Consider the following 72089-nt stretch of genomic DNA (forward strand, 5'->3'; position numbering starts at 1 on the left):
TCTCACTTTAGCTCGCCTTCTAGGGGATGTTTGTACCCGTATCCTCTGGTTTAAGATTGGAAGTCGTGAGCTGCTTGAGCCATATATAAAAGAATCGTTTCTGGCCATTCCCAAGAGATTTTTATAGAGAGAAGAGGAAGACCTCCACTCCGTTGGAAAGACTAGGTGGAGAAGAACTTGGCTACACTTCGAATCTCTAATTGGTTCCAAAGAGCGAAAAAGAAGAACGACTGACGCGCTGTTGTAAACGCGGCTATAATCGCGTAAGCGGAGTACACGCCAATAAAGAAGAAGAAGAAGCTAAGGATATTTAGTACCGACGGTCTCAAATTGGAAGGTAATATTTTCCCCGTGGCTATCCTTATAATTCTAATTTCATGTGTAGACTATGACTACTATGCTTGAGGAGAGAGTTAGGTTAAGAGGTCGATCCTAACAGTGATCTCACATTGACAGCTTAGAATGCCGGTCTGTTGTGGTTAGGCGAGTGTTAAGAGACCAAAATATTTTTGAAAATATATTGGGGGTATTTTCGAAATACATATATTTGAATTGACAAGAGTAGCTACGAATACAGACCCCCGAGGTATTGTGTGAAAACTTCAGTAGATGTAGGTAAACTATAAGCCAAAGTTCACAATTGTTGAAGAAATAAAATAGTTTGTTGACAGAGGACAATCTGTACAACACGATGCATAGGCACGTGCGTAAGAAGACTACGTCAATAAGGCTCCATTTAAAGTAATTAATTCATTAACGGGGCAATCGAGACGTTTTGAGCGACACCTGTTATTGATTAATTAAGTTAACGCTAGCAAAAACTTTTGACTCTTCAACGCTTAAACGCCTTAAGTCGACACCTACTAATTAGTGCCAAAAATAAGCGAAAACAAAATAATTGCTATAAATGTAAGCATACTTTAAGGCGTATTACCATTTCGGTGTGTGTTTTGAAAGCGTCAAGTAAAATGGCTGAATTTCTAGACAAATTAAAAGAAGTGTACTTTCGTGTATTCCCCTCCGAGGCGGGCAAAGGGAAAATCGGTTCCATTGAATTTAATATTTGGTTGTCACAAATGTCGGGTGTACCGTTATCGCCATGGTTTGTGCCGCTACAGCGAACACGGCTTGTGAATGGATTATTGCTGACCTACGGTAGTTTTTTGACTTTCACAAATTTCTTCTACATTCTTTTCGAATTCTATGATTTGTACATCTGTTGGCCGGATTTTTATGCGTTCACACAAAACTTCTGTCTGACAATGTCGCATTTCGCTGGCGCCTTGAAGGTTCTTGCCTTATACGTACTTACACTTTATATTATTAATGTGTAGTCACGTATTTTTCTAGATTTATAACGTATTGTTTCACTTGAGAACTCTGCAGGGAGCCATTTTGAAGCTGAAACGCGCTACGAAGTCGTACATTAAAACGGATGCGCAGGTAAGAGTACAAGGCTAGACTTATCTGTCTATGTGTTTTGAGATTCAGCGCTTTATTAACCTGAATAAAAGCTGAAAGCCACAAGGTCTGAAGAGACTAGTTTGGAGTTATAGGCATAGGCTGGCGTTACCTTGCTTTCGTGCCCCAAACCGTGTCAATGTATTTTAATTAAAATACTTCGAGTAATAATGTTTATGAATATATTTAAATATTTTTCATATAATCTCTTTACGTTAGCACAAGATATTTGCCCGCGCTGAGATGGAAAACAAGCTCTTTCTCGTCATTTATGCCACCGTAGTTGGATTCACCGGGTTCGTGGCGATGGTTTCAGTTTTTATAAGTAAGAAAGTAATCCTTAATTGCAATTTGTGTATTCAAGCAGTTTTGCCAACACAGTTTTTCTCGATGGATTCATATAATATGCGGAAATATTTATATACAAGGGTAACCTTTTGTGTTCCGGGATTGGAGAACAAAAACTAATATTAATCATAGAAATTCATTTTATAGTTTTTCAAAATATTCTCCATTAAGATCTATATACTTTTCCATGTGTTTGAACTAAAGGGAGATCCATTTCGAGGCTCCCTACTTCCAATCGACCGGACAAAACGTGGAATTATCTGCTTACCGAAGTGTTCTCTCAATAAATCCATTGCTTGATACGATGTGTGGGAAGTGGCGCCTTCTTGTTGAATCCAAATTTCGCCGAAATTACGAGATTCGATTTGAGGCATGAAAAAGTTGGCTATCATGGACCGATGATTCCACCGACCCACAAATCACACTAAACCGTTGTTTTTTTCTCGATGAAAAGGCAGCTCTTGAATCTCCTTCAGGTAGCTCTTTGTCCCAAATGAGATAATTCTATCGCCTATACAGGTGTTGATAACGTTGACCTCTAAGAATAAAAAGAAGTCATCCGATGCTATGTGAGGACTATACGGACTTATCAAATCGAAATCGATCAAGCCACTATCGTACTTTTTCAGTAAATCTCTCGACCAATCGACACGACTCTTTTTTGAGCGGTTGACAAATTTTATGTATGCTGGTCCCACTAAAACCTTTAACTGCCTCAATCTTGCAATATCAGTTTGCACACAGCATCAATAGTTTTCGGAATAACAACTGATTTTGAATCACCTTCCCAAACTTCGTTTTGGAGTGACCGACGACCTCGATTAAATTTACCATACCATCGATAAACACTGGTCCTTGACGGAGTTTCAGCGTCAAAAATTTAATTAAGTTCATAGATGCACTCCTGATGAGTAAATCCACGTCGCAAGTTGTAAAAAAAAGATCGGACGAAAAGTTTCCGGGTTTGATTCCATTGTTTTGCCGAGCTGAATATTTTAAAATACTGTAAAGAACACAAATAGCGTTCGTATGTAGAAAGTCTCCTGAGTTTGTTTAACTTTAAAAATGCCAAAAACCCTTATCAGCTGTACGAGGAAGTTCAGACTCTAACTTGAAGTGTACCGAAGACATCCGACATCTTATTCAGATGTTTGCCTGGGAGTCAAAGAAAAATATAGTATTGATGACAAGTTGACATATAAAACCAGAATAACACATACACAATTGCGTTTTTGATATTGTTGAAGTGGAAATTCTCAACTATCCATGTTTCACCTCAACAGGCAACAATAAACAATCCACTTATCGGTATACTCCTTCGAATTTATTCTTCTTAAAGCCAATTTGTAGGTTCAAATACTTTCGAAACAGGTTGACCTTTGGATATACCATGACATGATTTTTTAAATTATACCATTGCGTTTGAAATCAGTTGGCAACACTGCTTATATTCCCGTGTGCATATATTTGAACTGATATACTCTTGGTTATTTTTTCAGATCCCGATATGGCTGGTCAAATATTTCCATATCGTGTCGCAATGCCCGCTTGGTTACCGTTCTTCTTGCAGGTGGTCTATATAGGTGTCACTGACTTCATGTTCGCCGTTCAAATTGTCACGGTTGATTACTTAAATATAAGTATGATGAATTTACTACGATGCCATTTAAATATCATCAAATCGACTTTTGATGATCTTATTTTGCATGAATGCCACGTGAGAAGAGATATGAAGCGTATACGTGATCCCAATGCACGAATGGCTGACATTGTGGAGCATCATTGCATACTGAAGTCGTGAGTAGAATGAATTATTTTAAATTTATTCTCTGCTATTTGAACAGTAACAGCTTTTTGCTGACGTCACATTACATCTTAACTCCCTCTCAGCTGGTTCTTACGAATTGTAATATTGTATACCAACAATTTTCTTTCTTTCTTCTTTTACCCTCTTTTGCTTTCAGCGTGCGTGATGACGTTGAACATATCTTTCGCCTGTCCATATTACTGCAATTCTTCACTTCTTTGGTTATATCTGCGGTGACGGGCTTTCAGGCGACTATGAACTCTAGTAACTCAAACAGCGAGATGATAATATATTTTTATTGTTTTTGCATTTTTACTCAGCTGTTCGGCTATTGTTGGTTCGGAAATGAGGTTAATGAACAGGTGGGTCTGTGCATAATTTTGAGAGTATTTTATTTATGATTTTTTCTTCTTTTTATTTGTTCTTTGTAGAATAAAACTCTCGCAGCTCATGGTTATGGCTCGTCTTGGTATCACTTTGATCAACGATTTCGCAAGTCACTCGCAATTTTCCTGCTTAACGCCCAACAACCATTTAATTTTACTGGTGGCGGATTTGTTGACTTGTCCTTGCCCAGTTTTACGAACGTACTGAGCAAGGCCTACAGCTTCATCGCTGTACTGCGTCAAATGTACGAACGTTGAGCGATTAATTGTATTGTGAACAGGCCTTAAGGTTGAAAGAGAGGACCATTTTGGCCGTGGTATATGTATTTGCTTATGTTCAGCGTTTAATAAATAAAATCGGATCTTAATGTAGGGTTTCATAATGTGGCTTCGTTAACTTATTCGAAAAATTATGGCTTGAAGACAATATTGCAGAATTAAAGGGTGATCCATTTCAAGGTTCCCTACTTTTTCAAAGAATGGGGAATGTTTATTGTTATTCGAAAGAACTTTCTTCGGGATTTATTTTTTGAAGATTATCTCTTTCAAAGTCTGGTCGAGACTATGTCTCAGGTGGTCCATCTGTTGAGTCCAATTTTCGATTACTCATTCGAGAATTGCGCCATGCGTGATACGTGCTCCAAAGCCTGAATTGAAGCGGGATATTCCGGGCAGGAAAAAGTCAACGGTGTGATATCATACGATCTTGGTGGCCAAGTGACCGGCCCAAAACAAGAAATTATCTGCTCACCGAAGTGTTCTCTCAACAAATCCATTGATTGATGCGATGCGTGGTAAGTAGCGCCGTCTTGTTGAAACCAAATGTCGCTGAGATCACGAGCTTCAATTTCAGGTATCAAATAGTCGGTTATTATAGCGCGATAACGGTCGTCATTGTGGTTACGAAATTAGGACCGAAGATTCCACCGGAACACAAACTACACCGAACTGTTGTTTGAACGATGGTCGCCTTGGAGGTGTTGATATTGAGTTCAACCCCACTGCACCGTCCCTTAGACAGGCTTAATCCCCTTTTTACTAAATTGAAGAGAGTGTCCTCGAATTTTCCTCTAGATATAATAATGTCATCCGCATATCCTTGTTAGCAGATTTCATTGTTGGTTAACAGAACTAGTGTGCCGTCTACGACAAGGCTCCATAATAGGGAAATAGCACTCCACCCTGTGCGCAGCCTCTTGTAATGCCCAGACTAATCCTGGCATCCCCTATTGCGGTCTCAGCTATTCTGATGGGCAGTACGGCCTCTATCCATCTGGGCACCGGTGCTGTCACATTCCTGTGTACCGTGATGTCAAAAGCACCTTCAATGTCTAGGAAGGCGCATAATATTAATTTCCCTCCTTCCAGTGAACTCTGTATCTCAGAGGTTAGCTAGTACAGAACAGTATTAGCTGATCTGCCTACTCTGCAAGTATGCTGGTTCGCATGCAGGGGTGCAATTTTTAGTGTCTTCGACCTTATTTCACAATACACCATCTTTTCTATACTTTTTAGTGCGAAGGAAGTTTAAAAACGAAAGTGTTTTTGTAAAAATTCCACATGCCGAGTTACATATAACCGAGGTTAATGGTACATTGAGGTAATGCATCCACATTTAAAAAGTTAAATTTTCAATGTTTGTGCATAAATATTTCATTTGAATAATGTCGAAAGATAAATTTAAATTTTTATCGTATGTGGAGATAATATTTTTTTTTCCACGCTTGCAGACAGTAGAAGCAGAAATATTTCAGAGTTCATGGCAAATCGCTGAGTCATCTGGCGATATGATAATTGGTTAAAGCATGCCGCCTTTGGGCCGCTTGGTAATTAACATGTCTGAAACTGACTTGATTTTAGAGCAGTTGGAGCCTTTGACGGCTTTCTGATGTTTAACTTGATAATAAATAAGAGAAAAGATAGCTCTACAAATAAAAAATATATTTAAAAGACAAGTTCTATTAGCGGCAAATTTCTTTGACGGACATTAACAGAAAAATGTCAGGCTAACGAGATCGAAACAAAAATATAGAAATTTGTTTCGATTGAAGAAGACTTTCCTACTGGGTGCCAACACTTTAAATCAAAAATGATTTCTTCTAAAAAAAAATACACAACTTTTTTTTTCGAAAAAAAAACATCAATTCTAAAGTGCTCAACTCCCAGTACGCCCATGCCAGGGTATGAGCTGACGTCAGTCACGAAACATATGGTTTTTGCATGGGCTGTTTATTTTGTTGTCAGCCAAGATATGCGCTTTTTCGTTTCGACCTTCAATTTTAATTTTGAAATCTATTAGGGTATTCTAGTTTAGAAAACATTTATTCTATAATTTTTGTCTAAAGATAAATTTTTTCTTGCTTGTTTCAGTAAAAAGAACATTCTTTGGCATTTATTTTTTGAAGATTATCTATTTCTTGATCGCGGCCACGTCTCAGATATTCCATTCGTTGAGTCCAATTTTCGATGACTCGTTCAAGCATTTCAACTGGTAACTGGCGAATGACATGCGTGATGTCTTGCTCTAAGGCCTGAATCGAAGCGGGATTGTCCGCATAAACTGTATACTTTACATATCCCTACAGGATAATGTCTAACGGTGTGATATCATACGATCTTGTCTCTTGGCGATATCTGCTCACAGAAGTGTACTCTCTAGAAGTCCATTGATTGGTGCGATGTGGGAGAAGTGGCGTCGTCTTGTTGAAACCAAATGTCGCCGAGCTCACAAGCTTTAATTTCAGGCATCAAATAGTCGATTATCATGGCGCGATAACGATCGTCATTGACAGTTACGTTTTCATTGCCATCATTTTTGAAGAAATATTTATGAACCGATGATTCTACCGGCCCACAAACCTCACCAAACCGTTTTTTCTTGGTGAAATTACAGCTTTTGAATCTTTTCAGGTTGCTCTTCGTCCCAAATGCGACAATTTTGCTTGTTTACCCTTTACCTTACCCCTTGCCATAAATGGGCCCGAAACGTCTGATCTTCTTGGAATTTTTCAAGAGCTCATATAGCGCAGCGATGTCGCTTGGAAAAGTCGAGCGGCTTCCGCTCTTGCACAAACTGTATTTTGTACGGTTTCAGTTTAAGATCTAGACGTAAAAAGCGTTCCCTACGTCTGTCTGAGTTGCTGCGAACGGCGCCGAATCCACTGTCCACGGTCTTCTTGTACACTCTTAGCTGATGCTGTTATATTTTCTTCACTACTTGTTGCATGTAATACCAAACAATACTGAACAAAAATAACATGACAGCTTGACACGACTCACGCGTGATCTGTCAAAACAAGCTATGGAAAAAAGTCTTTATACTTGGATCACCCGTTATTAATATTCGTATTCAGATAGGAATTTAAAATTGCAAAAGAATGCCTTACATATTTTTTGAAGGGCGGTTAAATAATTTTTTCTTCAAAATTCTCATCGTTTTCCATGGCGCTGGATGTCATAGACGTTGGGTCTGAAATATTCGGTTCTACAATATCAATATAATCAGAATTTCATTGTCTAACTGAATATAATCTGAAATAGTATCACATGAAGTGTTAAATACGGGTAGGGACTTCTACGTGAGTCGCTGTTAACAAAGTGGAATTTCCTCGAAAAATGTGACTTGGAAGATCAGGTGGCAATTTAAAAGTTCGATATACGAAATTATGAAATCTTACTTCTATTGCCAATTCAAGAGTTTCTGTTATGGAAAGTCTCGACCAAAGTATTTGGATCCATTTACGTGGACAGGGATCGCATCACCGCCATCCCGCCTAGCAAGTTCCTGGAATTGTTCAGAGTGCTAGACCTTTGTGACCATATGTATGTGATATAGGAGAGGACACAATAGACCATAGGTCGCAGTGCATAACTTCAATTAATTTCCATCTATCTATCTTCGTGTTATGGAAGTTCAGTTATGGAAGTTCAACTGTATAGATATATATTGATTTTTGAATATCTATATACATATTCTATATGCATTGATTTATAATAGCTTTTATTCCGAGAATTAAATATAAAATTTGAATTTTTTACTGTGTCGTTTAAATTCTTACCTTCGAATATAACACCTATTCTTCAAAATGGGTACCCTTGTTTGGTGACAAGTTTTGGTGTGCGCAAACATGTGTAAATGGTAAACGTTATGTACATATGTGGATGTTAGAATTTATGTTTGGTATTTTATATATACATGTACACATAAATATATATCGGATTTACGTGCTTAAATGTTTATTTTATCTTTCTCAGAAACACATCCATATTTATGATAATTTTAGAAAATATTCAAAATTGTTGTACTAAAAAATATTTAAATTCACAAGTGGAATTCGACTTTGTCTATATACATACACATGTGTTTAAGTATATTTTATTTTTTAAGATTTTGATATGGCAAACACTTCAGATTTTGATTATTTTCCAAGAAATCATTTGGTGTTTCACTAAATGCCCGAGCCCATAAAAATTAGTAATGCTGTCCTATTTTCTTGTTTACTGCTATAAATTAGCCAATTGTTCGAAGAAAAACAAATAAAACCAAAATGTGACGAACATACTTTATGAGCAAAACAAGCGAATACTAAATACTAATGATTGTTTTGATGTGACATTTGGCAGAGAAGTCAATGACAGTCATACCAACCCAAAAAAGAATATGTCAACAAATAGGTTTTCACGCGACGACGTCAAGCACACAGTGAAATATAGCAGCCGTTGCTGAAAGTGTACACGAAGACCGTTGGAGAGTCTATTCTGCGCCGGCAACTCGGACTTGCGTATGGATCGACTTGGCGCATTTTTTGTCGAGGTCTTAAATTGAAAGCGTATAAAATACAGCTTGTGCAAGAACTGAAGTCGCTCGACCTTCCCAAGCGACATCGCTTCGTTCTATGAGCTCTTGAAGATCCGACATTTTCGAGCCATGTTCTGTTCAGCGATGAAGCCCATTTCTAGTTCAATGGGTAAGAGATTCAAGAGCTGCCATTTCAGCCATAAAAAAAGGTCTGAAGTGTTTTGTGGAATCATTGGCCCATATTTCTTCAAAAATTATGCAGGTGAGAAAGCAACCCTCAATGGCTACCGTAATCGAGCCATGATAACCGAATATTTGATGCCTGAATTTGAAACTAGTCATCTCGACATTTGGTTTCAACAAGACGGCACCACTTCCCACACATCGCATCAGTCAATGGATTTATTGAGAGAACACTTCGGTAAGCAGATGATTTTTCGTTTTGGGCTAGTAGATTGGCCACCAAGATCATGTGATATCACACCGTTAGACTTTTTCTTGTGAGGATGTGTAAAGTCTAACGTCTATGTGTTGCGATTCACACGGTGGAGCAAAACATCACGCGAGTCATTCGCCAGTTACAGTTGAAATGTTCGAACGAGTCATCAAAAATTGGACTCAATGGATGGACCATCTGAGACATAGTCACGGCCAACATTTGAAAGAGGTAATTTTCAAATAATAAATGCCAAAGAATGTTCTTTCGAATGATAATAAACATTATCCATTAAATTTGAAGTTTCTGTGTTTTTTCTTTAAAAAGTAGAGAACCTCGAATCATCATAACATCTCTTATGGCTCGACTCAACATAAGTACATATGTTGGTTAATATTTTGGGTACAAACCGTGTTAATGCTAGACCTCAATTTACCGATAATGCCTGAAAATTTTTGGCGCCGTCTGCGGAATGACTACTTGGAAGACAAAGTATGAAGTTGAAAGTATTTCTACGAATATTTTTATCAGAATTGATTCGTAAGATCAAGTTGAAATGCTTCTTCTTTTCAACTAAACTGGTTTTATCCAAAACAACATAAAGTCAATTAAGCATCAAATCAGCGTCAATAAAACAATTCTTATTCACTCCGTTAATGAATTAATTAGAAATAAATTAGACTCGGAATTCAGAGTGTTGAAATTAATTTATCGCTGCGGTTTTGTGCTTTGATATCTGTCTCGTTACTTAATAGAAGAACTTTGGTTTTGCGGTTTCACGACATCTGGTTATTATAACATTGTGGTAGGCAATGGTTTAGAAATGCTAGTCATAGAATTATAAAAATATATACAAAGATAGAAATATGAATGTAAATAATTTATACTTGTGCGGCTTCGAGTTTTTTCGTTCCAGTGTTCCACACGGTTCTCTGAACCTTAGTAGTTCCCTGAGCTACTTGCTTTCATCAAGGGTCATCTCGCTGCAATTATAGGTGTTCTAACTGGATACAGTCCAAGAGAATTACAATCGGCAAGGCTAAATATCTCATCGTGAGCTGAAATCATGTAGATACGTTCTCTTCTACTGCCCAGCTCTTGTTCGACTGAGGTTAAAACATCTAGACCACTAGATTTCCATTTGGTTCAAATTGAAATTAGCCACCTTTAGAAACTGTGGCATACTTAAAACGTAAGTCGATCAATAATCTATGTATAAACAAATTGTAATCCATATCAAGTATCAAAAAAGACCAGTATGCACAATAAGGTCCTCTATTAACCATTCCCTCGACAGTCAGCTCTACGTAACCGGAACGAACTCGGATTTTTATCCCGCCGAAGTACTGTCAACTCGGCAGTTCCTCTATAACCTTTGATACGAGGATCAATTCAATAACTTAACCTAACCTATTCATATCTAAAAAATCTTTTCAAGTTCTACTGACTATACATTCTTTTTATAGATTATTTATATAGGTTACCTCTTATTCGAGGTTACTCAAGTCTTAACCAAATCACGAATAGAATGGGAAGATACCTAGGCATGGCGATCAGTCCAACTTAGATCAATCAATCGAAGTATTTATGGGCAAAGCATTCAAACCTATTCGGCGGTTTAACAAATGTCGCACAACACAGTAGAAAGCGAACAGTTTATGATGCGCGTGGGAAGATTGCTCTCTATTTTGAGAACAACACGAGAATTTTCTCCGTAAAGTTAAAGACGTCATCTGAGCAGAAATCAAACTTCCAATTACTAGAATAATTCGAATCACCGATCAACATGAATGAGTTCATCAAATCTCATGCAGCAACACAAATTATAGCATCTTATTAGTCTTTTACGCCTCAAGTGATATATGGTAAACAAATCAATTTAGATGGGTGCAGTTTCCATTTAAAAAACATATTCACCAGTGTAAATATTTGTAGAATTCGCGATCGTGATAAATTATCTAAACAAGCAAGCTGGTACGCGTTATTGTAGCCACTTGGGAAGAAAAGAAAGAGAGTCAATTTGAACTTCGAAGATGAAACTTGTTTGGCTTTGCAAGCAAACAAAACCATATAAGTATGTATGTATGTATCTATGTCGATATACATATGTATGTATATGCATATGCGTATCAAAGTATCGAAATCGAATCTGAAAATGTACAATAATACAAACAAACAAAAAATACGAAGGCAGTTTGATAAATCAGTCAACTTTTCCAAATGAAAAAGAATCATTCAACCTAAAATGGCAATAATTTCTGGACATATACCTACTTGAGTCTCCACATTACTTGAGATCTCCTGAAGAAAGGCTGTTGGCATTGAAATTTTCGTATAAAATTCTAGGTATTTGCTTTGTTCGAATACCTAAAGACTATGTTGTCTTACCCAATCCGATTATCCCTTCATGAAATACCGAATGATATTTGATCTCTCATCAGAAATGGGAAGATTCGACAACACTAAAGCTAGACAGTCGCAACTGTTTTTCATAAACGCTATTAATTGTTTAACCTTGTACTAGTGTCGGGAATTATTTAACGGATTTTAAGACCGAGTCGCCAAATTGTATGTATGAACATACAAAAAGGCCATGTATTTTTTCAACAGCTTTTTTTGACAGATCACACATGAGTGGGGTCAAGTTGTCATATTACTTTTGTTCAGTATTGTTAGGCATTTTATCGTGGAAAGAGTTACGAGTACGTCAAAACAACGTTTAATCATCGTTCAACTTTATTACGAAAATTCCCGTTCTGTAAAGAATGTGTTTTGTGCGTTTCGCACAACTTATGCTCAACATAATCGGCCTACTGACCGTACTATACGCAACACCATCACCCATCTTGAGAATCAGCATTCATTCATTGGATAATATTCGACCGAATAGACCATGTCCAATATGCAGTAAAGAAAATATAGCAGCCGTAGCTGAAAGTGTACTCGAAGACCGTGAAGGGTCGATTCGGCTTCGAATGACATGAACGAAATTTTAAATTGAATGTGTATAAAATACAGTTTGTGCAAGAACTGAATCTGCTCGACCTTCCAAGCAACATCGCTTTGCTCTATGAGCTCTTGAAAAGTTCCAAAAAGATTCGACGTTTTCGAGTCAAATGTTGTGCAGCGACGAGACCCATTTCTGGCTCAATGGGTCGAAGAGCAGCTGTAAGAGAATCAAGAGCTGTCATTTCATACAGTAAAAAAATAACGGTTTGGGGTGGTTTGTGTGCCGGTGAAATTATCGGTCTATATTTCTTCAAAAATGACCCTGACCGTCAGTGGCAACTGTTATCGCGGCATGATAACTGACTATTTGTTGCCTGAAATTGAATCACGTGATCTCCGCGACATTTGTTTTCAACAAGACAACGCCACTTCGCACACATCGCATCAATCAATGGATTTATTGAGGGAGCACTTCAGTTGGAAAATTGGACTAAACGGATGGACCAACTGAGACTTAGCCGCGGCCAACATTTGAAAGAGATGATCTTCAAAAAATAAATGCCAAAGAATGTTCTTTCGAATGACAATAAACATTCCCCATTAAATTTGAAGTTTCTGTGTTTTTTTCTTTAAAAAAGTCGGCAACCTCGAAATGGACCATTCTTTATGTGTATGTTTGTATGTATATTGCATATTGTTTATGCTGAATGGTATGTAGTTGTTTTCAAGTGCAGAAGTGCGTTTGTACTCAATTGTATAATATAATCTTCGGTCAATAGGTTAAAAGCATTTATGTTTATGTGATTTAAGATTGGTGGACTATATGTGTTCCTATAATCATGAGTATTCCATATCTCTTATCTTATAATATTTAATATTCTCTATACGTAGAATACTAAATACATATGTATGTATGTATATTGCTGCATTTCGACTAAGTGGTGCTCTTTATTACCAACGCACATGTTCATTTTTGAATAATGTGTGTTAAATACTTTAGGCGCCCTTTTGATAGTAAGGATATGACAATTTTAGTCTGCCTAGTACTTCATCGAACCTAGGATGGATAGAATCTGTTAAGAAGTATGTTACAACAACGCCGCACTTGATTGTCTAAATGTTTTAGACTTTCTTTCCAATTGAGTTGTTTGATAGCACAAGGTTCATGAACTAAAGATGCGATTGCTACTTCATAGATATATAGCCGAAATTTATTGAAATGGAAATGTCTAAATAAACCCACACATATACATATTTACTAAAGTCAGAAAGAGTACTCTTTAAATTAATTGACAGAGTTTGACCATTCTTAGGGCTCTAGACTGTCCTAATGCTTAAGGTCGATAACTACAACGTTTGTATGTACTTATGTACATATATGGATATGCAACAAACTGACCTCGTATTGAAAACGAAATAAAGAATGAAAAAGTAACAAATTAAATAAAAAATTAAAATGAGACCGCAATTAATTTTGCTTTTTAATTAGCTTGAAATTGATAAACTATTTTTGTGTATTTTTTTGTTTTTACTTTTTGCTTTTAATTTTTGTTTACATTGACATTTCGGAGGCGTACACGAATAAATTTCGTACATATTGTCTGTTTGTGTGTGTGCGTGTGTGTCATTTTCCTTTTAATGGTTTAATTACCTCCACACACACACATACTTACAAGGCATACATGCATTTTTAAGAACACTGTTGTGTTTGTTAGCATTTATTCGGTGCCATAGCCTTTGTTCTTCGATTCCCAAAGAACATTGGCAGTTCGCGTTCACCACTTGCCGCTCACGCCAGCAATTATCGCATCGCGGCGGCTTCGTTGTTCCATTTAATTCAAAATCATTTAGCTTTGAGTAAGTTATATGTATAAAAAAGTTTATTGCAAACTTGAATTGGGTTGACAAAACTAGGTCAAATGCTGTTGTTGTTTTTAATTTGTGTACTTTAAAAGTTAAATGATGTTTTTGGCATTCATTACAAAGTGCTTGACATTGTTTCAAACGTAACATTTTCATAAACTACACTATGTGTGTGTATAAAGTGGCTGTATAAAGCTAAAGAGCATCGTTGTCTCTTACTTTGAAAGAATCTCTTTGAAATTTCCTCATTTGTGCTGTGTTAAGACTTGTTGCTTTGTTGTGTAGGTTTGTATGTGTGTGTTTTGCGGTTCAACCAGTGACCGCGTAAATTAAAAAAAATGAAAATGAGAAGAAATTCGAAGGATTAACAAAAATTACTAATAGTTTTTAGTGTGAGGAAAAGAAAGTGGCGTCAAATGTGAGAAATTCCTCTGTTAGTGTGAATAATACAAGAAAATGTGTTTTTAAGAAAAATTTATTTTTGAAAAAATTTTAAGAACTGATACTTATTTACTTATGAATCTGTTCTAATTTATGAAAAACCTAATGGGTGCTTTTCGAAATGAATATGAGTTTGAGTTAGCTATTTAAAAAAGACTAAAAAGACACTTTTCGGGATGGCCTACACCTCCTTCAGCGAATTTGGTTTTACCTCTCCGATCTACTCAAAACGGGTCCCACGCAGCGGCAATTTCAGTTTGGCGAACAAGAAAAACTCCCACGGAGCTAAATCTGATGAATACGGTGGTTGATCGATGGCATTCATTGTGCTTTTGGCTTTAAATTTGGTCACAATGGTGGCTTAATTCGATGGTGAATTATCATCGTGTAAAATCCATGAATTGTTTTTCCACAATTCCGGTCATTTTCGACGGATGTTCTTACCAACCAACGCCTCAATATAACTAAATAGTGCTCCTTTTTGACCGTCTGTCCATCCAAAACAAATTCATGATGCATCAAACCTCTAGTATCGAAAAAAATAATGAGCGTCACCTTGATTTTTGAGCGGCTTCGACGTGGTTTTTTGGGTTTCGCCTCTTTTTTTCCTTTCATTCCGATGACTGTTGACTTGTTTGCATATAAACCAATAAATCAATAACCAATAAAATCATAAACCAATGTCTCATCAGCAGTTATATTGTTCTAAATGAATGTGGGATCGGAATACGCACGATCAAGCATGTCCAAAGAGACCTGTTAAGGGTACTCTTTTTGAAAAAAATTTAGCTTTATCGGTACGAGCCGAGCAAGAACGCGTTTCATACCCAAAATTTACACCAAAATCAATCGAACGGGCTCGCTAGAGATGTCGAGCTCTCTTCCCTTCTCTCTACCACTTACCTGACGATTTTCATGCATCATTTCCTTCACTTTTTTATATTTTCTTCAGTTGAAGAGATCGAAGGTCGTCCAGCACGAGGCATGTCTTCTACGATCTCTCGACCGTCTTTGAAGGCTTTGTACCACTTGTAGACTTGGGGTTTTGATAAAACTAAATTACCGTAAGCCTTTTCCAACATATTTTTTGGAGTAGGTCTCTTTGATAGCTGTTACTTGATTTATAAATATAAAACATTTGCAAATCGTACAAATACATCTTCTTCTTCTTTACTGGCGTAGACACCGCTTACGCGATTATAGCCGAGTCAACAACAGCGCGCCAATCGTTTCTTCTCTTCGCTACGTGGCGCCAATTGGATATTCCAAGCGAGGCCAGGTCCTTCTCCACTTGGTCCTTCCACCGGAGTGGAGGTCTTCCTCTTCCTCTGCTTCCCGCGGCGGGTACTGCGTCGAATACTTTCAGAGCTGGAGTGTTTTCATCCATCCGGACAACATGACCTAGCCAGCGTAGCCGCTGTCTTTTAATTCGCTGAACTATGTCGATGTCGTCGTATATCTCGTACAGCTCATCGTTCCATCGGATGCGGTATTCGCCGTGGCCAACGCGCAAAAAGGACCATAAATCTTCCGCAGAACTTTTCTCTCGAAAAACTCGCAACGTCGACTCATCGGTTGTTGTCATCGTCCAAGCCTCTGCACCATATAGCAGGACGGGAATTATGAGCGACTTATAGAGTTTGGTTTTTGTTCGTCGAGAGAGGACTTTACTTTTCAATTGCCTACTCAGTCCGAAGTAGCACCTGTTGGCAAGAGTAATCCTGCGTTGGATTTCTAGGCTGACATTGTTGGTGGTGTTAATGCTGGTTCCTAAATAGACGAAATTATCTACAACTTCAAAGTTATGACTGTCAACAGTGACGTGAGTGCCAAGTCGCGAATACGATGACTGTTTGTTTGATGACAGGAGATATTTCGTCTTGCCCTCGTTCACTGCCAGACCCATTTGCGTTGCTTCCTTGTTCAGTCTGGAGAAAGCAGAACTAACGGCGCGGGTGTTGAGACCGATGATATCAATATCATCGGCATACGCCAGCAGCTGTACACTCTTATAAAAGATTGTACCTGCTCGGTTCAGTTCTGCAGCTCTAATAATTTTCTCCAGCAGCAGAGATTGAAAAGTCGCACGATAGGGAGTCGCCTTGTCTGAAACCTCGTTTGGTATCGAACGGCTCGGAGAGGTCCTTCCCGATCCTGACGGAGCTTTTGGTCCCGCTCAACGTCAGTTTACACAGCCGTATTAGTTTTGCGGGGAATTCAGACATTGCGGCATAAAGGCAGCTCCTTTTCGTGCTATCGAAAGCAGCTTTGAAATCGACGAATAGGTGGTGAGTGTCGATTCTCCTTTCACGGGTCTTTTCCAAGATTTGGCGCATGGTGAATATCTGGTCGGTTCTTGATTTTCCAGGCCTGAAGGCAGACTGCTAAGGTTCAATCAGTTTGTTGACGTGGGCTTTAATCTTTCACACAATACGCTCGATAGAACCTTGTACGCGATGTTGAGGAGGCTAATCCCACGGTAGTTGGCGCAGATTGTGGGGTCTCCTTTTTTATGGATTGGGCATAGCACACTTAAATTCCAATCGTTGGGCATGCTCTCATCCGACCATATTTTGCAAAGAAGCTGATGCATGCTCCTTATCAGTTCTTCGCCGCCGTGTTTGAATAGCTCGGCGGGCAATCCGTCGGCCCCTGCCGCTTTGTTGTTCTTCAGGCGGGCAACTGCTATTCGAACTTCGTCATGGTCGGGCAATGGAACGTCTGCTCCATCGTCATCGATTGGGGAATCGGGGTTCTACAGGAGTATGCTCCGGTCTTAAAACCTTCTGTAAGTCGCCGTATTTTTTCGTAGAATTTTCGAGCATTACCCCTGTCGGCCAGCTTATCAAGCGATTCATACTCACGCATTTCGGCCTCTTTCTTCTTCTTTCTGCAAATGCGTCTCGCTTCCCTCTTCAACTCTCGGTATCTATCCCATCCCGCACGTGTTGTGGTCGATCGTAACGTTGCGAGGTAGGCAGCCTGTTTTCTCTCCGCTGCGACACGGCACTCCTCATCGTACCAGCTGTTCTTTTGCACTTTCCGAAAACCAATGGTTTCGGTTGCAGCTGTACGTAAGGAGTTTGAAATGCCGTCCCACAGTTCCCTTATACCGAGTTGTTGACGAGTGCTCTCAGAGAGCAGGAGTGCAAGCCGAGTAGAAAATCGTTCGGCTGTCTGTTGTGATTGCAGCTTCTCGACGTCGAACCTTCCTTGTGTTTGTTGGCGTGCGTTTTTTGCTGCACAGAGGCGGGTGCGAATCTTGGCTGCAACAAGATAGTGGTCCGAGTCGATGTTAGGACCTCGGAGCGCACGCACATCTAAAACACTGGAGACGTGTCTTCCGTCTATCACAACATGATCGATCTGGTTGGTGGTTTTTCGATCCGGAGACAGCCAGGTAGCTTGATGTATCTTCTTATGCTGGAATCTAGTACTACAGATAACCATATTTCGGGCCCCGGCGAAGTCGATCAGCCTCAAACCATTGGGGGGTGTTTCGTCGTGGAGGCTGAATTTACCGACAGTATTGCCAAAGATACCTTCTTTGCCCACCCTGGCGTTGAAGTCGCCAAGCACGATTTTGACATCGTGGCGGGGGCATCTCTCATAAGTGCGCTCCAAGAAGGCATCTTTGGTCACATCGTCCTTCTCTTCCGTCGGGGCGTGGGCGCAAATCAGCGATATGTTGAAGAACCTCGCTTTGATGCAGTTTGTGGCTAGACATTCATCTACCGGAGTGAATGATAGTACTAGACGACGGGGTCTCTCTCTCACCACGAATCCCGCACCGAATTTGCGCTCCTTTATATGGCCACTGTAGTAAATGTCACAAGGACCTACTCGTCTTAGTCCTTGTCCCGTCCATCGCATTACTTGGACGGCGGTGATGTCAGCCTTTATCTTTACGAGGGCATCTACCAGCTGGGCAGCGGCACCTTCCCAATTAAGGGACCGGACATTCCAGGTGCATGCCCTCAAATCATAGTCCTTATTTCGTTTGCCATGGTCGTCATCAAAAGGGGGGTCTCTCATCCGAGGCTGTGTTTTCTTTTTCATTAGGGGTGCTTTTTTACGTGGCGGGTCCCAAACCCAGCGCACAACCCTAAGTAGGGGATATTTCGCCTTCTCACTTTAGCTCGCCTTCAAACGGATGTTCTTAGGCTACCCAGAGGATACTTGGTCAAAGACCGGAAGTCGTGAGCTGCTTGAGTCATATGTAAAAGAATCGTTTCTGGCCACTCCCAAGTGAATGGCGATCAGAGAACTTTCCTCACTTGCGTGAACTTCAACTACAAATACATATATTACAAAAATAAGCGTTCGAAAAAATATCAAATTATGTTTTGCGATGAAGCTCATTTTTGGTTAAATGGATAGGTTAATAAAATGTTGCATTTGGTGTGATGATAATCCACAAGCCATTGATGAGGAGGATGTAATTCAAATAGTCACTTTTTGTTGTGCTCTACGCCTCTATGATTAATGTGTTTTTGTGCCTGAATTGGAGCATGTTGATGTGGACGACCCTTGGTTTCTTCAAGATGGCGCTATATGCCATACCGCCAATGAAAGTATCAATTTATTGAAGGTAACTATTGGTGAGCGTATTATCTCATATCGTAGACATGGTCTCCAAATTTTTGTAGGGTTATATGAAGTCGCTTGTTCACAGAGATAAGCGCGGCTCGACGCTTTGGAACATCATATTCCGCATGTTATTGCTGAAATCCCGCATCATTTGCTGCAAGAAGTGGTCGAAAATTATGCCTCACGATTGAAATTTATTCGAACAAGCCGCTGCGATCATCTGTCCGCAACCATTTATAAAACATAATGGCAAACACTTATCTCTGCAATAAAGCTAAATTATTGGCCAAAATATTAACATCAGTAAGTTAATGGATTTGTTCCAATATACCCAATACATCGGTAATTTTTTTGCCGATATGAATATTTTAAGTTACTGTAAATAACTCAAATAGCGCTGGTATGTCAAAACGTTCATTAGTATTTATAATATCAAAAATGTCGAACTTTATGACGAAGTTGGCCAAATTCCGTAATTTAAAAGGCAACCTACGTAAATGTACATATAGGATAGTGCTCTCAATATGTGCATCACATAGGTGTGAAAACTTATACGTTTGATTACATTAAAAAATCTTTAAAATTATTATTGTTGGGGAAAAATTCTTGGAAATTAATGGAAAGATATAAATAGTTTCTGGTTAAGTAAGAATGGGGTTGATGGTATAACAAGAATATATGTGGATAATACGAAAACGTACAGGTAAATTTATGTGCAAATAAAATCTCTCTCTCTCTATATGTATATACATATATATTGTACATATATTTATATGCATAATATAAATATACACATATTTCATTAGTCATGAAACCACCTATTACTGAATCCATAAATTACTTTAATCCCCACAAAAAACGACACACCTATAGAATACCTTGTTTCATTGGTGTTAATTTTAAATATATTTGTGAGTAAAAAAGAATAGTGGGCATAAAGTGCAAAAAAAAAAATAATTTCAAAAGTGATCAAATTTGACGCGGACTGACAAAAAATACTATATATTCGCAAGCGTGCCAACGATTAGTCCAATTTGCCAACATAAACCACAGCTGGGATGGCCTTAAGTGCCTTCATCATATTTCGGACTTTTCGGCTCATTTTAAGAGCATCATTTTATATTGGTGGAAAGTTTTGACCTGATATTTGCAAGTCCACGTCCCGTAGGAAATACAGATGCGTTTAATGAATGAATGTCCTTAGTTATGCTGTTCAAGCTATCTTTTCCGACCTCGACGTCGACATTTTAAGTTGAAGTTGTAAGCTGAATGTTGATTCTACTTTAATAGCATCCACTGGATTTAGAAACATGAATTCGTAGACTGTGAGAAGTGGTGACCAACCGATCTAAGTCTTTAGTAGTTTTTGGCTTATTCGTGGCTTTAACCGCCCAAACTAGCGTTAACAGAGGTGATGCTGTTTGAGAGTATCTAAAAGAAAGCTATGCTATGGAATGATCTCAACAGTTGTATCATACTAAATATTATAAAATTTTGTATTAAATAGTGATAGAAACACGTGTATATGAGGACGAAGCTGCCGGTTTATTAGCCATCACTTAACTTTTACAACCGCTCACTTTGAATGGACATTTGCTTAAGAGGCTATACCAATGTGACACTTTCAAAAAAATAATTTTTTTTTATTTGCTTTTTGATAGCTTATATTTCCATAAATATCCTGTGAAATCGAGAAGGTCGTATGTTGAATAGTTTTTGGATGGCAGCGTTCTAAAGAGCGACCGCTCGGAGATGCAAACATACATATAAGTATGTATAGTATAAGTGAAATTTTAAACGCGTTTTTCTCGAAATGCCATTTTTCAAAATTGCTGAGATCATAACACAACGAGAAATTGCCCGATCGACTTCAAATTAAAACTCAGTATTTTTGAATACATTCACTATACAATGACCTACTATCTTTTTGGTTGGTTGAAAATTGTCAATTTGGCATTTAAAAAACGAATATTTTTGACCTAAAAAAATGATTTTTTTTTCTCAAAATTACGCCTTTTTGTTAATTTTCGATATTTTTCAAAGGTCATAGGTCATTGTATAGAAAATATCTTTAAGTTTAATAAATTTTTCAAATTTTTTTGTTTTAGCTACTCATTCGGCCGGAATCATGCCAGCAGTTGGCACACTTTTTTTTTGGCCCCTCCGAAGACAGCCCATAACTCAGTTATTTTTCAACATTTTTGTAAAAAAAAAATCTTAAAATATAACTGAAAATGAACTTTTTTACGTTTAATCGCGTACTTTCTTTTAAAAAAAAATCACGAAAATCGCCTAATTTTTCATGTGTCACACTGGTATAACCCCTTACTGAATGAGTAACACTGCCAAAGGTCGCATTCTGAAGACTTTAAGTTCACATAATGTGAGCGTCACGGGAGTGAATTTCATTGACGATTTAACATAAGTTCTGGGGAATTCTGCTAACGACGCTCGATGTGTCACAGCAGCATACAAGCCCTGTATATGCGAAGCGAATTAAGAAACAATTTATTTTTTATTATTTCAGCATTTCCCAGAATTTGACGCTTCGCAAACAAAACTAATGTTTGGTCAAATCTCTTTACTACTCTTTGGAGTATGCTTACTCTTTGGTAATGCACAAAGTGCGTTGTCAGAGATACCCAATTGCGTGTTTGAAGACACGGTCAACTTGACAGCCAGCATCAAATTCGGCAATGGCTCATACCTCCATGAGGGACTGTTGGTGCCGGCACATTTGACTGGTCGATATGACTATATCGAGTTGTACGATGGTGAACGCAAGCAAGTGGAGCCACACGTACGCGGTTGTGTGTGTCAACTGAAGAAGTGTGTGAGATTCTGCTGTCATCCCAGAGCGGATATGTACCGGTTAAGTAAAGACTCACCGTCGCTCTGTGCGGAAGAGCTGAATGAAGAGCTGAAATACTCACCATACGTAAACGTTACGCTACATAACAGTAGTCGCGTCTTGATGCATGTGCTGGATGAGTTTGTCGTGCAGCAGGGGATACCATGCACAAATGGCTATATGCTAATGCCACATATGTACGAAGAGGATCAGTGGGAGTTGCGAGAGGTAAAAAGTGTAATTTCATATTATTTGCTAAATATATTAGTTTTTATTTATAAACATTCCATAGGATGGTACTTTATATCGCCTAGCTGACGCGCAGGTTTTATCTAGACGTGAGTATTGCCTGCAATCGTACGCAGTTGGAAACACATATGTACTAAATCCAATGAACTGTCCCATGACCTACGAGCCACCTCCAACAATTATGCTGAATACGATAAGTAAGTATAGTAAGCGAGGCAGTGAGTACAAATGAGAGGAAGAGAGTAAAAATGAGAATGAAAGCAAGAGAGTATGAATGAGAGAAAAAGAAAAAGTGAATGAGAACGGGAGGGAGGAAGCAAGAGGGAAAGAGAGCGATTGAGAGTTACAGAGAAAGAGAGAGCGTGAGCGTGAGCGTGCAAGAGAGCAAGCCCATTTTCGGTTTTTTAAAAATAAAAAAAAAAAATGTTTGTTTCTTTCCAGTTATGCTGATTTCGGCGCCATTTCTCTATATAACCATCCTAGTTTATTGGCTAATTCCGGAATTGTGGAACCTGCATACCAAGTGCCTAATTTGTTATCTAATTTCATTAGCTGTTGGCACGACGTTGATTGTAATGGTCAATATGCGAGAAGCTAACTATGAAAATACTATTTGCGGTATTATTGGTGAGTTTTTTCATTCATCTGTAGTTTAGAGAGATATCTACATATGTATATATAAAATACATAAATCTGATGGATCAACGAGTAATTCAATGGATGCAGAGCAAATGTGGAGTCAATCCTTAGGAAGCCAGTAAGTTGGTTTAGATATTTTATGAGTCAAGGGTCATGGGTTTCGCCAAAAGATCTTAGAGATACATAAAAGAAATCATTTTAAAATGTTTATGGAACCAGATCCAGCATAAGGACATGAACTAATGTGCGTTTCTTGTCGGAGAATGGAGCTGAATTCTAGGAAAATCTTATAGTTAGTAATTATAATTAAAGCTTTATATATAAAGTTAAGTGATATGGTACTGGGGCTTTCAATGTAGGCATAAAATGGTGAACTGCTGTCTAAACAATTCCTGCATAGAGACAGAAAATACACTTTCTACTTCAAAATGACGATCGTAGACATTCATTTGGAACTGATCCTTAAGTTATTGTGCGGCTCTCTCTCTCTTGTCTCAAAATCTCTCACAGTTTACACCTAGAAACGAGTAAAGACTCTTGAAAAAAATAGATTAATTACACTCAAGGTTACCTAAGCATCTAAGCATTGTAGGATTTCAGATGATACGCAACAGTTTCAAAAATATACGAGTTATAAACGGAATACCCTAATAGATCGTGTATTTACAATAAATCTTAAACCTCAAAAAACGTTATAAAAAGCTCGTCTATATATATTTTTTTCTTTTTGCTAGGTTTCGTCGCCTACTATTTTCTTACAGCCGTATTTTTCTGGCTCAATGTGGTATGCTACGATGTTTGGCAAAATTTCTGCCGCTCGAAAGGCAATGTACAACATTTGTCTCAACGAAAACAATTTATGTATTACTCTCTCTATGGTTGGGGATTACCAGCGCTACTGACCGTCCTGACTATGGGTTTGCAGTATTCAAATCTACCAATCTACCTTAAGTCGGGTATTGGATATTCACACTGCTGGCTAAAGAGTAAGTTAATATGACCGAATAAAATAGAATAATTGAGCGAAATTTTTGTGTGACGTCACTCTAGCAATATGGATTGAGCTGATAAGAAAAATTAATTCTAATAACTTTTGGTAAAAATTGTCTTTAACTAAAACCTTAACCTTTCATGCGTTTCTTTAACCTTGAATGTTGGGTAAATATACCCGAAGCAAAATTAAATCGCTAAGTGACGTCAGCAAAAGCGTTGTTGTCGACCAAGCTCACTATGAACCGATTAACGGTGCAAGAAAAAGCTTAACTGTTATCAATCTATCTGATCTGTAAAAAAAATATATATAAATGTTATTAAATGTATATTCCACTCTCATAAAGCTGACGACTGGTCCGCTATGATCTATTTCTATGGACCATGCCTGCTGCTCATAATTTTCAACATTGCCATATTCGTTTTGACCATAAAAAAGATATATAAAATGAGAAGTGAAATGCAGACATCGGTTGAGAGTAAAGATAGCAGACGAAAATTGCGTTCGCATAAGAGAAAGTGAGTCTCCTCTTGGTTTTTATCGCTACTTTATTGTATAAATACGAATGTTTTATTACATTCCAGTGTTTGGCTCTTCTTTCGCCTCTTCACTGTCATGGGTATCGGCTGGCTGTTGGAGATAATCGGCTACATGGTGGGCAATAACAGTGATTACACGATTTTCTTTCAAATCGCAGATGTCTACAATGCTGCACAGGGCCTGATCATTTTTGCCATTCTGGTGTTGAAGAAGAAAGTGCTGTTGCTCATAAAGAAAAGGTAACGAACTTATTGAAAGTTCTTTGTTTAATAAATTGGCCATATAAAACGTTTTTATTGAATGCTACGCTAAAGAATTCTGTGCACGAAAAGTTCGGACGCCACAGACTCTGCCGAATCGCAGTGCTCTGAAGAAGAGATAGCTTTGCGAAGTATGACAAACGAAGTTCCACAGATTTTGAAATAAACGAAAATGGGTAAAAACAAATGTTTTCTAGTACCGTTATTTGTGTTATGTGCTGTTTTGTGTTATGGTGGTTTGGTTTCATTTTGGTTGCTTGCTCTTTTGGGGGTTTTGGGTTTTAGCGTTTTTTAATCAATGTATGCCTAGTGTTATGACTAACAAATACTTTTTCACATTAAAATATAAGGCATGGTTCACACTTTTTAAATATTTAACATTTTTGGTTTCTGAATTTTTGCATTACTAGTATTTTAATTTAAATATTACTCCATTTTTAGGCCATACCAAACGAAGTATATTATCAATGTGGATTCTCCAAATTCTCGAATGCAGTTCCCAGCGTCCTTATTGTGTGAGTATATTTAATTGTTTTTGCTGTTTTCGGTATTAAAAGCGCTTAGTTTGAGAAAATTTTTGTCTAATTAACCTTTTTGACGCAGTAGGAGACCTTTTTTAGATTCTCTTTTCGCTCTTGCTAACTGCAATTAGATTTTCAGCTCTACCGTCAATTTAGTCTTGTAAGTATGTAGGCCAAGAGCTTTTTGCAAAATTTGCCACAACGACGTCACAGAGATGCCCAACGTTTAAGAACGACATTGTAAATTTTAATAATTTCGACACGTTGTTGGATCGTATGTCTTTCCATGATAGAATAGCAAACCTTACTGAGGAGAAATATCAAAAGAGCGGAAAAATTTATTACCCTTTAAAATTAAAATAAGACGTTGGGATCTATGCGTATGAGCCCGAAACATAACAGCAATCGACCGTGTGGGTCTTCCAAGACGAGCCAAATCCAACGAAAGTTGTTCGTGGAAGAAGCACTTCGAAGCAAATGGTCGCCTGTTTCTTCGGCAAAACTGGTCATGTGGCGACTGTTCCGCTTGAGCAACGTAGGACGGTCAATTCTGAGTGGTACACCACCATTTGTTTGCCTGAAGTCTTCGGAGAAATTCGAAAAACGAACAAGAGAAGACGAATCATTGTTCACCATGACAATGCGAGCTCTCACAAATCGGCTCAAACCAGCGCCTTTTTGACCGGCCAAAACGTAATTGATGGGTCATCCGCCGTACAGCCCTGACTTGGCACCCAATGACTTCTTTTTATTCCCACACATCAAGAAAATAATGCATGGTCAACAATTTTCGTCGCCAGAAGATGCTGTTGAAGCATTCAAAAACCATGTTTTGGAGGTGTCTCAATCGGAGTGGAAAAAGTGCTTCGAAAATTGGTTTGAGCGCATGCAAAAGTGTATAAATCTTGATGGAGAATATTTTGAAAAACAATAAAACCATTTTCGTTGATAAATATTCCTATTTTCATTATTAGGCTAGAAATATATATAGCAGCCCTCGTACTACTACTTTTTGTACTTTCTCTTGATACCCATTCTTACTTTTATATATTTTTTTTTATTTGCAGAGAATGTTGGAAACTCGCAACTGAATCTAGAAAATGAAGAGATTAAACATATTTATTAAGTTAATTTAATTTATTTTTAATTTCTTAAGCATTAAGTGGATTTTTAATGTTTATTTTTAAGTGCACTTTTATTTTATACCGAGCTTAACATGCATTCATACATACTTATGTACACAGACTTGTTGCCGGGTCCGTTATCAAGGCAGGAAACTTAAGAACTCACAAAATAAAAAATTAAAGAGGAAATAAAAACGAAAAATAATTATGCATTAGTATTATTTTTTTAATATCTGTAAAATTGGAAGTACTTATTATGAGTCATAATTATAAATTCTGGTAAATGTTGGGTAGTCGAAAGAGTCTTTTCGTATTTCTAATCAAACTTCAACTTATTTTTTTTTATATTTATACTAACAAATAAATAAATCATGTACCATTTTGGTCGACCACTTTTTGCCATTTATCCGCTAGAGGCAAATTTCATTGGTGCCTTGCGTGGCATTCTTTCCTTTTTTATAAAATTTCAAAATGTAGCGAATTTCTTCATTATTTTCACTCATTTTTGAACAGCTGTAACTTTTTTTCAACTTCCATGAAGTTCATTTTTTGAATGAATGAAGCTTAAAATGGCACTTTTCCAACATTATATGGTATGACACAACGACATTTATTGACAAAAATAAAAGACTTTTTGACTTCGAAAACACATTCGTCGAAATATTATTTTCTAGGCTGGTATGACTGTCAACGACATCTGTGCCAAATGTCACATCTTATCGCGAGACGCGTTGACGACGAACCACGTCCAAGACGGCCATCATCATTAACTGATGATCAACACGTCCAAAAAATAAAGGAATTGGTAGTTGATAATCGACAGTCAGAGATCTTACTGACATCGTTAGAATAAAGAAAGAATCAGTGAAAATCATTTTGAAAGATTTGGGTCTAAGAAAACTGAAAGCACGATTGGTTCAAAACCTCTCAGTTTTTCCGAAAAGGCGGTAACGTCATATTTTGTAGGCGATAATAAAGATATGTATTAAAATGGATGAAAATGTAGCTTTTGTTAGTCCGAATCAAATTTGATCAGATCGTAAATCTTTCAAAAACCTCTATCAACTTAATTTAGTTTGTTAGATTGCATCAACTAATAGCTATTAAGTTCATATCTGTAATAATAACAGATCAATTGGTTGGATTATAGCGGTCCCTCAACTTTTCGATACCATTTTTGTAGTACGAATTGTCCATTTGCTTCAAAACTGGCCACAGTTTTGGCGATAACCTCTTCATTCGACGAAAATTTCTTCCCAACGAGCAATATTTTGAGATCTGAGAACAGGAAATAGTCGCTGGGACCAGATCTGGAGAATGCGAAAGCTATTCGAAGCCCAATTCATGAATTTTTGCCATCGTTTTCTCTGACTTGTGAGACGGTGCATTGTTTTGGCAAAACATCACTTTCTTTTTCTTTAAATGTGACCGTTTTTCGACGATTTTGTCCTTCGAATGGTTCAATAACGCTATGTAATTCCTTTTTAAAGGTAAGTAGTCAATAAAATTAAATCCATGTGATCCCAAAATATAGATGCTGTAATCTTGTTAGCCGACTGTTGCATTTTTCCACGCTTTGGAACGGTTTCACCGTATACAGTCCACTTAGATGACTGTCGATTGGAGTTTGGTGTGAAATGTTGGAGTAATGTTTCGTCCATTATCACATATCGGCGCAAAAACTCGAGTTTATTACGCTTGAACATCTCCAAACACCGCTCTGAATCATTAACCTCGTCGTTGTTTTTGGTCAAAAGTGTGATCGCTCGGGACCCACTTTGCACAGAGCATTCTCATGCCCAAATATTGGTGAATGATATGATGTGCAAATTTGTTTGAGTGCTTGCTAACTTGAACAACTTCATTTTACGGTCATCCGAAATTATTTTGTGAATGTTTTTGATGTTTTCGGCGGTAATCGTCTCTTTGGGCGTTCACCGTCTTCGGTGCTCATTTTACCACGTCTTAACTTAGCATAACAATTCTTGATGGTTGATTTTCCCAGGGCATTGTCCGGAAACTTGTTATCAAGCCAAATTTTTGCTTCAACTGTATTTTTTTTTTATCAAGAAGTAACTTTTTATCAACACGAGAAATTTCTTTTAATTTATTTTATTTTTTTTCTCAAAAGTTGCTTCACGCGAAATGATATGATTCACATACTAAAGATCCGACAGCTGAATTCTAAGTCTTTATTTTATAGCTAATACATTTTAAGTAATTTGTAGAAAACTTATATATAATATGTACATATTTACAAATGAGACTTTCTATTTCAGTTATTTGAAAGTTTCAGCTTCTAAAAGCTTTAGCGCAATTATTTACAAGATCAGTTGGTTTTCATTGACTGCAGTACAGTATAGCATAGTTTTAGGCTCCAAACCTGCTGGACAATATTGAAAGCTTTGCGGTTTTAAAATTAAATTCTTAATGCAATACGTATTTTTGTATTATTGGCATAGTTGCTTGCGGTTTTTGAATTATTATATTTTTCTTCTTACCGCGATTGAGGCGGGTAGAATTGGAATATGTATGGTCGACATCAAATGCGTTAAAGAATTGTATTTGGAATAAATTGTATTTTTAGAAAATGAAATTACGTAAAGTTTTAAAAATACCGAAGACGATATATGTATGTACGTCGTCCAAAAGTGGCTCTTACGGGCAAAAACATCACATATTTTTCTCTGGGTTGGAAAATCCAAAATTGGCGTATGACCCGGCTAACTGAAACTTGATTGGAAACACCGCGTTGTTTTATCAAGGCGAATGCCTGATATTGAAGCAAAATAAATCGTTTATAGAAAATTTTATATAAATAGTTAGAAGATCGTTTAATTCTTAGTTATCAAAAATAAATAAAAAAATTGAAAACTTTCAAGAATTAAGAATTGAAAAAGTTTGCATGGGAACCATATTTTCCATTTGAAAATTGGATGCCAGAATCTAGCCAACCAAACGCTTATCTTACTTATAGTATATTATTCATAATTGGGAGGAATAAAAGCTTATTTACAACAATATAAAAATGAAAAACAATTACCAGAGACGAAAAGCGAATTTTTAATATATCATTCTACTTTTTTATTGGCTAATTTGCAACGCTTCTTATAAATATTACTTGGTCCCATTTCTCGCCATAAATATGTAAATGTTTAGAAGTAATTCTTATGTGTATGTTCATATGTATCACCTCAATGCCAACATCGGAAGAGTTCCACTGAAATTCAACAACATAAATTATAGTATTATACTAGGAAACAGTATGGTCTCATACATAGGCTGCTATATGATAATTTCTTTGGTACTAGGCAACGCTGAAGGTGCTACATCCTGACATTTCCATTGGAAATGTTTGACAATTGTTTTTAGCATAAAATCACTCAGAAACGTTTTTGTCCAGTTAATTCGTGAATTTGTTTTTCATTTACAGGGTGAATTTAAAAAATTCATTCTCGGCCAAAAAATGGAATTAACTCGTGAAGCAGTTTTCGTGCGATCATTTTTCACAACTTTCAAAGACGAATTCCATGAAGGTTCGTCCCAAAAACAGGCCGCTGTGCCAGAAAACATCGATGCCATACGTTGGAACTGATAATGCAAGACCGTCATGTAAACATACCTTGCATATAGAGGCCTGCCTTATGCATTTCTTCCCACCAACATTACATTCGATATTGTCATGAACACCTGGCCTGTAAAAAATTTTGCTCTCGTTGGAATTCCCGCCACATTTGACAATCGCTCAAAAAAAGGCTCGGTGTGGATTGGTGTAAGAAATGCTGAAAAAATACGATCGCTGCTGTGCTTCAAATCAGGTGACGTTTATAAGATCAAGGTGCGACAGGATGACGATGAGGTCAGTATGGAGAGTCCTATGCGTAAACACATGAGCCCGTGAAACAAAACAGCAATGCTGACCAGTGACGTGATGGTCTTCCAACGACGAACCAAGGCACCACGAAAAAAAGCAATTTTTCCGTTGATAAATATGCCTATTTTCATTATTAGGCCAGAAATATATATAGCAGCCCTCGTAGTAGATGCGAATTTTAAAAAAATTTTGTGGTCTGAAAATTGACTTCTCTGAACTTGTTTATTTAAAATTACTAATTTTTATTTGGATATAACATAAATACATATGTGTATCGAATGTTAATATATTCGAAAATATTCCCCCAAAATTTGATGATGGTCGGGTTAATAATTTCCGAGATACCAACGTATTTGTGAACATTTTTTAACTTAGTGCAATCGGTTCTGAAAAATTCCAAAGTGGCTGGTCCGATCGACTGCATATTTTTTACTTGAAAATTTCTACTTGCAATCTTCAGTCTTCAATCGCTTCGCTCTATGGGCTCTTGATAAGTTCCAAGAAGATCCGACGTTTTCGAGCCAAATTTTGTTCGGCGATGTGTCATATTTCAGACTCAGTGAGACGAAGAGCAACCTGAAGACATTCAAGATCTGCCAAGATCAGGGAAATAAACATTTACTTGAAACATGATGAAGTTCACCTTTGAGCTTCAAACGTCGCACGAAGTTATCATTATCCAAAAGGCCTTTGAAACTATTTGTTAATAAGATTTTCCCTTCTTTGGTTTTTAAAGCATATACTTTTTCTGAAAGTAGCAAACTCAGTTGAAATCCATTCAATACTTCTCTAGAAATCTCAAATCTTCGCCGAATGTATCCAACAGAGAAATGTACACTGAGACCCTGCAGTATTCTTCTCAAGTTCTCAGACAGAAATTTTCGCGTTTTGTTTGCAGATTCGCAGATTCTTGGTTTTTCTTCGTCAACTTTCAGTTCTACCGCCATTTTTTCGTATCTGAATAAATGGATTGAAAATGTTCCTCAGCTTTTTGTCTTCGATTTTGGAACGTTACAAGCAGTGTATCTAACATATTTGATGCCTTTGCCAGATGGATCGATGATTTCTGAAGAATCACGCTGAGTGAATGAGTTAGCGGCTAACATTTGAAAGAGATAATCTCCAAAAAACAAATGGCAAAGAATTTTCTTTCGAATGATAATAAACATTCTCAATTAAAATTGAAATTTTTGTGTTTTTTCTTTAAAAAAGTAGGGAACCTCGAAATTAATCACTTTTTAGTAACACTTTGGTTCATGGATTTGAGATGATTTTAAGCAGAAAATTTTTCTTCACCGCCAGATACCTTTTTTCGGAGGTCCTGCTTGAGATCGGCTATGGGATCAAGGGAATTTGTGGAAAATTGAAGGAATGCTCCAATAAAAACATGGTACATACGTCCTTTACCAGCAAGGGCGACGGTAGAGACCCTATTGATAAAGGTGACTTGAGTTTGAGCTTAGTAGCCGCCATCTTTTAATCAAGAGCGACCGTAGAGACCCTCTTGAAAAAGGTGACTTCGAATTTGGGCTCAGTACACAGCATTGTTTTTATCAATCTGTCAATGTATGTGTATGTATGTAAACTATATACTTGTACTTCCAAATCCATGTTGAATAAAAGTCTGAAAGGCAGAATTAGATTTTCTTTTTCTTCGCTACTGAAATAAATGTTTAAGAAAATGTAAGTCATATATGTATATACATATATTTAAAGTATATATTATTTAGATAAATTATTGAAAAATACATATTTACATATATGTAGTTGCACATATCTACATACATACACAATGTTTTCATTAATCCATCCATACAGTTGTAACACATGCATATACCGCGATATGTGTACGTATGTATGTATGTTGCGCGAATTTTGATAGGGACTGAGTGCTTCATTTCAAAGTAATATTCGAACAGTTACGATTCATTGAGCAGACGGTGTAGTTCATAACGTAAATAACGGGAAATAAATTAAGTGTTTTACGGACCTAATAAGACATATCCACACATATGTACATACATAGATATACTCGTATTTGCAGAACAGAAATTATCCGTGCGGTGAAAATATAAATACTTGTGAAGAGAATTATTTGTACTGCAAGAAATTAGTTGCTAATATTTATGTGAGTGAGAGTGCGACTAAAATACCGGCGGCGCGGATAAATATCCAGATTCTTACAAATAGAGCGTGAATAAATATTGATTTAATGTGAGTGCTGAAAATTTTATTTTAAAAGTGCGAAATTTGATATATTTTGATGCAATAAAATTGGAAAAATAAATAAATAAAATAAAATTAACAAAAAAAGAAATAAAATAAATAAATTCAAGAAAATTTAATTAAACTTTGAAAATATGGCTGAATTATAATAGAAAAAATATTGAAGAATTGAAACAAAAAATACAACTTTATTTTATTTTGAATATTTTTTATTAAATTTTTTTAACCTTTAAAAAGTGTTAGTCATTACTTGGGTTGCCAAATTCTATTAATGATAAAATCGATTTGTGATAGCTGAAGTGTGATAATTGCATTGCTGATTAAAAATACTTCTGTGAAAATTAAGTACATATAATACATACATGCATACATATGTATGTACATATGTATGTCTGCCTACAATACTTTTCAGTTATTAATATCAAATGATATAATAAGATAATATTAATTTCAGTTTATGAATTTGTCTGTACTGTGTATTTAAAAAAGCTGGCAACCTCTTTAAAAAATAATTCTAAAAGTAAACTTTTTTAAATATGATTAATTTGTAGCTGGTATTGAAGATTATAGTATATAAGTTAAATTAAATAATGTTTTTTTTAAATAAGTGGCAACCTTTTTCAAAATTTATTTCAACAATAAAAGTTTTTAAACTACTTTGGCTTCTCACTCATATTGTAATAAGTGATATTTGAGTCTAGTTCAATAAAGTGTAATTTACAAACAGGTGGCAACCACTTTCAAACAATTTTCAACTAAAAATTTACTAAAACTTTTGTTATAAATATATCTTTATACTTGATTTTTTTATTAAGCATTTTCAATCATGCGGCAAGCTTTCAATTTTTAAGCCTCCGATTATTGTACCGAACAGTTAAAAAAATACTAAAATCGTTTCAGCATTTTACTTATTAGCAATTATTTACCTTATCAATTTTAAATTAAATATTAAAATATTTGACATGATTTTAAGCGAAGATTCCAAAAATAATTCAACGATTCCGCCCTCAGTAGGATTAAGCTCTGTAGAGTGTGATTTAACTACCTGCTTTAAAGCGCATACCTAGTGTGAAATTTAAAACAAAAAATCGTTTTCTCTTCCTATTTTGATAGATTATAACTTTGAAAATAACATACTAAAATTTTAATTCGATATCTCAAATAGTTTTTGAGGTACAGTCTTCTAAAGTGAAGCCGCTCAGTTCAATCAGTTTTACCAGTTTAACTTGAAACGCTTTTTTTCTCAAAACTACATTTTTGAATTTGCTTGAGTGATTACTCACAGACAAATATTTCGATTCAAAGTTTTGGGTGAAATTAACTTTTTTAAAACGCCAGCTTTTTTTGATTTGGCTTCGGTCATAGCTTCTCGTGCCAACGTTTTTTCCAATCCTCGAAACAGTTGTTAAAATCAACTTCTGGCGGTGTTTTTTTCGGCTTCGGCTTTCCTTTTCACGATTTTCAGCCGATTGATTTGTTTTTGGGTCGTAAGCATAGATCCAAGGCTCATCGTCAGTAGTAATACATTTCATGACATCCTGGTAATCGGAAAGCATTATTTCACAGACGTTAACACGACGCTGTTTTACGAATTCAGTGATTTTAGAATCAATGGTGCTTTTTTGAGGCCCAAATGATCTTCAAATAAATCATGGGATGCCATTTTGTAGAACATTCAATTTCCTACAAAATCTATGGAATAAGAAAAAGTGGAAATCTTTGGGCCGAAGACCTTTCCTTTATAATTGGGTAGTCGAAAAAGTCTTTTTGCGTTTTATCAATACATGTCGATAATCCTGGATTTTAGACTTCCCATGGTGGTTAATAAACGAACGCACAGAAACAAAAATCAGTTAAATACCGCTAAGACGAGATCCGCCGATGCGGCACTACGGCACACTTACAGCAAAACCGACAATCTGATAAAGAAAAGCGCTAGAACGGATAAACGAATCTAGACTGACACTTTAGCTAGAAAAGCGCAGGAGCCCGCGGAAACGTACCCGCCCTCGTTGCCTGTATCAAACGATATGACAACTGATAAACGCAACACTCAAAACCACCAAACCGCTAAAAGATGAAGATGGTAAATTGACATCGGCCAAAGATAAGCAGACTACCATCTGGGAGCGTTTTATGAAAAATTGCTCTCAGCAACTTCGTCGGAGGCTATCACGCCGTTTTATGCGGTTGGCCAACGTCACATACCAAGACGTGACATTCCACACCTCATACCCGAATGAAACGAGATTAATGACTGCTATCAGAGCTATTAAGAACAAGAAATTCCTGGGCCGGATAACCATTAACCCAGAACTTCTGAAAGCTGAATCCTCAGACGACTGCCGCGGATACCTGTGTTCTCGCTACTCGAAATATACCGTTATATCATACATATATGTAGGTATGTATATAATGTTTATACCAACTTTTTTTTATTTAAATCAGAAATAAATATAAAATAAACAAAGAAAAATGGAAAAATTAAAATTTTAAAGAAAAAACGGAAAAAATTTAAAAACATATAGTAAATGCGTTGGCTGGACCAATGGGGGTTTAAAATAGAATAAGTAATTGCCTTGCATTAAAAATTTATAATGCTACAAACACATATAATAATCAGCAAGCTTTTTAAAAACGAATAATGTGTTAAATTTAAAATGCTCAAGTTATCTGCCATAGTTCTTTACGGCATATTATTACTCATACTGCAACGTGCAGAACATCACCATTCTTATCATTTGTTTATATTATGGCAAAATTTGAGTCACTGCCGTCATGCTATTCGTCTCCACAGCAAAGTTTGTTTAATTGCATGCTATCACGAGTACTCAAGAGCAATTTGACGCGTGTAAAACTTTGAGTTTTTTAATTTTTTTTTTATAAATTTAAAAAATATCAATGAAAACTGTTGGTAAAACCATACAAAGCAAAATCCAGCCTGAAATTTTTCTTTGTATACTATTCTTACGCACACAGCCGTTTACATTTACCTAGCAACACGTGGTTACTACTAAGGTTTTCAGCAAGAGACATTAGTGTCTTAAAATCTGCTGCCATAAACATGTTGCTGAAAGAAATCTGTGTCATATACAACAGAAACACACATACACAAGCGCACAAATCCTTCTCACAGCGATATTGTGAGTGGACGATAAGATGTTGAGTATATTAGGGTGGTTGCAATGAATCAGAAATAATGTTTTTTTCTTTATTGAGTGCCTTAAACATAAATTAAAAATTTTTAAAATAAATTTTCTCAAAATAATATTTCATTCGTTCGATAAGAGCATGGAAGTGTTAATATAAGACCCGAACAATTTTGAGAAATGCTCAAAAATTAATATTAATCATCATTTAAGGAGTTATATCATTTCAAGTGCTCTTAGTAGAGTTTTTACCGAAAATATCGGTCAACGTCTGAGATATATAATTGAAATTCAGAGATAATCCTAACAACAATGTCCTTGTGTCAAAAATGGGTTGAATCGGTTATAATCTGAGAAGTCACAATGAAAATTAGAAATCACCCTAGTACACACATTCGTTCAAAATATTTTCTAACATAAATGAGTGGTTATGAGTATGCCGGCTAAAGAATATAAGAAATAATTATTTATAATCTATTGTAGAAACATTTGGTTTTGATAAGATAAGTATTTATATAACGGGTGATTTTTTTTGAGGTTAGGATTTTCATGCATTAGTATTTGACAGATCACGTGGGATTTTCAGACATGGTGTCAAAGAGAAAGACTGCTCAGTAATGCTTTGACATTTCATCATGAATAGACCTTACTAACGGGGGGGGGGGGGCCAACGCTTGCAAATCATTGAATGCTGTTAATTACGCAACATCAGTGGTGTCGGTTTTTCGAATGTGTTTCTGCGCGGCCCCCCCCGTGTTTTGGTTCAGCGTATGAGTCCCACCACCCCCCCCCCCCCGCTCATTTCTGGTTGAATGGCTACGTAAACTAAGCGAAATTGCCGCATTTTGGGGTGAAGAAGCAACGCAGAAGCCCTCCAAGAAACTGCCCATGCATTCCCGAAAATGCACTGTTTTGTGTGTGGTTTGTACGCTGGTGGAATCAAATTGGACCGTAGTTTTTTTCAAAGATCTGTTGGTGACGCAACGTTACGGGTGAATGGAGAGTTCGCTATCGTTCCGATGTTAACAAACTTTTTGTTGCGCAAAAAATGGAAGAACTGTCACTTGGTTGACATGTTGGTTTCAACAAGATGGCGCTACATGCCACACAGCTCGCGATTCTCTATGGCCATTTTGAGGGAAAACTTCGGACAACAATTCATCTCAAGAAAATGGACCCGTAAGTTGAGCCACCCAAGTATCATGCGATTTAACGCCTTTAGACCTATTTTTTGTGGGGCTACGTCCAAGTCTAAAGTCGTACAAAAATAAGCCAGCAACCTATTCCAGCTTTGGACGAGACAACATTTCTAAGAAATTCGGTGCTATTCGCGGCCGAAATGCTCGAAAAAGTTTGCCCACATTGGACTTTCCGAATGGACCCCCTAAGACGCAGCCGCGGTGCAACATTTAAATGTGAAATTACTCTTCAAAAGGTAATGTCATGAACCAATCTAACGTTTTCAAATAAGAACTCGATGAGATTTTATGCGTTTTTTTTTTTTAAAAAAAAGTTATCAAGCTCTTAAAAATCACCCTATATATAATGTGTAATTACACCCAGGGGTATAACATTCATATGAGTTTTGAAATTCAATCTGCTATCTGTACTAGATAAAATAAGCTTGTTCTAATGAAAAATCAACAACAACACTTGGCAGACACTAGCAAATTATTAGAACCAGTTCCAACTTTGTAATCCAGTTTCTTACGACAATAACAAATTAATTGTGTTCATTCGTCATTCAGTAAAAATATTCCTTTAAGGGGTTAACATGGGTTTCCTCGGGTAAAGAACATTTTTTTCTCATATACTTAAATGAAACATTTTATTAGAATTTTTTATTGTTACAAACATGCACTATTAATAAGAAATACTTTTTCGAAAAAAGTATTTTAAACTCGGCCATTGCGACGCCATTTCCGGTGACACATCGGAAAAAAGAAGTGCCTGCGTTGGCAGAATAACTCCTTACAAGATCATCTAAAGTGAAAGAAAAAGAACCTGTTTTAGTTTACACATTAACTTAGAACTTGGACGAAGGAGAAAACTGAAAATTGGATTTTTTGGCAGGATTATTTTTTATAAAAACAGGTTAAAATTTCGCGGAAGGTTTTTTTTTCAAATAGTTGTAATCGGGAGGAAAAATTCTTCATCCAAGTCTTTAATAATTGTACCTCAAAGACCTATTACTCATGAAAATCGATTGAGTAGTTCTCGAGAAAAACGCGTTTAAAGACGGCGCACTTAGCCCAGCTACCCTCGAGTTCACAAGGTTGTATCTCCGAAACTATTACTGCAAATCACTCTTGAAACAATTAGGACAATAGTTCTAGAGGTGTTTTTTAGCATTTAATAAGACAATAAAAAAAATCGATTTTTTTTGAAACCTGTTAAACCCAGGTACCCCTCAAAAAAAAAGTCAAACTGTATACCGTTCTTATGCTCTCGCACTGCCCATTGAAATGGGAGCTAGTGGCTGTGGTTTATCATCCTGATTTAAACCATTTTCTTTAAACTGTCCCCTGCGGGATGGCTTGAAAAGAACTTGTTACGCCCAAGTTTTGTTTTGGAACATTATAAAAACTTCCAAAATTAATTCATAAAAGTGTACCAATCCCCCTAACAATACAAAGAACTTTAAACGATAAAAGGTTCCACAGTAGAACACGACATAAGAAGCATCTTACCTCAGAATAAAATAAAGAAAGAAATTTCGTTTAGACTTCGCCAAAGAACGGGTTATCAGATGAGTCGTAGGTCAAAATTTTTGGTAGTGATCCATAGGTGCCAAGAAACACATGTAACAAACAAACGAACAGATAGACATCGGGAACTCAACTTGTCTCGCCATCCTTATAACTTTAGATACATAACTGTATACTATACTCTCGATTAGTTTTAGATATTACACTCAACAGTTTGTTGAACAAAAATATTCTACTTTGTAGCTACGTGTTCCAGAGTATAAAAAACACTCAGCAATGTAAAATATTTCCACCAAGATAAAATAAATTAAAGGCGCAAATTCGAAAAAAAACTTTATTAAAATTAACAGTAATTTACTGATAATAACATATTTTACAAGCAATAAAGAACCTCCAAAAAAAGAAATTTTATAAAGAAAAGTATATGAAAGAAAATACAAAGGGTTTTATGGCTTATCAAGTTTTTCTCTAAAGTTTATGAAGTATTTTGCACAGGCACGATAAGAAAATCAATATTTTTTTAATATATTAATATAAGTACATATAAATATTGTATACAACAGGGTATACAAGTATTAGGCAACAAAGGCGATCGACGTGACCGGACGGCTTGAGTTCATGACCCCGGAGTTAAAGTTTTTGCTACAAACAAACAGTCGGTAATCAATATATAACCTTAAGAGTTGATATGGCGGCTAGGTCTGGAGGAAATTCGCTCAATTTTATCCATTTTAGGCACAAAGATACACTGTTATCAGTAAAACATATCCTGTAATTTTCATTAAGATACTCACATATTGGCAGACATATGCGGTGTAAAGTCACCTGGAAGTTGGCAAATCGTTATAACTATTAGGTATATGGGAGCTGAGGAAAGTATTTACACGATTAAATCCATTTTTGACGCACAGACGTACCATTTTCAGCAAATAATTCTCTTGCATTCCAATTAAATATCTCACGTATTGACCGAAATTTCCAGTCCAAAGTCAACTAAAAGTACTGGGGTTTACATATTCGGTATGAAAGGGCTTGAACAACTTTGGCCCGATTTGAACAATTTCTATCATAAGGTGGCACACGCTAAGGACATTATTCGTGCAAAGTTTCATCTCGTTATCTTTTTGCTTTGTACACTGGAAAGACAACAGTCAGATAAAATTTAAAATTGTGTTATCTAGGAAGTAGTCGTGGTTGTAGTGCGATTTCGCCAATTTTCACACTGTAATATAAGAATGTTGCGTACTGAATTTGGTTGAAATCGGGCGAGCACGTCCGAAGATATGTGATTTTATCTAAAACTGGCGGTCCGATTACGTCCTTCTACGAACTTTGCCTTACTTTTTTGCCAAGGAACATTTGTACCAAGTTTCATCAAGATATCTTAATTTTTATTCAAGTTACATGTTGCACGGATGGACGGACGGACAGATTTGTATATATGTAGATAGCTCTATTCTCTAAATTTGTTAGAAAACTTTAAAATTCTTAAATTTCTCATCGTCTACATCATACTATATCCATAAATTTTTTTTTGCGTTATTGCTTTAAGTTCCATTACGTCTTGATTCCTAAAATGTAAAGTTAAGCAAACAGCGAAGTGAACTTTAAGGTAACGAAGAAATCCATATTTGAGTAAACCTAATATTTTTCTCTTGAACTTGATAAATTTTTGGTATGAAATATTTGTTTCAAGATAATGCACTCTTTGCTTAGCCAAATGGCTTAGGCAGCTGTTTATACTTTCTGACGTGTCGCAAATATTGTATGTGGCCTTTCTAAGCAATGATTCAAGAGTTTCTCAAAACATTAATATTAACATCTGCAAGAAAAGCAATATTATATACCATAGTTCTTGGATGTTACTCATTCAGGCTAGAAAGTGTTTGATAAATACAGCTTCGTTTCTTTGAATAAACTCTTGATTACTGGATCCTTACAAAACCAGCTGAAGGCTGCAAATTTAGATAAGACCCACTTATATTGTGCAAAAATACATATGTACATATAAAAAAATATATATAATTCACAATCAAACAACGCTCTTCCCTTTGACTCACTGTTTTAATGTGAATTAGTATTTTTTAAATCCACTCATATCAATTTCCTCAAGCTATGAACTTGGAAAAAGTGTTTCTTTAATTACATTCTTATTTTGATTTTAATTATTTTTGCATTTTTTTGCCTTATATTGTTTTCATTAACTGTAGGCTCGCCTCTCACTCGCATTTTCCATGTTTTATGCCTCATTATCGCGTAATTACTCATTTAAAAAACATTTGTAAGCTTCGAACAGAGTACTGTTATCAGTCAAAGCTTGCCAGTATATAATATAATAAAATGGCATTTGCGAGTGGGTGGATTAATTTGTGCGTTGACTAATATAATTATTACACGAGTTCAACGCCTACAATGAGAGAGAATCAGAAATTAGAAAATATAAATTATATATTCACATATAAATCTAAAAATAAGGTATTTTAAACGAAAATAATAATAATACAAACTATACAAGTATTCTAGCGGTTAGGCTATTTCCGAACTAACCGCAGCTCAATGAATTTTAATAATTTAATAAAGATTTCTTCGGATCTAAGTGACGATGCGAATTTTACTCTCGAACTTTGAGTTTAGGGTCCAATTAAACTATTGTCGACAGTTTTTCGTCTATCTTTAACCTAGAAAATGATTTGTTTGATCAATGCATCAAAATACTAGTTCTTCTTCGTAGTCTCCGAAATTAACCCAATTGGTTTGAGACAATCCATGGTCTGATACAATCCTTAAATACTTGATACTTACAGCGACCTTTTAAAAGCAATATCTTCTCAGTCTAGCGACTTAAGATCGTCCTTGCGACGCCATTTTCAGTTATTCCTCGGTAAAAAAAATGCCCCCGCGTTGGCAGGATAACTCCTTACATGTTCATCTAAAGTGAAAAATACATGTTTTAGTTAAAACCTTAACTTAGAACTTGGACGAAGAGAATAGTTCGAATCTAAAGGGGATCCTTCGTCCAAATCTTTAAGAATTGTATCTCAAGGACCTGTGTAAAATTTCAAAAAGATCGGTTGAGTAATTCTGGAGAAATCTTGCCAACCTACTTCAAACACACAGATTCGAGAAAAACGCGTTGAAACACGGCACACTTAGCCTAGCTAGCCTCGAGCGCACAAGTTCTCAAGGATGTATCTTTGAAACTCGGATGTTACTCGGATCAATTTGAAAATTTAGGACAATATTCCAGAGGTGTTGTAGAATTTAATAAGGCAATAATTTCGATTCCTCTTAAAAACTCACAAGGGCATAAAAAGCGTTAAAGGAATTTAGTTCTAGGAGATATGAAATGGATGGTCAAAAGCTGATTGTAGCTTTATTGCAAATGTTTACCACAAAGATTATCAACTCATTCATAACTCCTCCCAGTATTTCTGATCCATAACCCCTCCGAGTGTTTGAAAAATTCTTCCGAAACATCAATGAGCAGATTTGAGCGCTTGAACTCTTGACTATTAACTATTGATAGTCAGTTATTAGATTAATGTAGGGGTCGATCAGTTTTACTTCTACACTACGGAAAACCTTTTCCGAATAAAATTTCAAAATTAAATTGGCATTAATATCTTGGTATTTGGTAGTTATTTGAAGAAGGTATTGACACATGGTTTATTAAAGAGAAAAAAAAAAATTTTAACTTTTTATGATGGATATAAACTCAATTTTCCCTGAGATGATATGAGCCTGACTTAATGAAAACTTTCGGCTTCCCAATACAACAATTTGCATTAAAAACTTTTTCAAAACTTCCAGTGTTCCTCAACATTTTCAATTCCATAAACCGATGAAATGACGACACGTATTTGCCAATTGCTCATTGTAGCCGCTATACTCTATCAAAGCTCTCTAGCTGATATACCCAACTGCGTATTCGAAGACACTGTCGCCTTAACCGATAGTACCAAATTCGCCAATGGATCGTACCTCTATGAAGGGCTGGTGGTGCCGGCACATCTAACAGGCGAATATGACTATATTGAGCTCTTCGAAGGTGAGCGTAAGCCCGTGGAGAGGCATGTACGCGGTTGTGTGTGCAAGATCAAGCAATGTGTAAAGTTCTGCTGTCACCCAAGAGCGGATATGTATCAGACAAGCGCAGATGCCACGCCTCAATGTGAAGAAGTACTTAATGAGGAGCTCAAATACTCGCCACTTTTGAATGTAACATTGCGAAATAGCAGTCGGGTCGTAATGCATCTGCTGGATGAGTTTGTGGTGCAGCAGGGGATACCATGCGAAGGTGGCTATATGCTAATGCCACATGTATACGAAGACGATCAGTGGGAGTTATTTGAGGTATGTAAACCTAAGATGCGAGTGCGAAGTCCTCAAGTGAAGCAGTTATCGGTTTTTTGTTACAGAATGGCACATTGTTGCGCGTTGGCGATGCGAAATATTACTCGAGGCGAGATTATTGCTTGCAGGCCTATAATACGAGCGAAGGGTTTGTGTTGAATCCGATGAATTGTCCGGTTGTTTATAAAGAGCCAACAACGCTCATGCTCAATACGATAAGTAAGGGAGAGAGAAAGTGAAGGGAGAGCGATAGTGCTTATATTTAATTTTGTTTTCCTTTTCAGTCATGCTGATTTCGGCACCATTTCTTTATGTCACCATTCTAATCTATTGGCTCATACCGGAATTGTGGAACTTGCATACGAAATGCCTGATTTGTTATCTACTTTCGTTAGCTATTGGCACGACGCTCATTGTTGTGGTCAATATGCAGCGTTCAGATTTAGAAAATTTTGCTTGCGCTATAATCGGTAAGTTTTTCCAAGGTTTTACATTATTTAAATCGGAAAATCTTTTTTTGATATAGAGACTTCGATCGTACCTAACTTAAAACATATAGTATGATCTGACTGATCCAATTCCAGAATTTCTTTAGAAAATTCCAAGCTCTCTGCTTTCTTCCTTCGCAGACCTTCTGCTTTCCCGATACTAACTTCTTTTATCGAATTATGGCTTATCATATACGAGTAAGGTCACCAAAGATTTAAGTATTAAAATTTTGACCAAGAAGTAAATATATCTGTAGGATTTTAGACATAAAAAAAGCTTTTAAAATTCTATAGAAGTCTTAGAGAAATGCCTTTCAAAATGATACAGATAGATTCTGTTTTTCCATCGTTTGCCAAATCAGGGATATTTTGAAATATGACGATCTACCGCTCAATTAATAAATATGTATAAGTAACGGGATTTTCAATAGGGACGCTATAATTAACAAATTTTGCGAAAAGATCTTGGCCTACATTCTTACAAGATCAAATTGATCCAAGAACTGAAGCCGATTGACCACCAGAACCGTCGTATGTTCGTAAATTGGGCTGAGAAACAATTTGAAAATTATCCGGATTTTCATTGAAAAATCATCGTCAGCAATGAGGCTCGTTTCTGGCTGAATGGCTTCGTCAATAAGCGAAATATGCGTTATTGGTCAGGCAGCAATCCACCCGTACTCCATGAGTCACCATTGCATTCCGAAAAAATACGGTTTGGTGCCGTTTAAGGGCCGGCAGCGTTGTTGGGCCGTACTTCTTAAGTCATGATCAAAACCGACACGTTACTGTGAATGGGAATAGCTACTGTTAAATGATAACCAAATATTTGTAGCCGATTTGGATGATATGGAATTGGACAATAGGTGGTTCCAACAGGACGGCGCCACAAGCTACACAGCGAATTTCACAATCGATTTATTGAAAACCAAGTTTGGTGAACGTGTTATCTCACGATATGGCCCAGTCCATTAGTCGCTTCGGTCGTACGATTTGACGCCGTTAGACTATTTCCTGTGGGTCTACGTCAAGCCTTTGATGTATGCCACCATGCTAGCGACGATTGATCAACTTTGAACGACTATAAAACGTGATATCGCAGCAGTATCGGCCAATTTATTCTTGAAAACCGTTGAAAATCGTGTTCAGCGTCAAGACTTCTGCAACCGTGCATGTGGTGGACAGTTCCATACGTAATGCCATCGAATATACTTTCACAGGAATAAAGAATTTTTTTGATATCCCTTTGTAGCGCTGTTATTGAAAAACCTGTTACTGTATATCGACTTGAAGTACCTGAGATAAAATGCCATTCAAATGTTCTACAATCGTTTGCGAGATCTTCTAAGATACTTATTTAAAAATTTAGTGACATTCCACTCAACTAGCGACGATATTTTGATCTGTAAGAAATGTCTAAACTAACTGGCTTCCCAGATTGTTCCCCTAGACCCCATAAAATATTCGAGATCTTCAGTAAGTCTAAAACTTTATTTCAACAGGTTTCGTGACATACTTCTTCCTAACTGCCGTCTTCTTTTGGCTAAATGTGATCTGCTTCGATCTTTGGCAAAATTTCCGTATCACCCAAGGTGCAGTGCTAAATTTAACACAGCGTAAACGGTTTCTTTACTACTCACTCTATGCTTGGGGCATGCCAGCGCTGATGACAATAATAACAGCCAGTTTGCAAAGTTCAAATTTACCACCAGGACTCAAGTCGGGCATTGGGGATACACACTGTTGGTTGAAAAGTAAGTGGTTGATATAAAGCCTTAAACGTGATATAACTTCATTTTATTTATAAATCTAATACTATACAAATTTCCAGTTGACGACTGGTCAGCGATGATCTATTTCTATGGACCCTGCCTACTGCTGATTATCTTCAATATTGGCATATTTTTCTTGACGGCCAATAAAATCTATGAAATACGTAAGGAGTTGCAGCATTTTTCACGCGGCGACTGCAGTCAAAGGCATCTGCGTTCGCAGCAAAATAAGTGAGTACTAGTATATTATTCATATGGCCACATTCATGATTATCATTTTTTTACCAACAAAAAGTAAAAATTTGCTGAAATCTTTCAGTGTATGGCTCTTCTTTCGCATGTTCATTGTAATGGGTATTGGCTGGCTGCTGGAGATTATCAGTTATATGGTTGGCAATAACAGTAAATATGCTCTGCTCTTTGCGTTCACAGATGTCTACAACGCCTCACAGGGACTGATTATATTCATATTGCTGGTTGTGAAAAAGAAGGTGCTATTGCTGATAAAGAAAAGGTGATTGGAAGTTTAATTTTCTCAAAATATTTGTTTGTTGTGTGTCAGTGAGTTTCCGTATGCTTCGGTTAGTAATGTCAGATACAACTCTACTGTAGTGAAATGGTCTCTTAAGAGATTTTTTGATTGCGTAATATAGTATATTATAATTCGGTGCTTGATAGTCATTTATTAAAGAGGTCGAGCAAATTTTGTTGAAACTGTAGACAAAATTATTATTTCATCAAAAAAAAGCTTACAGAAAACTTAAAACTATCATAACGAAGCCGCTGGAATACTGCATTAATAGGTTTAATGCTTTAAAGGGGGTTTCCTGAATTTTAATATGGTTTAACGATAATGATTTAGTTCAAAATAAATCAATGAAATTCTCATGAAAACAAGTGAAATGCAACCGAAGTTGACTTTTTTCTTGTTTTGAGTTAAACATGCTTGATATGTAATACGATCTATTCCGAAAGATTGAGTAGCTTAATAGTATGGTTCAGGCGGTTTTATCCTCTTTTTAAATTCTTTCGAAACACCAAGGGCCTGATTACTTAAAAATAAAGTATATTATATATTTCGTTATATGTATATGTAGTTCATAAGAATAACTTTTATTACCTACGCTATAAATAAGTACTATTAACCACTCACCTTTTTAGATTTACTAAAATGGATAACACTTTGCAGCTTTCAACTAGAAGATTTACGAAGTCCAGCACGTCGGCCATGGAGTTATGTAAGTATATAGTTAAAGTGAAATTCTGAAATGAAATTGTGTTTTGAAATATTTTATAATTATATTTAATTATTATGTGATAACCACAGTATTCAAAAAAACATTGAACTGAGTTTTCGAAAAAATTTTTGAATTTTTGATTACTGACTTTAACTTTTATACTATATAATTTTTGGAAAGGTTTTCAAAAAATCCGTAAAAATTGCTCACTTTAGTGGAGGTTGGAGGGTTAAAAAGTTCCATGTAAATAATATTTGACGAATTTAGCATAGTTTTCTGTGAAAAAGGAGGATAAAAACAATATTTACCAACTTTTTTTTAATCTTCTAGAATCCGATTAGTACAAATCGCCTGAAAAGATTTAGATTTGAGAAAAATAGTGTTTGTCCTAGCAGAAAACAAGTTGGAAGAGCGAAGTTCTTCAAGAGATACCACTAAGAATTCTATTATAGACTTCAATCAAGTATATTTTCAAATAAATTCATCGAAGAGTATACCTAAGCTACTAGAAGAGTTCAAGAGGTATTTCGAAACCAATTAGCTTGAAGGAAATACATATACTCATAGACTACTTTTAAGATCCAGCTTTCAATTCGGGTCTGTTGCCATATATGTATTTTTTTAAAAGGGATGACGAACAGTTTTCAGCATAGCTTTTTAATAGTTTCAGCTTGAATCTAAGAGATTGATAGAAGAGACATAAGTGTATTGATTTATAATACGAAATTTTTTTAAATATTAAGACTATATATGTATCAACATCATAATTACATAATCGCTTTTTAGAGCTTTATTTTTCTAACCACAAATTTAGCCACACATTTCTATTTATTTTAAAATCAATTTTTATTTTTTTTCTTATAGCCAATGCTGAAAGTCGATGGAAACTTCGAAACTGAAAATCAAATCAATCATAAAGAGTCGGGAGAGTAACTGCAAAACATTCGAATAAAAATAACGGTTATCGTGCGTATTAATATTTTATACTTAAATAAAGTCTTAAAGATGAAACGCCGGTTTGTCGAAGCTCAAGAGCATCAAAGCAATCCGCCAAAACAACTCACCAAAGAACAGTAAATATTTTTAAGTAGTTTTTACCAAAAGCCAGTATATGTGACGAGAAGTGGTTACATGATGTTGCCACTTTGAAAAATCATAATTTTTTGTTAATATTCGAAGAATAATACTTAATAGAGCAAGACTACAGTTTATACATTTTTCAATATTAATATTTAAAAGTACAAATAGACTCATCAAACATTGACAAATCGAAGAAGCAATTAATCATATATGGAATAAAGAAAGATAATACTCTAATTAGATGGCCTCATACATTTTTGTCTATAAGCATGTTATTTTTGTTGCTTTCAAATGAAAATTTTTGAATGGGAATACCGAATTCTAATAGAGAGAACTTAACATAGATCAGACAAATCGAAAACGGTTTTTATCATTTAAATATTTGTATTTTTCTCAGTGTATACCTAAGACATTTATTTTTTTATTAAATATACAGCAAATTTATATAATAGATATAAGGTATTATGAATAATTTTTACAAAAAAATGTATTTTTTATTGCAAAAATATTATTATTTAAATAAAATAAAAAATATGTACTAAAATTAAAAAATTTGTTGGTTTTACTTAAGCGCATTTATTGGCCTCTGGTATCACTTGCTGTAAAGTTCTCCACGTAAAGTGTGCCAAGTCGTTCCATGCGTCATTCCGAGTTGCTAAGAACGGCGCCTAATCGACTCTCCACGGTGTTCGTGTACACTGTCAGCTCAAATAATCGGTCACAAGCGTCAAATCGAATCTTGGATTCTGTGCCATTTTTGGTCGTCAGTCAATTTGTGCGGAACAAATCGTGTACACACCTTTCGTAAGCCCAAATGTTCGGTCAAAATGCGATAAATCGATGTTTTGTTGTTGTTCGATTCCATTTCCATGAATTTCAGTTTCGATGGAATTTCCGGTGTTGACGGATTTTGATTGGCCCTCATGTTGATCGCCATTTATGTGCTCACGACCACTTTGAAAACGTTGAAACCACTCGGGATAGGCAATCATCGCCATAAACTTGTTTCATCAATTGAAACGTTTCGGTAAAAGTTTTACCGATTTTAAAACAAAATATAAGGCTCTTTGTTCGAAGCTCATTTTCGCACGATAACACAAACATACTGACACTAAAAACGCAATAACTTCACTTCCAATCCATGAAATTCTCACTGGATAATCGTTAAAGATAGCAGATTCTAACGCACTAGTCGACATATTGATGGCGCCACCAAGGAGCCCTAGATTCAAGAAGTCCTGTTTACTTTGGAAAGCACCTTGTAGTAAGGAAAATCTTATGTGTTTTTACAAGTGTTAAGCAAAGAAGGTATTGAGACTAAAATCAGTTAAAAAAAGTATATTTGTGGTTGAAAAATGAACATGTAAGAATAATACTGAGCCTTAGAATTAATAGATGGTGATAGTATGTGAAAATATGATGTGAATTTCGGTTGAAACAGAAAATAAATATACAAAATTTATATGTCTCAAAGGGATTAAAATAAAGTTTTCAACAGAGTCTTTCGTAAGTGTGATAACAACAGCAAGTTTGTCATCAAAAATCACTGCCAGCGACTTGCAGCAAAGCCTATCTTCAAGAAATACAAGTATATGTAAGGGATTTTAGTGCAATAAAATTATAATTTCGCTTTTTTGATTACATTTGTATGTATATACAAATATATACATTTAATAATACATATTTATGGGAACGCATATTTCTCCCCCATATCTATCTCTCCATATACTACATGCATATTTGCGGTTAGATGGGTTTTTTAAAGCTGATTTATTCGCATGAGGAAATTATTTTGTCAGTTTGGAAGGGTATTGGCGATCGGTTAGCAGACAAATCGTATCCGCCGTGAAGTTATGAAGTTTCATTGAGAAAATTAGTCTGTATTTAGCGGAGGATTGGGTGAAAATAATTTTTTTTTCAATTATTTGAGTGAGTTTTAGTCCGCTTTAGACTGAGGTGAAAACAAATTTGTTTGGATTTTCGAAAAGTGTCTTCCAAGATTAATTTATATTAATATCTACCATCAATTCTTTTATTAACTTTCAACGACATTTTATAACTTTATTTAACAGAAGCGTGAATACTGTGATGTTTTATAGTTATATATCAAGTGTTAAAACTGTTATTTTCATTTGATATAGTGCTTATTAAAAAACATCAAAATTTTACAACAAAAGTCTTGATAAATGAACGTTTCATAGTCTTAATTAATTTTATTTTGTCTGTCTTCGATTCACAATTTCTTGGTCCGACTCTGCTTTCTGTCAAAAAAATTACATGTAAAAGCAACAACAGAGTTATCGAGTTGACAGATAGCCAAGCGACTTTAAAATCACTAAAATCTCTTAGAGTCTCGTCGATGATAGTGAAGGAATGCTTTAAGCTCTTAGTGGATCTCCTATTTCACGATAAACGTGCAATGGGTTTCAGGACATAGTGATAATCTTGGCAGATGAACTAGTCCGTACAGGCACCACTCTACAAATTGATTCCGAAAAAAGGGGATTTATATGCCTCTGGCTTATTGTAGATACGATATCGACAAACATGTGATAGATATAGCGGAGTCTAGGTGGAGACGATCTTTAACTTGTTCAACCAGCAAGCAAACGTGACATGAATGGAATATGGGCCTCACATGCTGACTATTAAAATTCAAAAGGAAGGACGTAATAACTTTAGTAAGAGTGTTAAGTGATCACTGTGTAATTGGCAGAAAGTAGGAACACAATATAATAACAATTGTAGAAGCTTTCAGCAGATAGAAGAAAAAGAGCTTATAAACCACTTTCTAAACGAATGTAAAGCTCTAAATAGGAAAAAAATCGTAACTATAGGACGAGGGTTTCTTGATGACATTTCGGGAGATGAACTTCATCAAAAAATGTGGTGGTTCAGAGAGGAGAGAATAGAGTGAGGGGATTTTAAAACCAGTTGTTTCACAGTGGGCCTCTTAAAAGCCTAGGTTCGTCGTCAGAAAGCCACTTTATCTAACTACCTAGTACTGTAAATGGTTTAAATGACAAAAGAAAATAAACAGTGACAAAATAGTACCCGAAAATTGTAAGTATATTAATATATATGCATACATCAATATTTATTTTGTCACCTTCAAAGTAAGTAATCTCCAACAGATGTAATACACTTACGTCAACGATTTTCCCAGTCGTCGAAACACTTTTCATAAACACTTTTTGGGTTGTCCTTTAGCACCTTCACCGAATTTTTTTTTATCTCTTCTAACGACTGAAAACGAGTTCCATTCCGATGATGATTGTTGACTTGTTTGCATGTCAAACTCGTTGACACATGTCTCATCGACAGTTATAATGCTCTCCATGAATGTGGGAGCGAAATTAGCACGATCAGGCGTGGCTCGGTCGGTTTTTGTAACAAAAAAAAAGAAAGAGGCATGTCGTCAGCGATCTCTCGACCGTCTTTGAAGGCTTTGTACCACTCGTAGGCTTGTGTTTTTGATAAAACTGAATCACCGTAAGCCTTTTCCAACATTCGCAACGATTCCGCACACGAAATTTGGTTAGAAATACAAAATTTGAGACAAATTCTTTGTTCGATATTTTTATCCATTGTAAAAATCGCAACGCACTACTGAGGTGTACCGACTTAAGCAGCTGCTGTAAACAAACTGTTTGACAGATCGGGCTCATATTTGGTACAGTGATTAAGGACAGTCCTACCAACTTAGCATTAATTTTAATTAATTTTTTTTTGCAATATCATTTACCCTGGGAAATTTAATTAAAATTTCTGAGTGCTTTTTTGTTGCAATGTAAAAAATTTTAATTTTTAAAACGTAAGCTCCAAAATCAATTATAGTAAGAGTTAAATCATAGTCATACAAGCACTTTCTGTGGTTGGAGATGCTGATAAACTACTGCGTCATATACATATTTCCCATACTTGGAGCTGAGTCCTAGTTAACTGATAAAACATTTCGTTACTCAGCTGGGCCCTGATATATTCTAAATATGAGTACTAACTTTACTTTTCACAGGTCTTAGCTGAGCAAAATGATCGCCGCTCCATTAGCTTCAAGCAATGCGTTTTATTTTTTCCTCTCAACTGTATCTTTACATTTTGCTATCGCCGAAATACCACATTGCGCCTTCGAGGATACAGTTAATTTAACAGGGAGTCAGATTTTACCCACAGGTTTCTACAACTATGAAGGTTTAGCGGTGCCGCCTCATTTGACTGGGTTTTACGAGCACATAGAGCTCTTCGGTGGTAAACGTAAGGTCGTGGCGGAGCATTTACGCGGTTGTGTGTGTCAACTCAAGCGTTGTGTGAAATTCTGCTGTCATCCCAGAGCCGATATGTATCGGTCGACCGAAACTTTGCGGGTGGAATGTGATGATCAATTGAATGAAGAGCTTACATATTCACCATTTTTGAATATAACGTTGAATAACGGTAAACGGATATCAATGCATGTGATGGATGAGTTTGTAGTACAACAGGGGCTACCGTGTGATCTGGGATATATGTCAATGCCGCATCTGCGCAAAGAACATCAGTGGGAACTGTTTGAGGTAAGAAGTGTAAAACCATATTTCTGAATAAAAAGTTGGTTGCAATTATTTAAAGGGGTATTGCAGAAGGATTAGTGGATTTTGAATGGAATAAAGCAACTGTGTGAATTTAGACTTTAAGAGCTCCAAGTAGTGGGTTCAAGTTAAAAATACTTTCAATAATCTCTTGAAAACTAATGTCAAATCACATGAAAAAGCTTCATACGAAGGCCGTCTTGTATTTTGGGTTTGCGTCATATCTGAATAAGTATAAAATTAAGCTTCTGAGTCACTTAGATATTATAAGCTTAGCTTACAAGCTTCGGAACACTGAAGAGTTGACTACTTCTGGAGTTTTAGTCCACTTTAATTCAAAGTTTCGAGTTGTCAACTCATCTGGAGCATCTTTGCCATTAAATCGAGGCGATCCAATTGAAGTGCCCTTTATGATTTATTATTCTTCTTCTTCTTTACTGGCGTAAACACAGCTTACGCGGTTATAGCCGCGTTAACAACCAGCGTGGACTCTGTTGTTTCCTTTTCACTGGTTTTTCTTTCACGTGGCAGGTACCAAGCCTAGCGCCCAACCTTGTGGAGAAATGGCTCGCCTTCACACTTTAGCTCCCCTTTAAACGGATATTCTTGGCTACCCAGAGGTTACTTGCTCTAAGACCGGAAGTTTTGAGCTTCTGAAGCCATATGTGAAGAATCGTGTCTGGCCACTCCCAAGTAAATGGTGCTCAGAGAACTTTCTTCACTCGCGTGAAGTTCTACACGTGACTCCATCCTCCATTGTTACATTATTATAATCTCAACCGATGATATTAAGTTTACTGGAATTTATAACACCTAGAACAGAACTTCGGCAGCGATAAAACCCCTGAACAAATTTTCTAGATTAGACCGTTATTAAAAAGTTCTTGTATACAATTTTTTAATCGTGAAGTGTGTTTTGGAATCGATGTAAACAAAACAACATTTTTTTTGTTTTTTTTTTCAATAAAATAATACCTTTCGCTTACAGAATGGCTCGCTACTACGCTTTGGGGACCAACTGCTCATTTCTAGACGAGATTATTGCCTGACTGCATATCCTGTGGGCAATCATTTTGTACTAAATCCAATGAATTGTGATGCTGGACAAAAAATATCTGCAAGCCTAATGCTTAATACTATGAATAAGAGAGAGGTCCAGAGAAAGAGAGAGAGAGGGAAAGAATTCGAAAAAAATACGACTTCTTGAAACTGCAAATAATTTTCTCAATTTCTTCATTTTTCAGTTATGTTGATCTCCCTGCCCTTTCTCTATGCTACCATTTTGATTTTCTGGCTGATTCCTGGACTACGGAACTTGAATACCAAATGCTTGATTTCTTATCAGTTCTCGTTAGCTATTGGCAACACTATGATTATAGTCACTAATTTGAGAAAATCGGATTATGATAAAACCGTCTGTGCTGCTGTAGGTGAGTCTGTTTATTTTTTATCTAACGATTCTTGAGCTACTCGTATATCAAGATCGAGTTTTCGTCCTAAAATTTTGGTGGCCTTTAGGCAATGGTTGTAAGTTTCCGTTAAGCTATATAGTTTACACCGAGACACAATGCTAGACTTTAGATTGTGTTAGAAATATCTAATCTCTCATCTGTTCTGAGACGATAGACGCTTATAAAACCTTTGAATGGTGAGCGCATAATTTATTCATTCACGTAATATATATTTGTGGAACCATGATGAAACTCTTCAACCGAGTGAAAGATTCGAAAACGTTTTCCCTATAGATACCAAGCAAATCGGGAATTTGTTCGGCCAAACTCAACAGAATTCCACCAAAGTGCTTGTATCTAAAAAATAAGCAGATCAGGATAACGGAAATTATGTATCACAAGAGTGATTATGCTGCTATATTCAAAATAACGAATATCTATAACGGTTTTCAAAGATTAATCATATTTGTGTTATTGGTTATGAAGAAGAGAGTACTGCTGCTTATAAAGAATTGTAATTGAATTACAAAATTTTCTTTTAATTTTTTCTTATATTCTGACGGGATATGACAACGTTGCATTGGATCCAGAAATTTTATTTATTCTCTATTCGTTTATATTTTGCAGCTGTTGTGGAAACCGCTTGGAAAGTGCAACGATGAGAGGTTATAGATGATTTGATACTATCAAATTTTAATGATGTCGTAAATATGATTACTTATATACATATATATAGACTTATATTAAAAAATGTATTATACCTAAAATGTGTTTTATTATTTTGATTATAATCATAAGGCTGGTATCGAACCAATTTTTCGGTGTATAACAGGTCTATTAAAAAGTTATCGGACTACAATAACAAAACACATATTTTGTCGAAATTAGTTTTTTATTCAACATATGTAGATCTTTTCAAAGGTGATACACTGATTATAGCGGCCCTTCAACTTTTCGATACCACTTTTGTAATATGATTTGTCCTTTGCTTCAAAAGAGGCCTTAGTTTAGGCGATTTTCTTTGCATTCGACGAAAATTTCTTCTTAGAGAGCATTCTTTTAAGATCTGATGAAATAGTCTGAAGAATACGATGGATGCGGACATAATTTGAAGACCAATTCATAGATTTTTCCATTCGTTTTCTCTTACTTCGGGGTGAAGTGATGGATACATGTTTCATTCATTGTCACATGTCGATGAAAAATTCGGGTTTATTACGATTAAACCTCTCCAAACACTGTGTGCAGGTCTTTCTCTGCTTCTCCCGGAGAATACTGCGTCAAATACTCTCACAGTTGGGGTGTTTTCATCCATTTGGGCGACATGAGCTAGCCTGCGTAACCGCTGTTTCTTAATTCACTGAACTATGTTAATGTCGTCGTATATCTCGTTTCATCGACTACGGTATTCGCCGATGCCAATGCGTAAAGGACCATCTTCCGTAGAATCTTTCTCTCGAAAACTCGTAACGCCGACTTATCATCGAAGGATAACTTGACAAAAGTCCACTTTCTCTTATTGGCAGACCTGTAATGAAACTGTGAAACTAGCTGACCATCTCTTCTGTTGTTCGAAAAGTGGAATCTACATAGACTAAATACTTAAGAAAAGATATTCGGTGGATTCAATGACAAAGAAAATTTGACCTTTTTAGCGCAGAAAAAAGTTCTCTTACATCATGATATAAACCTGGTTCAAACCTCCGCCGTCCTACAGTCATATATGTAAATCGATTTGGGGCGTAATCTTTTTTCAAACTAAAAACAGTCATTCGCCGTACAGATAGTGGAGTCATGAGAAGGTTATTACCGCCACGGAGACTGACCTCCAGAAGACGTACTTTGCAGAATTGAAGGAGAGTATCTTGATAAATAAATTACCTTTGTTTTTGTTTTAGTGGAGATTTCTCATTTTTGAATATTAAAATGAACTAAATTGATTAGAGTAAATTACTACTTTAAAAAACTGTGAATATTGGTTTAAAAATTTAGTAGAAAGTTGCCATATTTTTCAAATCGAAAAGTATTTGAATCCCTGGCTGATCGATGCTATTCATTGCGTTTTTGGCTTTAAATTCGCTCATAATCGTGGCTCGATGTGATGGTGCATTACCATCGCATAAAATCCATAAATGGATCTTCCACAATTCCGGCCATTTTTGAAGGAATTTCTCATGGAAACGCCTCAATACGGCCATATAGAACTGTTTACTGACCGTGTGCCCTCCGGAAAAAAGTCATGATGCACCAAACCACGAATATCGGAAAAAAACAATGAGCATCTCCTCGATTTTTAATCTTTGATGTGTTTTTTGGTTTTGGGCTCGCTTTTTCCCTCAATTCCGATGATTGCTGATTTGTTTGCATGCCAAATTCATAAACTCATTTCATTTCGGCAGTTATAATGCTCTGCATGAATGTTCAAAGAGACCTGTATGCGTTAAACTTTTTTAAGAAAATTCAGTTTTCTTGGAATAAATAATCTACCAATCTCTCACCACCATGAGGCATGTTTTCAACGTTTTATCGACCGTCTTGGAATGCTTTGTACCACTCATAGGCTTGTGGTTTTGATAAAACTGAATCACCGTAAGCCCTTGGCAACATTTGCAACAATTCTGCACACGAAATTTGGTTAGAAATACAAAATTTGAGTCAAATTCTTTATTCGATATTTTTACTCATTATAAAAATCGCAAGGCACTACTGAGGTACACCGACTTAAGCAACTGTTGTAAACAAACTGATTGACAGATCGCGCTCATATTTGTCACAGTAATTAAGAACAGTCCTACCAACTTGACAAAGTGCATTACATAAACGCATTTCAGTTTTTCGATGTTATAAAAGCCTGTCAACAACCGATTCATTTTAGTTTACTATAATACTCGTGCGGTTCAACAACAATACAATAGGAGCTCCAACGAAATTTTGCGGTTAAAAATGGTTATTGCTGATTAATATTTGTAAAAATAGTATTATACTTAGTATTCATGTTGAAGTGACTAGTCAACAATTATTTCATGAAAAAGAAAATGAAAAACAAAAAAAAAAAAAAAATATGTGTTATACAATACAATCATAATACAAACTATTATCATTCATTGATCAGAGAAAAATAGACGAGAGGAGAGAGGAGTCAAAGATTGAAGGAACCTTTGATTATTTAATTAGAAGACTCTGCAAATGAGTGAGAAAACTTGTCAATAAGCAACAGCTTCGAAAAAAAAAATTTTTTTTTGACTTTTCGTTTAGATATCTGTAAGAAGAAAGTACTACAGAATGACTCATGGTCGTTAATTTCTTCGAAATATTCCTAGAGTTTCGAAGATTTTCATATGAAATAGTGATTCAATAAAACAAGCCGAAGTTATTTGCTTTCACCTTATTATATATTTTTTAGAAATGAGAATCTGTTTCAGTTGGATAGCTTTTAATTCATTAGATTTTCGCTTCTTCTATTTGCATTCTTGATTTGATCTCTGAGCTGTATGTTCTTCAGTTTCTTTTTATTTTTGACCTCAACTCCTTTGGAAATTTCAATCTGGAATATTTTTCTTCGTCTTTATGCTTTATTTTGCTCTTATTCTGCGAGGTCATTCGATACTGGGCGACACTTTTCGGAACATCAGAGTTCTTAAGCTTGAACCAATTGTTTGGTTAAGGAGCTCGTGAAGATTGGAGAGATATGTGTATCAATTATTGTGATAAGAAAAATCGTAAAAAAAATTATTTATCGACAAATTATATTTTCTATTGTATCTTAAAGTCAAAAGCTATATATTACTAGAAAAATATACATATTTTCAGGTTCTAACTTGAACTGGCTAATTTGAGTGGACCTAATAATAACGCTACTTATAAAGTTAATAGAATATATAACAACAAATTTCAGTGTGAAAATGCGATCTCGGCACTTGATGGTGTTTTTCGTTATATATTTATTGAATTGCCACGGAGTTCTATCGAATATACCGAATTGTGCCTTTGAAGATACCGTTAACATAACTGCTGGTCAAAAATTCCCGAATGGTACCTACTCCTACGAAGATTTGTTAGTACCGTCGCATTTGATTGGCTACTATACTTACATAGAACTGTTCGGTGGTGAGCGCAAGCCCGTGGAGCAGCATTTACGCGGCTGTGTGTGCCAACTCAAGCGATGTATCAAATTCTGCTGTGATCCACGCGCTGAGATGCATCGCTTAGATGAAAACTCTCCAGCAAAATGTGAACCGATACTCATAGGGGGTATTAACTATTCACCATATTTAAATATAACGCTGCACAACGGTACACAACGTGCAATGAATTGGCTGAATGAATTTGTGGTGCAAAGAGGGTTACCGTGCGAAAATGGACAAATGTTAGCTCCACATGTAAGTGATCTGGAGCGATGGGAATTGTTTGAGGTAAATATGTACATACATGAGTAAAATAAAACAAAAATATGATGAACTCTTGTATATTCCACAGAATGGCTCACTGTTGATCGCTGATCGCCCGTTCATTTCTCGACGAGATTATTGCCTGTATGCGTATCCAGTGTATGGCATAAATGTATTAAATCCAATGGATTGTTTTCCTTATACGGAAGAGAAACCACCAACAATAATAGCCAACACGATAAGTAAGTACCGTGTGAGTAAGATAGATAAAATCTATTCATGTAGGAGAGAGACAAAGAGAATCGAAGAAAAGCAGGAGATAAGGATTTGATATCGAGAGGATGATGTGATAATATGTCAATAACTATATTCGTGCGGTTTGTTTGATCAAAATTTGTACGTTTATTTAAAAAAATGTGTACAATTGTAACATTCAAGGTATTGCCCGCCTGAAGCTATAATCGTAACATTTTCCTATTTCCCAAAAGAACCGCCCCATCTTGGCGGTCAAGAATGAATTTTGATACCCGATTCTCATGTGAACCGTATTTCAGGGAGGGTATTCTCCACCGATCGAAACAAATGGTAATCAGAAGGGCTAAGGTCTGGGCTATACGGAGGGTGAGGTAAAACTTCACAGTCGCTGTTTACTGATTATTTTTAATCTGTCTTGAAAGTCTAATATGAGCGTTGTCATGAAGCAAAATGATTGCCTCGTGTCTAGACACGGATTCCGGGCATTTTTGGGCAATCACTTGCTTCAATTTGGTGAGTTGTTGTTGGTAGCATCCCCATTCATGGTTTCAGCCGGTTCTTAATATAGCATGGCCTTCTGACCACACCAAATACAGCGCATTACCTTGGCGTCATGGATATTCGACTTTGTCATTAGTTTGGTTGGCCAGGTTACACATATGACTTTTTGCAGTGGTGTTGGCGCAATGGATCCATTTTTCACCGCCAGTCACAAAAACGATTTTCTTTGTATCCGGCTCACATAAATGTGGAAGGAAACGAAAGGGTAGAACATTTTTCTTAGCTACCCCAGACTATGCAGATACTTCAAGGGTTGTTTGAAGCAGTGAAACCTAGAATAACACCTCAATCCTTGGTATACTGGCAACAAAAAGTTACTGTAAGGTAGTCGTGATGGTGGACAGATAAAACCTATCTGTTTCTAAGCAAAAGCGAACTTAGTAATATTGTAGGAATCATTACACGGCTGCTACCCTTAAGATCCCACCTTCAAAAAATTGGAAAAGTGAATTCGGCGGAATGCAGAGCCTACGTGGATGATTGTGAGACGCTGGAATATTATCTTTGCGAATGCCCAGCCTTTAGCCGGATAGGAATGGATATATTCCACGGCTCTCAATAATCCAACTTAAGAGACGTTGGGCAACAAGGGTGGCGCAAAATTAGGTATTATACCAAATCCATCGAGTTGCTAGATAAGGCTTAATATGGTTACCAGCCGGGAGCAGAATGGGAAGTAAAAGTCCGGGCCCATGCGGTCTGGCGCTGTTACGCCTCTCGTTTCAAACATCGAACCATGTATCCTGCTGGTTTTAAACGTTTTGAAATGGCTGCTTGAGTGCCTTCCGAAAATTTAAAGAGCTCTTCTTGTATTTGGTCATAATCGTCATCGTGCAGTGCTTCAAATTTCTCAACTTCAAACTCAGGACGTACTTCGTCTTCCAAGCCAAAATCACCACTTTTAAATCGTGCAAACTACTTTCGGCAGCTGCACTCAACTAGAGTATGTTCACCATAAACTTCCATGAAAATACGATGACTTCGAACTGAGGCTTTCTTCGTATTAAAATAATGAAGAAGAACTCCCAATAAAAAAAACTTTTCAGGTACATACAAAGTTCGACAAATTTGAGTAAAAAAAGGCTCCCTTACTCTTCCGCTGAACTAAATTTTCTAAAAAAGACGCACAAGGGAAGTACCTTTCCAACGTCATCTCAGGACAAGTCACCCGAATATAGTTATGGATCCAATATATACAAAGGGTGGGGGAACAGAAAGCGATAGGAAAAAATTTGAGTTTTAGAAATAACGCAGATGAGTCTTTCATATATATTTGACAGTTTTGATGATTTCCGCACCATTTCTATATGCAACAATAATAATATTATGGCTTATGGGAAAGTTAAGGAACTTACATGGCAAATGTTTAGCTTGTTATCTATTTTCATTGGCTAATGGAACGCTGCTCTTGGTAGTGGTCAATCTAAGAAATTCGAAATACGATGATGTCGCTTGCGCTACCATAGGTGAGTATGCTATTTCCTCTTGTTGTTGTTGAAATGATACTACAGAAGAGAGTCTATTAGTCGTAAGTTCATACATGCATCATTCATGGTTTCATTGAATTTTTATAGGATTCGTCAACTACTATATCCTCACAGCCGTCTTTTTCTGGCTTAACGTGATCTGCTTCGATCTCTGGAAAAATTTTCGCATCACCAATGTATCCATTCAACTATCAACGGAGCGGAAACAATTTCTGTATTACTCGCTATATGCTTGGGGACTGCCAGCTATTATGACTGCTATAACGGTTACTTTACAGTATTCCGACCTGCCAGACGAGCTGAAGTCTGGTATTGGTGTCTTACGTTGCTGGCTGAATAGTAAGTTGCAAACATATACGATTCTAAATGGCTAATCAAGCACAATTTCTATGCAGCTGATAACTGGTCTGCGATGATTTATTTTTATGGACCTTGTCTTTTACTTATCGTTTTCAACATTGTCTTCTTCTTTTTGACCACGAAGAAAATCTTGACAACACGTCGTGAACTGCGGAAGTTGACGCGGGATGATTGTAGAATGCAGCGCCTGCATTCGCAACAAAATAAGTTTGTCGATTTCGTTAATTTTATTCCAGTTAAACTAAACTTTTTTATTTCGATTCTTTTAGTGTCTGGCTCTTCTTTCGTCTGTTCACTATAATGGGTATTAGTTGGCTGCTGGAGATCTTCACCTATTTGGCTGGCGATAGAGAGGAATATATCGTTATTTGTGCGATTATAAATGCATTCAACTCCGCCCAAGGATTAATTATATTTATAATATTGATTTTGAGGGAAAAAAATTTATCGGTCATAAATAATGGTAAGAGAATGTTGCAGAAATACTAGCCCAGTCACTATATACCGATATAGGTATATGTAGGCATGTATAATACTCGTATAAGGTCTGGTAAAAATAGCAGTAGCTCTTTGCCCGTTGTATAAGATTGATCAAGTTACGCTAAATGACTTTAGAAATATAAGATAAGATAAGGGGGCTCAAAATTAGATTAGTGGTTATGGTCCTTATTACGTTTGATGTGGTCGTCATCAAAAGTAGAGTTTTTATACGAGGCTATAGTTTTTCACTGGGAGTGGTTGCTACGTGGCGGGTCCCAGCACACAACTTCGCTAGGCGAGTAGTATAGAGTTTTCAACACATTCACAAGCGGCTCGCTATTTGTTTCAAGACCGACGCTCGTTCGCAACCCCATCTCTGGTGAACAGACGCTCCAACTAGATGTCAACGAACAATTGCACCGAATATGTCGAAGTGGCTCCGTTCCTGTCTTTTAGCCGTGACTGCAGGCACCATACGGGTTAGTTACTGCATCTTAAATAAGGGTTATTACTCACGTTTCGAGTCCCGTGAAAGGCAGATTGCCACACACCACCTCTTCGCCTTCGACAGCACGAAAAGGAACTGCCTCTATGCTGCTTTGTGTGAACCTGGTATCCCCGAAAAGTTAATACAACTGTGTAAGCAACACTAAAAGCTCCGTCAAGATCAGGAAGGACCTCTTTGAGTCGTTCGATACCAAGCGAGGTTACAGATAATCGTGTGACTTCTTCCAACTATTGTTGCAGAAAATAAAATGATCTGCAGACCTAAATAGAGAAGGTTCCATGTTTTATAAGAGTGTATTAATATCATTGATTATTTCTGGTTTCTCCAGATGACAGAAGCGAAGATCCTCTGTACTCAAACAAACAGTTAAAGTATTAGCAATTTGGCTCCCACGCAACGCAGAATCAGTCGTGCCAACAGGCGCTACTTTTGGATTGAGTAGGCAATTGAACAAAGACCAAACAGTTCTACAAGCTCGTCATCATTCCCAAACTGCTATATGGTGCGGATGCATGAGCAATGATATAATCTGATGATGATTAGTAGTGTTCGAGAGAAAGGTTTTATGGAATATTTGCATTGGAAACGGCGAGTACGGCAGTCGATGGACAAATGAGCTGTACGAGATATACGGCGACATTTACGAATCAAGAGTCAGCGGCTGCGCTGACTAGATCATGTTATCCGTATGGAAGAGAACACTTCAGCTGTAAAAGTGCTTGATTCAGTAACCGCCGGTGAAAGCAAATGAACAGCAAGAACTCCATTCCATTAGACGGAATCAAAAAGGAGCTCAATATATGAGGCTCACATGAGTAGACGTAAAAATCTCAAGGACTTTGCAGCTGAATCGAAGCAAAATCGATCAAAGAGATGGTTATTGGTGATGAAAACTGATCACAACTTCAGGTGAAAACGGTCGAGGTCAAATCTCGGCGAGTTCGCACAATCAGTGGGCCAGCCATGATTGACGATCACTAAGTTTTTTCTATTTTCTTTTGGTGGGATTGACAGGGAAACATCTACTATGAGCTCATCTCCCCTAAGTGGACAGTTTGGGTAAATAAGAGAAAAACGGTGTCCAAAACATCACAACGTCAGGTTATACTCATCGAAATTGACTTTCAACAGGCTCCGGTATCTTTTTATGTATCCGGAAATATTTTCAAGCATCCACCTTATACTTACATAGTTCGTACTTGGTTCTAAGTGACTACTATCTTATTTTGTCTATTATTTTGACTAACAATTTTATCGATGTATAATTTGCCTGTCACAGTTTTTTGCAAATAATGACGAGGGTCTCTATGTGAGTGCCATTATGAACTTACCAAAACGGTGCATATTTGATCTAAATCGGATCATTCTAACCAGACTGATCTAAACTTTCAAGGTAATGCCAAAATTATGAATTTTTTTACTAGACCTTATATAATATACCCTTTGTGCTGTTTGCGAATTTTTGGTTTGAACTCAAAAGTTTCATGCTAATAAGACATTTTTTTTTTTAATTTATTGAAGTTTTATACTTTCATGGCATAATTTTTCGGTGTGGCTTTTTAATTTGACTTCAAAAAAGCCAACAAAAATCTTCTAGGTGGCATGCCAAGGGTTAAGTTTTGTTAAGAGTAAACTTCTGAAATAATATAGAAACTGCACTATAAGGAAAAAGTTCATTAATAAATTGATTAACTTTGGCTCAAAGAATTGCTATTGCCAGTTACGGTAGTAATAAATACATACCTTACTTTTTTATTTGTTGCATAGTGTAACTTCGAAAACCATTCTATTTGTAGTATTAATAAGTATTTATCTTTATTTTTCTTAGCCATAATTGCCAACTTTTCGAAATTGCGGTGCTGTCGACCTGTGTCTCATAAGTAATATGGAATAATTATAATATTTTTTCGCTTGACGAAAAAACAACACAATTTAAAGGAAACAAAATGCAAATAAATGTTGTAATCTTAGTTTAGTAGTCAGTTACTGTGTTTTACTTATCAGGGCATTGTTCTTTGGGTGGGCAAATACATAGGTCAGTTCTACCTATTTGTATGTATTAACTGAGTATTTTCAAATGATGGAATGTTTGAGGAAAGCTGCCAAAGGTCACATTACGTGATCGGTTATTAATTAGTTAGTCGGGGTCATGTAGCTTACATTGCATTAACGATTCATTTCAATAATATTAGGTCTTCTCTACGGGGTCTCATTCACGTCCTCGCCAAACAATTACATTCAGATTTAGTGAACATAACCTATTGATTTCCAAAAGATCTTTTGTTCCGAATTTATCAATAACCGAATCGTTTAAAGCCTTTTGTAAAAGCAAAAGTAAATCGCTTCGAATAAAATTCTGTAGGTCGCTCATTTGATGTTATAAAGTCCACGAAGGTCGAGTAGAGTCGAATCTGTGCCGTTCACATCAACCCGGACTGACGTACATATGTAACAACTTGACGCTTTTTGCGTCGAGACTTGAAATTGAAAGCGTACAAATACAGCTTGTGCAAGCGACATCGCTCTATGGGCTCTTGAAAAGTTCTAAGAATATCTGACGTTTTCGGGCCATATTTTTTTTAGTGATGAGGCATATTTTTGGCTCAGTGGGTATATAAGCAAGAAAAATTACCGCATTTGGGACGAAGAGCAACCTGAAAAGATTTAAGAGCTGCCATTTCATCCCGAAAAAACAAAGATTTGATGTGGTTTGTGGGCCGATGGAATCGTCAGTGCATATTTCCTCAAAAATGATGCCGGTGAGAATGTAACCGTCAATGGCGACAACGCCATTATAACCGATTATTTGATATCCATATCATGATCTGGACGACATTTAGCATTAACAAGACGGCGCAATTTCCCACACATCGCCTCAATCAATGGATATATTGAGAGAACACTTCGGTGAGCAAATAATTTCACGTTTTGGGCCTGTCGATTGACCACCAAGATCATCTGATGTCACATCGTTAGACTTTTTCTGTAGGGATATGTAAAGTCTAAAGTCTATGCATTCTCGCTTTGATTCAGGGGCGAACGAGTTATCGAAAATTGAACTCAACGGATGGACCATCTGAGAAATGCCAACGAATGTTCTTTCGAATGATAATAAACATTCCTCATTCAAATTTGAAGTTTCTGTGCTTTTTGTTTAAAAAGGTAGGGAACTTCGAAATGGATCACCCTTTACACTATGCAATGAAATTAACTTTAATAAAAAGTGTCTTAAAGTTTTATTTTTAGAACGGTGTGATCTTGTAACAGAACTTTTGGCGGAACTAAATAGACGGAGCTCAATGATCTCGATATCTATAGGATGTATGTATATACGCACTCATTAACATATTTTCCGCTTACTAAAAAGTGTGGGTAAGCGTAAGGTTTGTCAAATTGGTATACATAGATAACAATCCGAAGATATCGTTTTTAAATTTTTGGAATTAGGTGAAATTCCTGCCTCAAAACATTTAGGCCAAAGCTTTCTCAAGTGCTTACTGTTTGGCGCTCAATTCCTAGTGTTTGGCCTCAGACATATTCTTAGTTTGCTGGGTTTAATTTTTAATAAAGTGGCAACTCTTGTCTTGTTTTTTTTTTTATCAAATTTTCCTCAAACATTTTTATAAATATCTGTCTTTGATGTGTGCTTAGACTTGCATTTACATTTTTTTTAACTGAGTGTCAACTCTTTTCAAAATATGAAATTTCTGTACGAAAATCTTAACGAGTTTCTTATGGCATATTGCTTCCAACAGTAAAACATTGTTGTTGCTTTTCTTCGTATTTTTTAGAGCAGAAAGCAGAGCTAATACAGAAATAGTTGAGTGGTGATTACGTTATGGTATGGTATACAGAGAGCATTGAATGAAATTTTATCGAAACAAATTTAGAAAAGTACAAAAGACTTGGCGTGAGATGAAGTTGCAGTTGAGGCACTATCAAATTTGACAGAAATTCTCTGAAAATAAATGTGAGTTTGAAAAAAAATCTTTAAACTTTAGTATGAATCACTTTCTTTTGTTGTTGCTGGCGATTTTAGCCCAATGCTGCATAAAGGGCAAGCGGACTTCAATAAATCAAATACTGGATACTGTAATACTGTAATTAAACACCAATTGCGTCTATCCTAAGCTCTTGTAATATCTGCATGTTTTTTATGTCGTGATAAGGATTTTTTTATAACAAAAATAAGATATCCTAATCCGATCTAAACAATATATTGAGAGTAGTATTCCGATCATATACAGGAATAGGCTTTAGAATTTCCATACATATGTTTACTCGGTCTTTTGTTGGTTAAATTCAACATCGTCTACGAATGGACTTGCGAATAAAAAATGCGGTGGTAGGTACTTACATATAAAGGGTGATTTTTTAAGAGCTTGATAACTTTTTTTTAAAAAAAACGCATAAAATTTGCAAAATCTCATCGGTTCTTTATTTGAAACGTTAGATTGGTTCATGACATTTACTTTTTGAAGATAATTTCATTTAAATGTTGACCGCGGCTGCGTCTTAGGTGGTCCATTCGGAAAGTCCAATTTTGGGCAACTTTTTCGAGCATTTCGGCCGGAATAGCCCGAATTTCTTCGGAAATGTTGTCTTCCAAAGCTGGAATAGTTGCTGGCTTATTTCTGTAGACTTTAGACTTGACGTAGCCCCACAAAAAATAGTCTAAAGGCGTTAAATCGCATGATCTTGGTGGCCAACTTACGGGTCCATTTCTTGAGATGAATTGTTGTCCGAAGTTTTCCCTCAAAATGGCCATAGAATCGCGAGCTGTGTGGCATGTAGCGCCATCTTGTTGAAACCACATGTCAACCAAGTTCAGTTCTTCCATTTTTGGCAACAAAAAGTTTGTTAGCATCGAACGATAGCGATCGCCATTCACCGTAACGTTGCGTCCAACAGCATCTTTGAAAAAAATACGGTCCAATGATTCCACCAGCGTACAAACCACACCAAACAGTGCATTTTTCGGGATGCATGGGCAGTTCTTGAACGGCTTCTGGTTGCTCTTCACCCCAAATGCGGCAATTTTGCTTATTTACGTAGCCATTCAACCAGAAATGAGCCTCATCGCTGAACAAAATTTGTCGATAAAACACATTTCGAACCGAACACTGATTTTGGTAATAAAATTCAATGATTTGCAAGCGTTGCTCGTTAGTAAGTCTATTCATGATGAAATGTCAAAGCATACTGAGCATCTTTCTCTTTGACACCATGTCTGAAATCCCACGTGATCTGTCAAATACTAATGCATGAAAATCCTAACCTCAAAAAAATCACCCGTTATGTATATAAATATAATGTAGAGTAATTGAAAACCCCTAATCTGAGTCATTCTTGGGTTTGTAAACCAAAACAAATCCGTGTATAGTGTGTGTGGGTATAGCCGTTTGTGGAAACATGCCACTAACGCAAGAGACCACAGATTCTTATTTTTCAAAGAGAAATTGTGCAGTGAAATCCCAAAACCGATTAAATAAAATCTGTATTCGTTAACGCTTTTTTCATGGTGACTGTCACAAAGTAGTTTAACGAGCTTCCAAGTGATCGCACGGCGATTCTGAATGAGCTGCGCCATTCTCAAAATTTTCCATTGATTATTTTGCATATGAAAGTGCTTGAAGCGACTGATGCCGAGTTTTCCCATTCCGAACAAAAAGTGCAACTATGTATGAGTCCAGTTCACAGCATTCTTTGAAACTGTTTAAACGCAATTCGAAGCAGTTTCAGCGGCTTTCGAAAGGTGGATCTGTATACCATCTGTATGGATCTGTATACCAGTGGATCCTTACATCAAAGAATAGTCATAACAATGTAATTTACCCGTAGAACTAGCTCCGCAAAAGGTAGACCGCCTCATCGGCCGGAAAAGTGATAGTTACTGCTTTGTGGATGATCCGAGTAATCTAATTAACGGTCACAGGGCGCTTCTATGGTAAATGATTGGGTCGGTTCGACGCCAAATTGGAAAAAATATAATTTAAATTTATGAAGAAGACGCGAATTTCAATTATGTCAACTCACCGGTCAAAATTTCCGCCATCGCCAGGTGAAATAGTTCGAACAGACTTCGAACTGGAATCCAATCTCCCGTATGCTTCATATTTGGTTCTGTGAGATTTCGTTTCGTATACAAGCTTAAAAAAGTTACTCACCGGGTAGAAATTTTATTCAAACCAGGGGGTTATCGCTGTCACGAAAGTTGTTTTGCAGATCTTCTGTTGGAGTATCGCTAAGGCAAGTGTATCGAGCTCTAAGAGACTATATTGGCAAATAAATCTCTATTAACTATAAGTTAATTACTTATTGGACCGCCATAGTATATAATTATGTCAGCAAAATATAATTCTGAGAAAAAATAAAATTTTTGAAATTTTCTTTATAACCGAGTGCAAAAAACTCTGCGGTTTTATGAGCATAATCTGGCAAAATATAGCTTAAGCTTAAAAGCATAAGTCAGTACATATTTAGATTTGAGCTCGTCAATAACGGCGATCGCGCTAAAAGCCCGGCGGTGTGACTTTAATTAAATTTATAAAATAATTTTCACGGTTAGTAAATGCAAATATTAAAAATTTTAATAGAAAAACTAAAAAAATTGTAGTAGAAATAGTGGGTGTGTTGAAAATAATGTAATAACTGACTTTTTGCAGAAATTTTATCAAATAACTGTGAATTAATATAACTTTATGATAAAAGTATATATGTATGTATATGCCAATGCTAAATAATTAATATCGCTAAAGTCTATGCTTTGTGTGAGAAAAATATTTTAAAGTCGAATATAGACATACTCGTACGAATATTACATATGTATGTGTAAGTATGTAATAAATGTATGTATATAACAGAAATATAGTTATTATGTGTGGTAAGAAAGCAGTTCTTTTGAATGCATACAGCTCATTTCTTCTGTATAATTATAATCATACTCTTCTGTACATAACATTGCTGGTTCCAGGAAACCACAAAATAAACAAGTAAGAAAGGCATAAGTTCGGGTGCAACCGAACATTTTATACTCTTGCAACTTGCCAGGGAAATACTTTAAGGCGCTAAACGTCAACCCGAATTAAGCATCGCAATCTAGGCTTTTTCGTACAAAGGATGATCTATTTCCAGGTTCCCAACTTAAAAAAAAAAAACATAGAAACTTCGAATTTATTTCCTGAAAATTGTCTCCTCAAATTTCATTCTGAAATGTTGGCCGCGGCTATGTCTCAGGTCGTTCATTCGTTGAGTCCAATTTTCGATAACTGGTTCGAGCATTTCGACTGGTAACTGGAGTATGAGGCACGTGATGTGTTGCTCCAAGGCCTGAATCGAAGCGGGATTGCCCGCATAGACTATAGACTTCACATATCCCTACAAGAAAAAGTTAAACGGTGTGATATCATACGATCTTGGTGGTCAATAAACCGGCCCTAAACCAAATGTCGCCGAGATCACGAGCTTCAATTTCAAGCATTAACTGTCGCCACTGACGGTTATGAAACACTATATAGGAATATGAGTCATATAACATATGTATTTTTGGCATTGAGCCATAGTATATCCAATATTATACGTTGTGTTAATTTTGACGAAAGTTTGATGATCTTATATTGGGTATATAGTAGGAGATAGCCTTAACTCGATTTTATGTATTTTTTGCCAAACCTACATGCAGTTAAAAGGCCACAGTGTAGTAAAATGCTCCCAAGGTTTCATCAGGATTCCTCACATACAATCATCAATAAATGGAGTGAAGTCAGCCAGATGTTTGAAAATTCTGATATTAATTATATAGAGGCTAGGAAAAGTTTTCACCCAATTTTATTTTAGGCACAAAAAAACACTGCTTTGAATAAAATGCGCTCTCTCATTTTAATTCAGATAACTCTCATATTAGCCGATATATCCGATACGGTAAAGTCACCCGGAAGTTTAAAAGTCTTTATATATAGGGGCTCGGGGCAGGAAAGGAGTTTCAATTGTATTTCTCACACATTGACCGATATAATCGGTCCCTAGGGTCTTGAACAGTTTTGGTCAGATTTTAACAGTTTTAAGTCATGAGGTGGCATATCTTAAACGCACTTTTCGTGCAAAGTTTTATCCCCATATATTCGTTGGTGCTTGATTTGATTTACTGGAAAGTGAACGAATCAGATGGAAATTAAAATTTTGTTATATGGGATGTGGGCGTGGTTATAGTACGATTTCGCTAATTTCCACATTGTTTCATAGGAATGTCAGCGGAATGTGAAGTTTGTTACGAGTTTGGTCGAAATTATTTAAGTCGTTTTTAATGTTTGGGATTTTATCTTAATGTGAGCGTCACCATCCAATCATTGACACCAATTTGGTACCGACTACTCTGAAGCTCTCAAATTTGTATCTCATTAGGGAGATTAGTTATAGCTCCTGTTCTTTTTTCGGTTAATGGCGTTTTGTGGGCAAGGCAATAAGCCAATTTCCCTCATCTGCAACGCGAACCTTCTAATTGTGAAAAAAACCAAGATATCTCAATTTTTTCACAAGTGATCGCATGCACGGACAGACGGACAACCACCTGAATTTTAATTCGTCTCATAATCCCGATCATTTATATACATATATCTTGATTAGAATTCGATGTTACCATTATGTTCTGTTACACAGCTAAGGATTCCTCCAAATATTTTTTTCTTTTTAGTTACATAATATATTTTTCTGAACAGTGTGCCATCTATATAAAAATATGAAGTTGATTTCATATAATATTAAGAATTTACTTAACTTTGTTATATTCACCCGTTATTTATTGTTCCAAAAAATTTTAATTTTTTTATGTATCATATTCTAGGATTGCCCTATAAACGGAAATTTTGCAATGGGTACCAACTTTAAAGTCCACATATGCCTTGCTTTATGCTTTGTGATTTATTTAACGGACTCACTCGATGCTTTATCGATTATCCCGAATTGTGCTTTTGAAGACACCGTTGACTTAACCGGTAGCGAAAGATTTAGCAACGGTTCTTACCTTTATGAAGGTGTACTGGTGCCACCGCATTTAATCGGCACTTACGACTACATTCAACTCTACGACGGAGAACATCAAAAAGTGCCGAGACATCTGCGTGGTTGTGCGTGCCAAATTAAAAATTGTTTCAAGCTCTGCTGCAATCGTTGGAAGACGTTGCAGGTTAATACTGACTTTCTATGGGAATGTGCGGAATCGTCTAAAGAATACGGATATACGCCTTATGTAAATATTACCTCGTCTAATGATAGGGTGGTTTTAAAGAATGCGTTGAAAGACTTTTTGGTGCAGGTGGGATTACCATGTGAAGATGGGTATAAGCTAAACTCGGTTAAGGACCCACGCGACAATTGGACCTTATATGAGGTAAAATAATATTATATAATTATTTATTTATGCAAACTATGGATTTAAGAAATTTGTGACATTTTGTAGAATGGTATATTGTTCCGCAAATACGATAATCAGAGGTTAACCCGAGGAGAATATTGCATGACTGGCGTTGAAATAGATGGTGTATCTCAGTTACAACCATATAACTGTCCCATACTGTACTTTGAAGCGTCGGAGATTAAAGCAAACACTATAGGTAAATAAATTGTAAACACACATAGTACTTATGTATAAATGATCAGCGTGACGTGCTCAGTCGATTTAGCCATATCGGCCTGTCTGTCCGTCTGTATCTAGATGAATTAGTCTATCTAGTCTAGTCTTGCGACATCGATATGATCTGTGTTTCTCTTTAAGGAGCTGCTCATTTTTATGATCCGATAAAAAGAGTAAAGAGCCGCACTACAAACGGATCGATTGAACTTAAGTCTTTGTGTAAAAAACTTGAGGAAGCTTCAGCGAAACCACTCCGACATATTCTGTTTAGGGGTTCGCTGAAGTCTAAGTAATTGCAGCGTCTGTTTACCGGAGGTGCGGCTGCGAGTGGTCGGTCTTGAAATAAATAGCGAGCCACTTGTGTGTGTGTGTGCGTAAATGTGTCGAAAAGTTTATACCACTCGTTTAGCGAGGTTGTGCAGTTTAGGACCGGTCACCTAGAAACCACTGCCAACGAAAAAGAAACAACAGCCTCGGCTGAAAGACCCCGCATTTGATGACGACCACAGTAAACGTAATAAGGACTATGATTTGAGCGCATTCACCTTTAATGTTAGGTCCCTAAATTGACGATGCTCAGCTGGTTGATGTTTTCGTAAAAGTAACGGTTGACATCACCGCCGTCCAAGAAATATGAAATAAGGTATATATAAGGTATATAAAAGAGCGAAAATTTGGATTTGTAACACTGATTTACGCCCACGCCCCGACGGAATAGAAGGATGATATGACCAAAGATACCTTCTATGTGTTTCGAATTGCAATTGCAATTACCCGTCTAAAAAGCAACAAAGCGACAAAGGCTGACGGATTACCGGCTGAGCTTTTCAAATACGTCGGCGAAAAACTAGCAAGATGCAACAGCTTCTTTGCAAGATTTGGGCCGGATGATTGAAACCTAAGTGTACTCTGGCCAACCGACAAAAATTGGGACCCCAAAATCTGCGCTAATTATCGCCTTCCTAATATACGTATCCTTATCCTTATCGAGCATAATATGGATCAGGTTTTCACCATGTGCCAAATCTTGAAAAATAATCGTGAAAAAAAAATTAACACACACTACCTCTTCGTTGATTCTAAAGAACTTTTCGACAACTGCCTCTATGCCGCTATGTATGAATTTGGTATCCCTATCAAGCTAATACAACTCTCTAAGTTGACGTTGAGCAACAGCAAAAGCTCTGTCAGGATCGAGAAGCACCTCTTCGTCGTGTAACTTCTCAATCCTAACTTTGAAGTCGTAGATAAACGTAGATAT

The 72089-nt window shown here is 36.4% G+C and overlaps 5 protein-coding genes across 6 annotated transcripts in view; all 5 read left to right on the forward strand.

The window, feature by feature from the left end:
- LOC105224900 (uncharacterized) overlaps positions 1 to 4358 on the forward strand; it is a 9371-nt gene extending 5013 nt beyond the window's left edge. The window contains exons 8-13 of the mRNA XM_049457795.1: positions 816 to 1289; positions 1351 to 1443; positions 1681 to 1786; positions 3309 to 3606; positions 3774 to 3978; positions 4048 to 4358. Of these exons, the coding sequence (XP_049313752.1) occupies positions 816 to 1289; positions 1351 to 1443; positions 1681 to 1786; positions 3309 to 3606; positions 3774 to 3978; positions 4048 to 4260 (1389 nt within the window). The 3' untranslated portion in view covers positions 4261 to 4358. The remainder of the gene's footprint in view (positions 1 to 815; positions 1290 to 1350; positions 1444 to 1680; positions 1787 to 3308; positions 3607 to 3773; positions 3979 to 4047) is intronic.
- Positions 4359 to 13894: 9536 nt separating this feature from the next.
- Positions 13895 to 26460, forward strand: LOC105224858 (G-protein coupled receptor Mth2). The gene is made up of 10 exons (XM_049457584.1): positions 13895 to 14042; positions 21607 to 22158; positions 22223 to 22376; positions 22621 to 22806; positions 23553 to 23804; positions 24156 to 24327; positions 24394 to 24588; positions 24664 to 24785; positions 25051 to 25124; positions 26198 to 26460. Exons 2-8 carry the CDS (start codon positions 21643 to 21645, stop codon positions 24773 to 24775), a joined length of 1587 nt encoding a protein of 528 aa, XP_049313541.1. The 5' UTR covers positions 13895 to 14042; positions 21607 to 21642; the 3' UTR covers positions 24776 to 24785; positions 25051 to 25124; positions 26198 to 26460.
- Positions 26461 to 32050: 5590 nt separating this feature from the next.
- Positions 32051 to 47677, forward strand: LOC105224857 (G-protein coupled receptor Mth2). 2 transcript variants are annotated; one of them, XM_049457281.1, is made up of 9 exons: positions 32051 to 32342; positions 42022 to 42564; positions 42630 to 42783; positions 42849 to 43034; positions 44555 to 44806; positions 44884 to 45055; positions 45144 to 45338; positions 45986 to 46062; positions 46927 to 47677. In XM_049457281.1, exons 2-9 carry the CDS (start codon positions 42058 to 42060, stop codon positions 46959 to 46961), a joined length of 1578 nt encoding a protein of 525 aa, XP_049313238.1. In that variant the 5' UTR covers positions 32051 to 32342; positions 42022 to 42057; the 3' UTR covers positions 46962 to 47677. The 2 variants fall into 2 exon arrangements, with proteins under 2 accessions (XP_049313238.1, XP_049313237.1); XM_049457280.1 differs by having other exon boundaries at positions 32058 to 32342; positions 45120 to 45338.
- A 3473-nt stretch (positions 47678 to 51150) lies between these two features.
- Positions 51151 to 63170, forward strand: LOC105224897 (G-protein coupled receptor Mth2). The gene is made up of 10 exons (XM_049457797.1): positions 51151 to 51695; positions 52699 to 52852; positions 52955 to 53158; positions 56999 to 57573; positions 57638 to 57791; positions 59646 to 59831; positions 59940 to 60191; positions 60248 to 60419; positions 60482 to 60675; positions 63029 to 63170. Exons 1-10 carry the CDS (start codon positions 51174 to 51176, stop codon positions 63082 to 63084), a joined length of 2469 nt encoding a protein of 822 aa, XP_049313754.1. The 5' UTR covers positions 51151 to 51173; the 3' UTR covers positions 63085 to 63170.
- A 4502-nt stretch (positions 63171 to 67672) lies between these two features.
- LOC105224856 (probable G-protein coupled receptor Mth-like 3) overlaps positions 67673 to 72089 on the forward strand; it is a 7385-nt gene continuing 2968 nt past the window's right edge. Inside the window, exons 1-3 of the mRNA XM_011203076.3 lie at positions 67673 to 67763; positions 70040 to 70585; positions 70655 to 70808. Of these exons, the coding sequence (XP_011201378.2) occupies positions 70067 to 70585; positions 70655 to 70808 (673 nt within the window). The 5' untranslated portion in view covers positions 67673 to 67763; positions 70040 to 70066. The remainder of the gene's footprint in view (positions 67764 to 70039; positions 70586 to 70654; positions 70809 to 72089) is intronic.

Source organism: Bactrocera dorsalis, chromosome 5 (genome assembly GCF_023373825.1).
Source record: "Bactrocera dorsalis isolate Fly_Bdor chromosome 5, ASM2337382v1, whole genome shotgun sequence".
Lineage (NCBI taxonomy): Eukaryota > Metazoa > Arthropoda > Insecta > Diptera > Tephritidae > Bactrocera > Bactrocera dorsalis.

Excerpts from the sequence above, each read along its gene's own strand:
- LOC105224897 (XM_049457797.1), top strand. The coding sequence starts at position 51,174 with ATGATCGCCGCTCCATTAGCTTCAAGCAATGCGTTTTATTTTTTCCTC. Across the intron at positions 52,853-52,954 it reads CCTAATGCTTAATACTATGA|TTATGTTGATCTCCCTGCCC; the intron begins ATAAGAGAGAGG and ends TTCATTTTTCAG. Across the intron at positions 60,192-60,247 it reads CTTACGTTGCTGGCTGAATA|CTGATAACTGGTCTGCGATG; the intron begins GTAAGTTGCAAA and ends ATTTCTATGCAG.
- LOC105224858 (XM_049457584.1), top strand. The coding sequence starts at position 21,643 with ATGTTTGGTCAAATCTCTTTACTACTCTTTGGAGTATGCTTACTCTTT. Across the intron at positions 22,807-23,552 it reads TACTATTTGCGGTATTATTG|GTTTCGTCGCCTACTATTTT; the intron begins GTGAGTTTTTTC and ends TCTTTTTGCTAG. Across the intron at positions 24,328-24,393 it reads TTGCGTTCGCATAAGAGAAA|TGTTTGGCTCTTCTTTCGCC; the intron begins GTGAGTCTCCTC and ends ATTACATTCCAG.
- LOC105224857 (XM_049457280.1), top strand. The coding sequence starts at position 42,058 with ATGACGACACGTATTTGCCAATTGCTCATTGTAGCCGCTATACTCTAT. Across the intron at positions 42,784-42,848 it reads GCTCATGCTCAATACGATAA|TCATGCTGATTTCGGCACCA; the intron begins GTAAGGGAGAGA and ends TTTCCTTTTCAG. Across the intron at positions 44,807-44,883 it reads TACACACTGTTGGTTGAAAA|TTGACGACTGGTCAGCGATG; the intron begins GTAAGTGGTTGA and ends ACAAATTTCCAG.